The 64,048-nt window shown below is 49.5% G+C and overlaps 1 protein-coding gene and 1 long non-coding RNA gene across 2 annotated transcripts; one reads left to right on the top strand and one right to left on the bottom strand.

The window, feature by feature from the left end:
• The first annotated feature begins 1,926 nt into the window (after window positions 1-1,926).
• On the top strand, window positions 1,927-10,202 carry LOC117088265 (SH3 domain and tetratricopeptide repeat-containing protein 1-like). Its single transcript, XM_033219460.1, has 5 exons — window positions 1,927-2,537; window positions 3,506-3,648; window positions 5,087-5,208; window positions 5,925-6,075; window positions 9,875-10,202. Exons 1-5 carry the CDS (start codon window positions 2,434-2,436, stop codon window positions 9,916-9,918), a joined length of 564 nt encoding a protein of 187 aa, XP_033075351.1. The 5' UTR covers window positions 1,927-2,433; the 3' UTR covers window positions 9,919-10,202.
• A 25,488-nt stretch (window positions 10,203-35,690) lies between these two features.
• Window positions 35,691-49,804, bottom strand: LOC117088270. Its single transcript, XR_004439118.1, has 3 exons — window positions 49,738-49,804; window positions 37,368-37,617; window positions 35,691-35,993 (listed from the first exon to the last, which is right to left on the bottom strand). It is a non-coding gene; the product is annotated as an uncharacterized LOC117088270 (long non-coding RNA).
• Between the last annotated feature and the right edge of the window lie 14,244 nt (window positions 49,805-64,048).

Genomic DNA, 64,048 nt, shown 5'->3' with positions numbered 1-64,048 from the left:
CATGGCACAGTGAGACCACTCAGAGGTGCCTCCTGTGGCCTGGACAAGAGCCCAAGGGGCTGTGACCAAACCTGCCCATTTCCCAGCACAGACCTGGCACCCAGTCCTGGCCTTAGGAGGGATGAGATTTTTGGAAAGGACCGTGTGAAGGGGTCCCGGTCCCGCACATCTGCCCAAGGAAGGGTGGGGGATTCATACCCAGGCTTCTTCCCCAGGGGTATTCTCTGATTGGAAAGAGACCCTCCAGGAACCCAGCAACCCAGCCCCCACTGCAGCCTCCGGTGGCTCCTGGCACAATAGCCTGTGGTACCTCCTCCTACGAGGCCCTCCCCGGGGTGCTGGGGGATTCAGACTTGGAAATGCAGGCCAGGGAATAGAGATCATGCTTCCCTGTCTCCCCACCCTGCGCTGAACGGTCGAGGAGAATGGAGGTGGGGTTGATACCCCACGTGCTTACTTGGGGTCATTTTTGAGTCACTTTCGGTAGTTTGTGTCCTTCTAGGAGTATGGCTGTTGTGTCTAGATGGTCTGATTTGTTGGTGTACAATTGTTCGTAGTGTTTTCATGGAATCCTTTTATTTCTGCCAGGTCGGCAATAATGTTTCCTCTTTCATTTCTGATTATAGAAACTTGGGTTTGTCAGTTTATTTTTATTAGAGATGGGGTCTCATCATGTTCCCCCAGGCTGGTATTGAATGCTGGCCTCAGCGATCCTTCCACCTCGGCCTCACAAAGCGCTGGGATGACAGACGTGAGCCATGGTGCTCAGTCTCTGATTGGAGTCATTTGTGTCCCATCTTTCTTTTCTTGGTCAGTCTGGTGAAAGACTTGTCAATTTTGTTATTATTTTCAAAAAACCCACTTTTGGTTCTGTTCGCTATCTCTTTTGTTTTTCCATTCTCTGTATTTTTACTTCCCATTTCCACTCTCACGTTTATTATTTTCTTCCTTTTATTCACTTTGGTTTAGTTCATTTTCTAGTTTCTCAAGGTGGAAGGTTAGGTTTTTGAGATTTTTCTTCTTTCTTTGAATGTAGACATTTACAGTGATAAATTTCCCTTTCAGCACTGCCTTAGCTGTATCTTGGAGTTTTTGATACGCTGTGCTTTTTTTTTTTTTTTTTTTTTAGGTTTTGCTCCATTGCCCAGGCTGGGGTGCAGTGGTGCAATCTTGGCTCACTGCAACTTCTACCCAGGTTCAAGCCATTCTCATGCCTCAGCCTCCCGAGTAGCTGGGATTACAGATGTGCACCACCACACCCGGCTAATTTTTGTAATTTTTTTATAGAGACGAGGTTTCACCACGTTTCCCAGGCTGATCTCAAACTCCTGGACTCAAGCGATCCTCCCGCCTCGGCCTCCCACAGTGCTGGGATGACAGGCGGGAGTCACCACGCTGGCCCGGGCTGTGCATTTGTTTGCATTCTTCTCAAATTAGTTTTCAGTTTCCCTGATGGTCTCTTCTTTGACTCACTGGTTGTTTAGGAGTGTGTAATTTCCACATATTTTTGAATTTCCCATGTTTTCTTCACTGTTGACTTCCAGTTTCGTGCCAGTACAGCTGAAGAACACCTCTGCTTTGGTCTCAGTCCTTCTCCATTCACTGAGGCTCGTTTTGTGGCCTGGCACATGGTCTGTCATGGGGAATGTCCCATGGGTGCTCGAGGGGACTGTGTATTCAGCTGTTGTTGGGTGACGTGTGACAGATGTCCATTTGGCGTACCTGGTTTCCGTTGTTAATCTTACCTGGTTTCCATTGTTAATCTTCGGAATGTTTCTGACACTAGAAAATCAGAAGCTTTCCACTGTTCCCAGCACCCTGACTTTGGGAGAGGACAATGAGCCTGTGGGTTTGGAGCCTGGTTGCATGAAAGAAGCATGTGTGGGAACACCAGGGGCTGGTTTTGAACACCATTCCCCGAACATGATGCCATGTGTGGCAGATATGACACTTGGCTTTGCTCTCCCGGGGTTCCATCTGTGACAGGGGCTACTTGTGCCCCTGGCCTCATCAGCTCAGGCTGAAGGCAGCCCTGGTCCTGGCCAGAGGGACTTTGTGAAGCAGAAATAGATGGCCTGGTGCTGGGGCCGAGCCTGGCCAGGACCTCGGCCCTGGGAGTTGTAAAGAAGGCCGGCCTCTACCATGAGCATGTGCACCAAGCTGTGCCCATGTCACGGTGTGCTCGGCATCTGCCCTTGCACAGGTACATAGCCTGTCTGAGCTCAGGTTGCCCGTCTATGGGGCCCAGGTTCACAGAGGTGTGAAAGGAACGAGCACAGCGCAGGGGCCTCTGAGCCCAGCCAGCCTCGCTTCGATGCTGGGAGGCTGACATCTTCCATTTTGTCTTCTGCCCAGGCCAGCTGCAGGCCGTCCAGCAGCTGTGCTACTTCTACAGCGTCGTCATGCCCAGCGAGGCCCAATGTGTCCTCTACCATGAGCTCCAGCTCTCCCTGGCCCTCAAGGTGGCCGACAAGGTGCTGGAGGGGGCAGCTCCTGGAGACCATCCGTCAGCTCTACCTGTCCCTGGGCACTGAGCGGTCAGGGCTGGCTTTGCAGTGGTGGGGCTGTGGAGGGTGGCAAGGGGGCTGGGGGGGCAGGGCAGGGAGGGGGGCCACAGGGACGCTGGCCCAGGGCTGCTGCTGGCTTGTGAGTCCCAGCTTGAGCCTCGCTTGTTGGGTAAAAGATCATCTCAACCCCAGCAGAGGCAGTACGTACACTCTGGGATGTTCTTCCTACTATGGTGGCTTTTGTCATCTGACCTCTGCCTGCCCCGAATCTTTACTCCTGGCCTTCATCTGTCCCCTTAAATGTGACCACAGCAGCCACCTGTGGCTTCTCTCCCACAGAAGACAGCCAATTGTATCACCTGCTTCCCTGGGGCAGGGTTTCAAGGTCTCACATCCCATATGTGGCCCATTCGGCTTCCCCCGAGCATCCTGACCTGGTGGGGGTAACCATGGCCCTGGCCACCCCACCCACAGGGCCTGGTGACATTGAAAGTGTAGTCCCTAGATGAGCACAGCAGCATCCATGTCACCTAGGAGATGGTGGCAAGTGGGAGTTCTAGGGCCTGCCCCAGGCCTGTGGAGCCAGAAGCTGTGGGGGCAGAGCCAGCAAGCTATACAGACAGGCCTCCGAGTGACCGTGATGCCTGCACACCTTGGGAACCATCGACCTAGATAGCCTCTGAACACTAACGGCTCCTGGTGCGTCTGGAGAAGACACAGGCCATGTCTGGGAGGCAGGGGAGATGGACTAGCACACTCCTCCTGCCACAGGGCAGCATGATGCTCAATTCCCTCAGAAGGATGTCCTTCATCTTTTCCATGCCATGTGTGTTCACCCTGACCCTCCCAGCAGCCTGGGAAGGGCAGAACACTGCACACACAAGAGGGCCGTTCCCAGTCCCCACATTCCAGATTCATCTGTCACCAGACCCACGGGAGGAGGCAGACTGGTTCCAGGAGGATGAGAGCCCTTGTTCTAACACTGCGTCTGATTCCAGGTCCTACAGATACACTCTGGACTACACCAAAGAAGTTTGGGAATTTTCATTGACCTCCAAAAGAGGAGGCGCATGCCTGGCTGCAAGCAGGGAAGATCTATTACATCCTGCAGCAGAGCGAGCTGGTGGACCTGTACATCCAGGTGAGTGGCAAGGGAGGCAGGAGGGCCCCTGTGCTGTTCACTCTGTCCATCCATCCATCCGTTCATCCTTCCATCCATCCACCCATCATCCATCCATCCGTCTATCATCCATCTATTCACCTGTCCACCCACCCATGCATTCATCCTTCCATCATTTATCTGTTTACCTGTTCATCCTTCCATCCATCTATCCATTATCCATTCATCCATCTATCCATTCTTCCATCATCTTCCCATACACCTGTGGGTCCTTCCATCCATCCATCCATCATCCATCTATCCTTTTATCATCCATCCATCTTTCCATCATCCATCCCTCTGTCCATTCATCCATCCACTTATCCATGCATCCATCCTTCCATCATCCATCCATCATTCATCCATCTATTCACCTGTTCTTCCATCCATCCATCCATTCATCCTTCCATCCATCGAACATCCATCCTTTCACCCATCTGTCCATCATTCATCCACCCACCAATCTACCTATTAATCCATCCCTCTATTCATCTGTCCATTTGTTTATCCATACCTTCGCCTATACACCATCTGTGCATCCATATGTACATACATCATCTACCCACCCATACATACATGCACACATCCTTCCAACCACCCATCCATCCGTCTATACATCTGCTCATCCATTCATCCATCCATCTACCCATTCCTAAGCCACTGCTGAGTACCTGTTGTGTGCCTTTTCCCTGCAACTGGTTCCCTCACATCCTCCCCCAGTGGCCAGCATCTTTTCCCTGCGGGCAGAGGTGTGGCCCCTCACAGTGCCTAGCACCTGCTGGTATACAGCACATGCTCAAAGAATGGGACCACTCAGTTAACACACAGAAGAACTTGCTGCAAGAGACAGGTGGCACATCTCCTTACAAAATGAATCTATCAATAGTGGCTGTTTTCAGAGGCCTTCCCAAACACAGTGTGATCTAGAACAAATTGTGAAGCCCACGAGCCTGGCGAGGCTTTCATTATTGAGCACCTGCTGTATACCTCCTTGAGCTGAGGAGAGAGATCAAGAGCTCATGGCCAAGAGGGGACCAGGCCCACCCACAAACACTGTTGATGTGTGGCCCTGAGCTGTGGCAGGGATGTGGCAAAGCAGAAAAGAACCAGGGGATGGGCTCCCAGCAATCTGGGGGCCACGGAGACTGAGTGCTGCGGGGGGGGGGGGGGAAGTGGGCTAGGGCTATCCCTGGTGGTAGGATTCATAGGTGTCGGGCTCCTAGGCTGCAGCTGCTCAGACACCTCCTGGCACTCAGGTGCATCAGTTCATTGTCCTTATGCCAGTGGTGGGGCAGCCCTAATGCACAGGTCTGAAAAATGCTCAGGTGTACCTGCAGTGTGTGTGAGGAAGGAGGCTGGTGAAGGTGGGCGTGGTCTCCTCCCAGGTGTGGGTCTTGAGGGAACTTCTGCCTCCTTTCAGGTGGCACAGAATGTGGACCTGTACACAGGCGACCCCAACCTGGGGTGGAGCCGTTTGAGGCAGCTGGAGACATCTTCTTCAATGGGGCCTGGGAGCGGGAGAAAGCCGTGTCCTTCCACCGGGTGAGCTGGCCTGTGGGCTGATGTAGGTGGGCTGCAGGGGGGCACGAGGAGGGCTGAGGCACAGGTGTGGCAGGGCAGAGGCCTCCCACCTGGAGGGAGGGCCACCCATGCACATGCTTAGTTTCCCAGTGGTCTCACCGGGAATGATATTGACCGTGCCCCTGCCTGGGAGAAACGCTCGGGTCTGGACATGACAGTGGCTCTACCCTTGCACCTGATGATCTCAAACAACCATGAGTGGAAAGTCCTGTCGTCATCTGGAAGATGAGGACACTGAGGCTCAGAGAGGCACAGGGACATGTCGAAGGACACACAGCATGTCAGTGGGAGGCCCAGGGCCAGCGCCCAAGTCTGCCTGCACCCCGAAGCGGGAACGGCTTCTCCCTTCCTCTGAGCTCACGGTGTGGCTCAGCCCTGGGCACAGATAAATGTGTTTTTAGAGCAGAGAGGAGTGCTGGCTCCCCCCAGTCAGACCCCCGGTGCACAGGTGGGAGAGGCTGGTCTGAGGCTGCCAGGTGTATCTGGATAGGCCTCAGATGACTCTTCAGCCCCCAACTTGGGTGTCTGAACCGTGTGTTATCCCAGAGCACAGAGCTCTGTGGAGGTGCAGGAGTCACTGGGGCGTGGGAAGCTCCAAGCACATGTCTGAGCTCTGAGGGGGGCGCTGGGCAAGGTGGGTGCTGCAGGAAGCCTGACCCCACCTGCCTGTGTGGTAGGACCGGGCCCTGCCCCTGGCAGTGACTACGGGCAACCAGAAGGCGGAGCCGCAGTTGTGCAACAAGCTGGTGGCAATGCTGGCCATGCTGGAGGAGCCCCAAGAGGGCTTGGAGGTTGTCCACATGGCCCTAGCACTCAGCATCACTCTGGGTAAGTCCCCTGAGCGCCCGCCCTGCCAGGACCCACACTTTGCCAGAGCCGAGCCTCCATGTCTGCAGGGCAGGAGCTGAAACAGCTGCTGGATTTTCCCGGTCTCCTGTCCAGGCAGACAGATCTGCCCAGCTGGCTTCCCTGTCTGGCCGTGGGGCACAGCCTGAGGTCTCTCATGTAGCACAGAGCTCCCTGCCTGGCTGAGCTCTGCTTCCTCTGTCTCTTCCCGCTGCTGACCACAAGGGCCGCCCAGTGTGCCCTCTGCCTTCCAGACATGCCAGGCATCTCGGTCCCTGGAGGTGCCAGGCTGAGTGGCACATTCCCTTTGTCTTGTGCCCCTCCCACCCTCATCAACCACACAGCTCTCTGGCTGATGAAATCCCAGTTCCCCTTCCAGCAGCCTGCCCCTTAAGGCCGGGCATCCCCGGGTGCTGTGCCAGGTCGTCTGTCCTCCTCCAGAGACAGGGAACCCTGGGCAGGCTGCATGCCCCAGCGCCTTGTGCCTTGGGGCCCAGTACAGAGTAGTGTGCAGCTGTGTGGGAATGCATTGAATGCAGGCTCCACGGCACTCGCCCTGCAAAGGGGAGGACATCGGAGACAGCCTAGCTGGGTTTGTGCATCTGAGGGGGGACCTGGAGCTCAGGCACGCAGTGACTCCCCAAGATAAGGGGCTCTGATCGTGACACACCCAGGAGGAGTCGGATGTCACGTCTGTGGGTTGCATGGAGCCGGGGTGCCCGGGAACACCTGGACTGCATGGCTTTTGGGCTCCCCTGGTTAAAACCAGTGAGCAAAGGCAGGTGGCTATGTGTAGGCACAGAGCTGGGCCCTCCAAGCCCGACTTTGCCAAAGCCTCACAGTAGACAGGGGCAGGCCTTATTAGTTCTGCTTTGCAGATGGGAAAATGAGTCTGGGAACCTGGAAGGGACTGGCCAGAGCTGCCCAGGTGACCGCAGGTGCCTGGAGGCAAGCCAGGTGCTGCCTGGGGTCTGCATACCTGCTCCTGAGGGGCCTGTGCCTGACTGCCCCAGGGAGCCACATCCTCACACCTGCCCCTTTGGCCTGCACCCCCGGGGACTGGTTGAACGAGGGCGTGGCCTACCACAGGTTGGCCGCCCTGCACCGCCGGCTGGGCCATGGCACGCTGGCGGAGCACTTCTACCTCAAGGCCCTGTAGCTTTGGAAGTCGCCGCTGGAGTTCGACAAGGAGACTCGCTACTCCGTGAAGGTGTACCTGGTGCTCGGTGACATCATCTTCTACGACCTGAAGGTGGGTGGGGAGGGGCAGGGCTCTGGATGTTCCCGGCCCCCTTGGAGTGGGATCTCCACCCACACCCCAGAGGCCTGGGTTCCAGCCTTCCTTAGGAATGGCCCAGTGGCCTCCCTGGAGCTCTGCATCTGCTGAAGGAGCCGGCGAGGTTCGCAGATACAACCCAGCTCCCAAGCAGGCCAGGCCCCACCCTCAAGAACTCAGTCTCAACCAGGGAGGCTGACACATGAGCGGGCAATGGTGGCTTCTGGGTAAAGGGGGATTGTAGTCAGGGGGACGCTCCTGGAGGAGGTGACACCAAAGCTGAATCTTGACTGTCAAGTTGCATTTAACAAAGGAAGCAGGGCGGGAGAAGGATATTTCGGAGGATGGCGTCATCCTCACGTTGAATCCATGTTGCAAGATCCAACCCAAATCCCAGTGCCTCCTCTAGGAAGCCTGCCCAGGGTGCCAGCCTGCACTGAGCAACTCCTTCCTGGAGTCCCAAGACACCTGGAATCTTCACATCACCCAGGAAGCGTGGGGTGGGACCAGTGTCTTACCATTGGGTTCACAGACAGGGAAACCCCAGCTTAGGGCAGGTGCAGTGGGGCGGGGCCCCAGCCAGCCAGGCTGAGACCTTGCTGGGTCAGGTCTCTTTCCAGGGGAGGTGCTGTGCTCCCTCTGCCCCAGCCCTGCAGGGGTGGAGAGCTGGGACTGGCAGACTCAGACCTGGGGTGTCTCCACCCTCTGCCCAGCAGGCACCGCCCTTCCTCAGCATCGCACCGGCACCGTGTCAGTGCTCCTTATGGACTGAGGGGCCAGGGCGCTCCAGTCCAGGGGCCGAGATCTTGGCGGCCTGAGAACAACATGAGCTGGGGCAGCCCTAAGACTCTGCCCCGTATCCCCCACTGCAGGCCTGGGGCTGCCCGGGAGGCCTCCACCCAGTGCTGGTGACACCTGGTGGTCAGAAGCGGTCCCTGTGGCCTCCCAAGTCCCAGCCAGACAGGGAGGTGCCAGGCGTCAGGCCCAGAGGACGCTGCTCACCGCTCAGGGGCTCGCCTGGGACCCAGGGGACGGGCCTCCCAAAAGTGGTCCTTTATCTCTCTTGGTCCAGCCTGCCGCCCACTCCGCCTGTCCAGGAGGAAGGAAAGCGCCAAGTAGTACCTGAGAGGCCAAAGTCCATGGTTGGGGTCGAGGGGCAGAGGCCTTCACGTCCTTCCCATGCACAGCCCTCTGGGTCTCATCGTGACTATGCTGTCAGTGCAGGCCAGCTTCCCAAAGGGAGGCACCCTCGGAATTCCCCAAGGGCGGCTGTCTTTCCAAGGCTACACCCTCCTCCTTGTATAGGAGGCTCTGGACCCAGGGCCCGGAGCAGTGGGAGAAAAAGCCGGTCTGGATGGGGCCTGGAAGGCTGGCAAAGAAGCAGAGATAAATGGGCATCTTTTCCAATTGCGTCTAAAATGGGGTTCCCTTTAGTCTACACGTGAGAGTGAGCCCTGGAATAGGGTGGATTAGGTGTGTCCTGGCTCAGCCTGCCACTCACTAGCTGCTGCACACACTACAGGAACATGGAAATGCACACACAAACTCAGACACACGCACACACAGGCGTGCACACAGGGACAGGCACACGCAGACACATATGCATTGGCTGGCTCCTTCCTGTTTAGTTGGGAAGCCCCCACCCCTTCAGGAAGCCTTTGCCTCCCCCCACCGGCTGAGTCCGGGGCCTCCTGGGCCCGTCACTGTCTCCTGGGCTTCCATCTGCCACAGCCCGGGCCACCTTTGTGGTCAGTGTTCCGTCCCAGGTCCCTCAGACTGGGAGCAAGGATGTAAGCTCAGCCATGCACCCAGCAGAGAGTCCAGTGTTCGGCTGGGCCGGGGGGCATTGGATGAGCAGTGGCCGTGACTCGGGGCCTTCTCACACCCCTGCTCCGTGTGTGGGGCGGGGCAGTGAGGGAATGGACTGCTGCATCTTGGATTTTGTCCTTGGCACTGGGAGCCATCTTGAGATGGTAAAGAGGGACAGGCCAGGCACGGGTCTTAGAGAGATCCTTTGGGTCACCCCCATGTGGAGGAGGCGCCTGGGGAGAAGCCAGGTGGGTGGTGGGAGGGTCAAGGAGGAGGTCTGGGAGGCAGCATCCCAACCCAGGGATGGTGAGTTTGAGCCAAAGATGCATTGAAAATGGGAGTGGATGTCTGGGAAGTCACACTCCGTCAATATTTCAGGGAACATTGACAGAGAGGATACCTGTGAGATGGTTTTGTACCTGGCCTGGCCCGTGGAGGGCCTGGAATTGGTCAGCATGGACGGGGGCCAGAGGGGAGCCTGGGTCACTCAACACTGCGCCCCTGCTGTGGCTTGGAGCCACAGGTCCTGCATGGAACTCTCAGAGCAGGCAGGATCTGCCCTGACCACAGCCCACGGGGAAAGCAGCCACTGCCTGCAGAAAGGGTGGGACTGGGACAGAAGGTTTCGGGTGAGTGGGGCGTAGGGATAGTCAGGAAGGCTTCCAGGCGTGTCAGGATCGTCCCCACCTCCTGCAGCTGAGACCACAGCAGTGTCACAGGCTTCAGGGCTCATGGGGTGAGCCAGCATTGGCTGGACATGTGGAATGACCTGGAGACAGGAACAGCCTCTGGGAAGACAGGCTCCGAGTACCCCTTTTGCTGAGCATGGCCTGTCCCCTTCAGGAACGGTTTGATGCAGCCGGGTACTACCAGCTGGCATTGGCAGCCGCCGTGGACCTGGGCAACAAGAAGGGCACAGCTGAAGACCTACACGCGGCCGGCCACCATCTCCCACAACTTCCTCCTGGACCACGAGAAGTCGCTGTTCTTCTACCGGAAGGCCAGGACCTTCGCCGCAGGGTCAACCTGCCTCCTCTGCCACTCTGCGGGTGGGCCCCCTGGTTGGCCCCAGCCACCCTCGCTGAGGACAGCATCCGAGGGAGTGGGTTTTGTGCAAGGAGGATGGTCTCCTGCCTCTCCTGGTGTCTCCCGTGGCTCGTTTTCTGGGAAATGGAGGCATGAAAGCAGGGTTCAAATAGCAATAAATGTTTTTTTTGCAATAACATACCAAAGTCCCCATGGCATCCTGCCCTGTGTGCTTCCTGGGCGGGGTCTAAGGTGCCAGCTCCTTCGCTGGTGGCAGCCCTCTGATCTTGGGGATGAGAAGGACCCTGAGTCCAAAAGACCTGGGCCAGGTCACCATGAGTCTCGGTTTCCTCAGCGGCCAGAGGGGAGACGGTGGAACTGCTTGGGCAGCTCCCTGCTCAGAGCTCTTGCTGTAGGTCTCGGGCCGCCCTTGCCTTTAACCTTCAGGCCACTGTGCCCGGATATGGGGGCTGCTAGTGTCCCTGTCCGCCATTGAAGAAATAGAGGCACAGAAAGGTTAGGTGTCTGGCCCACCATCACGCAGCAGTTAGGGGCGGAGACGCAGAGCCCAGTACACTGACCACCACACCACCCTGTCAGCCTGCAGCCAGGAAGGTGTTCCCCATTAGGACCCAAGGTCAGCTCCTGGACCTCTCTTGTGGTATCAGGAGAGCCGCAGGCCAGTGAAGGTGGCCCCGGGGATCCCTCACTCAGTGTCCTCTGCTCCCAGACTTGGTTGGGCCGAGCCTGGCCAATCCCGCCACTGGTCAGCCCTGCGGGAAGTGAGGTGCAGGGATTTCCGCCTGTGTAGACACTGCTACCCAGTATTGAAAGCCTTATCTGGGCTGTCCCCCAGCCGTCCCCACATACCCCTCCCCTTCTGGTCCCCGGCCCTCATCCCAGTCCCTGGAATTCCAGGTTTTCCTTCTTGGAATCTCTTGGCCCCAGGGACCACAGCTCACACGGTCTCTTTGCCAGTTTATGCAAGGAAATTGAGGTTCAGAGACTGTGGCTGTCCCACGTGATTCTCACATACACTGCACTCTCCCAGGCCCCCCTCTTTTAAACACTTTAAATGAGGTGACTTTCACATCACATGCAATTAACTATTTCAATGCGAATAATGTGGTGGCATTTGTGCATTCACAGTCCTGTGCAACCACTCACGCCAAGTAGTTTCAAAACGTGTTCATCTCCCCAGGAGAAACCTCCCATCCTCACTAAGCAGTTACCCCTCCTTGGTATCCCCCAAGCCCCTCGTTTAATGGAAGGGGAAACTGAGGCCCGGAGAGAGACTTGCCAGTGGGCGGAGCTCTGATAATAAGTAATCAGGCACCCATCTGCTGATCAATCCTGGGTTGGTTTTCCACCCAGCAGAGGTGACAGAGCCAGGAGGTTCTGGGACCCCATGCTTGCAGCCAGAGCCCTGCCCTGAGCCTCCCCAGGGCAGAGAGCTTTCCAGAACCGGCCACGGGGCTGGCGGGAAGCAGTGGGTCAGAGCTGCTGACAAACCTCACGTGGACCCCAGATCACTGTCTCTGTGTGTTGGGCTTGAGAATTGGAGAGGAGGCCGCATGATTGGAAACGTGAAGACAGCACGGCCTGGCTGGAGCAGCCGGAAGCGTCGTCACGTTTACTAAGGACACAGACTTCCTGCCCGCTGGGCCGGGCCTGCAGTCATTCTTCTCGGAGTGGGGCCTGTAGGTCCAGGTTGCTCTCGGTCCACGACCTGCCTCAGAGTCCGGGGCCTTTGGAACTGTGCCTCCCCATCTCTACCCACCCTTGCTGGTGCCACGAGGGGACTGGATCCTGGGATCCTGTTCCTCTTGGGCAGCAGAGACTGGGGGACCAGAGGAGATGATGGGTCTTCAAGCCCCACATTCAAACCCCAGCCCACCACGCACAGTCTGGGTGTTCGTGGTGAGGGAGTTGATGTCTCTGAGCCCCAGTTTTGTCACCACTAAAATGAGGCCGACATACTGGGGCAGAGTGCCAGCCTCAGGGCTAACAGAGGCCTGTTTCCTACTGACAATACCTCTTACTCCTAGGAACAGCTCCAACAACCACACACTAGGGAACACTCAACCCAGGCCACCTTGTCAGAGGCACGTGAGCCAGAGCGACTCCATCTTGAATGGAGGCTGGGTAAAGGGAGGCTGAGACCTGCTGGGCCGCCTTCCCAGGAGGCTAAGGCATTCTTAGTCACAGGATGAGATAGGAGGCCGGCACAAGATACAGCTCATAAAGACCTTGCTGATAAAGCAGGTTGCAGTAAAGTCGGCCAAAGCTCACCAAACCCAAGATGGCCACGAGAGTGACCTGTGATTGCCCTCACGGCTCATTATGTGCTAATTCTAATGCATTAGCTGCTACAAGACACTCCCACCAGCTACATGGTCTCAGAAGGGAGGGCAGAAACTCTCAGTTCTGGGAATTGCCCACCCCTTTCCTGGAACACTCATGAATAGTCCAAACCTTGTTTAGTGTATGATCAAGAAATAACCATGAAAATGGGCAACCAGCAGCCTTTGGGGCCACTCTGCCTACGGAGCAGCCATTCTTCTTCTTCTTCTTCTTTTTTTTTGATATGGAGTCTCGCTCTGTTGGCCGAACTGGAATGCAGTGGCATGATCTAGGCTCACTGCAACCTCTACCTCCTGGGTTCAAGAGATTCTCCTGCCTCAGCCTTCCTAGTAGCTGGGATTACAGGCACCTGCCAACCACGCCCAGTTAATTTTTTGTATTTTAGTGGCGACAGGGTTTTGCCATGTTGGACCAGGCTGGTCTCGAACTTCTCACCTCAGGTCATCCACCTGCCTCGGCATCCCAAAGTTATAGGATTACAGGAGTGAGCCACTGCGCCCGGCCAGAGTAGCCATTCTTTTATTCTTTTTCTTTCCTAATAAACTTGCTTTCACTTTATGGACTCGCCCCAAATTCTTTCTTCTGTGAGATCCAAGAAACCTCTCTTAGGGTCTGGATCGGAACCCCTTTCCAGTAACAAACTTGCTTAACCTCTCAGACCCTTCGTCTCTTCATCTGTAACCAAAGACAAAGCCTCCCCCGAGGTTCCAAAAGTGTGCAGAGAACGCATGGGAAACGAGGCGCACAGAGTTGGTGTGCAGAACCAGTATCACAGACTGGGTGTCAAGCCACTGTCATACTGGAAGTAATATCATGCTCTCCCCCACAAGTTATGAGGAACAATATCACAGGGGGTTGTGTACCTTCTCCGGTAGTGGAAGTAGTATCATCATCTCTTCCTTTAGATGACAGGAACGATGTCACAGGTTGGGTGTACATCCCGTGTGTTTTTGGAAGCAATGTTATTCTCTCTTCTTGTAGGTTTTCTGATTCATATCACAGGCGGGGTGTACACCCCTTGTTATATTGGATGGAATCTCATCCTCTTTCAACTTGTATCTTTAGAACAATATCCCATGGGGGTTGTATATCTCTTCAATATTGGTAGTAAGACCATCTTCTCCTTTCCTGGATATGAGAAACAGTATCAGAGGAGGGGTGTACACCCCTTGCAATGTTGGTAGTAATATCATCTCTCGCCTGTGGTTATTAAGTACAAAATCCCACGGTGGCTGTATGGTTCCTACTTTATTGGGAGTAATATCATCCATTCACCCCCTGGATATCAGGAACCATATCACAGAAGAGGTGTCCAACCCTTTCGATATTGTCAGCCATGTCATCTTCTTCCCGCCTGGATATTAGGAACGATACCCCAGGGTTGGGGGCGGTGTGCACCCACTGCGATCTCGAAAGTAAACTCAGCCTCTTTCCCGCTGGCTATTAGGAACTATATCACAGGCGGCTGTACACTTCTTGCCATATTGGGATTCTTATCATCCTCTCCTATCTTGGATATTATGAAAAATATTACAAACGAGGTGTACACCCGCTGAGATATTGAGAGTAATATTACGCTCTCCTCTTCGAGATATTACGAACAGTATCACAAGAGGTGTGTACAACCCCTGCGATATTGGGAGAAATATCATTCTCTGCCCTTGAATATAAGAAACAATATCACAGGAGGGTGTACCCCCCGTGATACTGGGAGTCATATCATGTTATTCGGAACAATAGCACAGTGGGTGTGTAAAACCCCTGCGATATTACCACTAGTATTATCTTCTCCATCCCAGGATATAAGGAACAATATCACAAGGGGATGTACACCCCTGTGATATTGGGGATAATATTTGCCTCTCCCCGGCTGGCTATTAGTAATATCTTCCTCTCCCCGGCTGGATGTGAGGGAAAATGTCACATTGGAGGTCCACGCCCCTTGCGATATTGGGAGTAATATCATCCTCTCGCACTCTGGATAGAAGAAACAAGAAGACCGAAAGGATGAACACACACTGCGGTAATTTCATTAATGTCATCCTCTACCCCCTGGTTATTAGGAAAAACAGCATAGAGGAGTGGACACTTTCTGCGATATTGGGAGTAATATCATCTTCTCCTCGCTGGATATCAGGAATAAGTCTATTAATTAATATTAATAAATATGATAAAAATTAATACTAATCAATGACATTAATAATGACAAATACACTAAATATTAATACTAATTAAAAATGTTAATGATTAGTGTTAATAATTAATAATATTAACACTATTAATAAATGATATCAATTAATGTTACTTAAATCAACACTAAGTGATGCTGGCAATAAAACAATATAAGAATCATAATAAATGTCAATTATTAAAAATTAATTTTTGGCGTCCATCATCTACTTAAAATAATTATCAATATTAATGGTAAAATATTAATTGATAGTATTAATAATTATTACAATCGATTCTTGATGTTTAATAATTAATAATATCATTTTTCCCTGAGCAATACATTGGAGGTGTACACCAGTCTGTGAAAGAGTTCATCATTTCCAGAGGGGAAGACGATACTACTCCCAATATCCAAAATAGGCCGTGAGTCCACCATGGCTCCCAATAACCAAGGGGGGGAGAAGGGGTGGCTATGGGTCCCCACCTCGCGGGGGGTGGCTCACCCACCTTGTCACAGCCCCTGCTTTTGACAAGGGCATTCCAAAGCTAATCTGAAAAACTAGTCCAGGCCATGATCGGTGGGGGGTCAGAATTGCCTCATCACCCCACCTCCCTTCTGGAATTAGAACTTAGACTCTTAGTCTGATGGGAAACATTTACAATCTATTCTCTCCGAAGCTACCTGGAGGATTCCCTCCACATGACAAAGCCTTGGTCTCCACAACCCCTTATCTGACAACTCTCTCGACCATCTGTCAATCAGGAAATTTTTGAATCTACCTATGACCTGGACACCCTTGCTTCCAGTTCTCCCACCTTTCCAGACCAAACCAATGTACATCTTACATTTATTTGATCGATTGTCTCATGTCTCCCTAAAAGCTATAAAACCAGGCTGGGCTCTGACCACCTCGGGAATACGTTCTTAGGATCTCCTGAGGGCTGTATCAAGGGCCATGGTAACTCATTTGGCTCAGAATAAATCTCCAAATGCTTCACAGAGTTTGACTCTTTGCTGACACAGTACCTTTCATGGGTATTCATCTGGGGGACTCACAATCAACTGGAGGCAGCAGTTGCCCACTGTGCAAAAGTCTCTGCAGGACTGAGCCTCTGGCACGGGGACTCCAACCCCTGAAGCAGCAGCTCTCCCACGTCCCACGGCCTGATAGACCTGCACACCTCCCGGGCTTCTCATTTCAGAGTCTCAGCAACACATCTACCAAACATGATCAATATCACAGAATATTCATCGAGGCTTTTGGCTGTTATTTCTCCCCAGGTTCACTCTAGAACCAGAATTGCAACACTCGGAACAGGATGGTTCTCAGTCACTGACCCTCCTGGTAAATACACTGTCTCCAAAGCCCTTTCCCGCCAGACACAGCTTCCTTTGAGTCAGGCTCGAAGGCCACCTCCCCAAGAAGGAAACCTCTTCAATCCAGCCATCACAGCTCCTGGTCCCATCTAGAGCTTGTCTGCCAGGAAGGGAAGACTCCTCATTCCAGAGACAGCAGGTGTCACAAACTCAGGGGTTTAGCCATTGCGAAGGCAAACACTCATGAAATTAATACACTTTTTCCTCCTTGGATACTGACGTTTTCTCTTCTGGAGGTCAGCCAAGGCCATCTGCACGAGTCACGAGTGTGATGGCTCCAGGCCCTCCTTCGGTGTCAGCAGTGTGGCTCCGCTCTGAGACCCTCCCGCACCAGCCGGGCCATGCAGCTGTTCCCACGACTGCTGTCAGCAAACTACAGTGATTCTAAAATAATCAGCAAACTGAGGTTCCGAACGATGCACTTTAAAGAAAAGTGTGTAAGTTTTACTGCATGAAATCAGCTACATCTTTTGCTACTCCAGAGGCTTGTTTTGCTTTCTCAAGGTTCTCTACAATGATCCCATAGTCAAGGTTCCCAGCTGCAGGCAGAAGGTTGGGCAGGCTGCATCTGATGTTTAAAACACAGAGGATCCATGTCGAAGGATTTTCCTGTTCTCCAACATCATCAGGACAAACTTTAAGCAGTAGTAATCTCCCTGTCTGGAAAACTGAGCTCACTTGAGAACTAATACAACAAATGTGTTTGACAAAGTTGCAGGTGGACATTTTAGTGAATGAATCACTATTTCAAGGAGGATAAAGGCTCACTATTCAAAGGCATGTTTTTGTCAAGTTTTGTCATTTCAGCTTCATGCATTTAAATCATGAAGTGAGGCTTGTACCTGATACATTACAGAATCTCTACAAAATAGACAAAATTCCAATTCTGCACAGTCACTCTTTCTTTTCCATATGCGTACGGATGGTCGTAATTTAAACTGGCATTCCAACAGGATTTCTACATTAAACTGTCTTCTACTTTAAACACTACGTGTTAAACGTTACACATTCCATTGTTAAACATTTATAGCAGGGTCTGTATGGCCAGTTTTAAAGATTCCTTCCTCACTAAAAACAAGCGTTTAAACAATAAATGGTCTACTCTAAAATATTCTAGAGACAGAGATACATTTGGAGAGTGGACGCACTTAACACAGAAATCCGGAACATCAAACAGGCACAACCAGGAGTGAGGGTGGTAGCGGCGCCATGTCAGTGCCCCTCAAAACACACCCAAGCCTGGCTGCTTAAAAGGAATGAATATAGCTCAACACTCCTATGTGAACATTGACGTGGCTACTGCCTTACAGAGTCCTCCTAGCTGGGCTGCAGGAACCTTCCTTGGAGCCTTTTCTCACCTACACTGACTACAGGTGCCCACTGGGCTCCCTGGACAGTCTCGTGTCTTTCTTTAGAATATCACAGTACTTGGAGGCCTGTTTAATCCCAAGTCAGAGCCTTATCATAACTCAGACACCATCCCTCAGCGCTTGTGGGCCAACTTCGGCTAATGCAGGCTGCTCCACAGTGCCCTGCAGGTGGGCTTGGTGCATCCACATGATTTTAAGATTTGGGGCTGCCGTTTTCTGCAGTCACAGATGCGGACTTACATATTCATCATGACTGAAGGCAGCACGTATTTTTATGTTCCTTCTGTAATGGTAATAATCATGGCAACATTTCCCCGATCCTTAGAAAAGCCTCCTAACAGCAATTGCATTCCACCCCCTTCCTTAATAGAATTTACCAAACTAGGTGAAATCAGTCTTCATGAGAAAGTGACAAATCAGTGTTCACACAATGGCATAGTAGCTGGGCATAGAGTGTACGTCAACATTCCAAACTAAGCACCCATCACAATTATTCCCAACTTGCAGGAAAGCTAGAAAAATTAGAAGGCTTAAAACATAATTATAAATGAAAATAACAAGAAACTAAAGTTTCTGAGGAGCATTTTGTTAGCCAAGCAAGGAAAGCCATTAACCAGTGCTGATTACATTGCATTTGATTACAGCAGCCAAAGACGTGTCCAGAGGAAGACACTTTTAAAGATTAGTCTTTCAGTAAGAATGGTTGCTTAACAAGTTCAGACTACTGGGCTACACCAATCGTCAATTAAAAAGCAAAGCAAATGAGTGTGAGTCATTTTCCTTAATCCTTAATGTGTCAAAAATTGTCACATTGGTCAAGCTGGTCTCCAATTCCTGACCTCAGGTGATCCGCCCGCCCTGGCCTCCCAAAGCGCTGGGATTACAGGCATGAGCCACCACGCCTGGCCGAGAAGCGTTTGACAGAGGCTGAGGGGAGGCTCCTGTCCCTTCCTGGGACATCCACATCCCACCCAGCTTCCCACACCGACTATGACACTCGAAGCATCACAGCAAGGGCAGCTGCATCCCCGCAGTTCTCTGCACTAACGCCACAGCTGCGTGAGCAGCCACAGCCCTGGAGCTGCCACTCAGCCTTATCGTGCTGGCACAAGCACAGCAGAAACTACCACGCCCCCAAGAGGGAGGAGTGGGGATCCAGGGGAGTGAACCAGGAGGGAGGCATGGGGGCCCAGAGCAGTCAATCAGGAGGGAGGAGTGGGGACACAGGAGAGTGAACAGGAGGAAGGAGGGTGGATTTTGGCCCATCGAGTGAAACAGGAGGCAGGAGTTCGGCCCAGGAAGTGAACCAGGAGGGAGGAGTACTGTCCAGGGGAGTGAACCAGGAGGAGGAGTGTGGTCCAGGGAGTGAACCAGGAGGGAGGTGTGTGGTCCAGGGGAGTGAGCCAAGAAGGAGGAGGGAGGAATGTGGTCCGGGGAATGAACAAGGAGGGAGGAGTGCAGTCCATGGGAGTAGGGAGGAATACGGTCCAGGGGAGTGAACAAGGAGCCTTGGGGTAGCAAGTTCACACACCACAAATACCTCCCAATCCATCCGCGTGCAGGGAGGGGACGGAAACCACGCAGGACCTGCAGCACTTTCTCCTCACAGATGAGGAGTGAGGATACCGACTCATGCATGAAATCAGAGCTAAAGTTCTACCACGGTGGGGAGACGCTTCACAGACCCAAATGGGTACAAAAAGAAACCAATCATACAAGATCAGTGGATGGAAAGGGATCAGAATTTAAGCCTGTAACAGGCTTTCAGAAAAAACTTCACTTGATCTGCAAGATGACTGCAGCTCTGCTTGATCATTTCTGCAAATGTCTAACTCGTGATGAGCCATCTCAGAGCCATTCAACAGGAGTAACAAAATCAAAACGCCAAGGCATCTTCCGTATTGTAGATAGCCTGCAACAGTATGGAAATGAGCAGCGGTGCCAGAGCTTTCAAGTTTGTTTGAAGTAAATTCCAGCATGAGGGCAGCATCTTCCTGGCTGAAGCAATGAGGTGGGCTCCTGCTCACCGCATGGGAGACCAGCTTTCAGCTAAACTGCTGTCAAGGGTCTGCAAACCATGATCCCCGATCGAGCCTTGGCCCGGGAAGCAGAAGTGATTTTTACACTTTGAAGTTTTAACAAAAGAAATATCTGCAGAGACTTCTGTGGCCCTCAAAGCATATCACGTTGCCTACCCTGCCCTTTACAGGAGCTTCTAGCTTTGGTGTCAGTTACAAAGTGTTTCTATAAAATAATGTCACTGATTTTCAAGCATGCCAGGAAAAGTCACACTTCTGAACAGCCCTCAATGGAGATGCACCATCCTGTGTTTCATACAGATTTTAGTTTTTTAAAAGCCAAAATAAGGGAGGTAATTCAGCTAAATATTATAGTAACACAATTTGAGATACTTAATGATGTGTGATGACAGAGTAATTGGCATTCCTATGAGACAACAAACTAGCTCAAACACAAAATAACAAATCAAAGCATGTTTTGGCCTCTCAAAGGGATCAGTGAAATTGGAAATAATATTCAGTTAAATGACACTAAAAAAAAAAAAAGCAAAAACAAATACTACTACACCATCACGCCTTAAATGTATTTAACTACTGCTGCAAAATAAAATGGAGAGACTTCTTACTGCAGGGTAATAATCGGCCATCATCACCATGAAATAGACCTCTGTGCAGGCTCAGGCCCTGCAGCCCACAAAGGCAGGGGGAGGGAGGAGAAACGATGGCCAGAAAGAAAGGAACAGGGCGACCATGACCTAGTCAGCAAATGTACCCTCCCACCTTTCTTCTGGACTTAAAATTTTGCAGCCATCTGGGTTTACCTTCCTATGTCCACAAGTCAACAAGTTCTTGAAGCCAGAAATCTACAATGCTTCTGGGAGCCAATCCTCTCAGCCTTCCCCTATGTTTTAGGGTCCCATCAGCTCACCCCTGGATAGTATCAATGGCCTCAAATCTCCAGTCAACCTTGCAGTCCACAGACTCAAGTATGCCAAGAGCCACACGAGGCTGCCACTGCCATGACCAAAGGCTTTCAGAGACAGTCGCCAGCACTGCACAAATCCATGTGGCTTCACCAGGCACAAAGCGGCTCCAGCATTCCATCCAGTCTGTCACTGCTACCATAGCTGTGAGTTTATGATGTGTCAGGAAGGGAAGGAAGGCACCATGTAGATCATCTCATTTAAGCTTCAGTGTCACAAGGTGGATTTTGTCGTGCACGTTTTATGGATCGGGAAAGTTTTAAGGAGGGTAAGCACAGGGCCCTGCTGACACAACAGCAAGCCCCTCAGAGGCCTGGGCGTGACCCCGCCCCACGCTCCCTGGGTCCTGATATCCACTCCTCCCCCGTGGGAGCCTGATCCTGGGTCTGCCTGAATTGCTCCCATTCCTAAGACACAACTCACATCTGCCCACCTCCTCCTTTATCTGTTTCCTGCAGCCCAGAGGCGTGTGCTCTTCCATCCAGCCAGACATCGCACTTCAGCACCTGCACCTGACACCACTTCAGCTAAAAGCTTTTCTCAAACCTCCCCACACACCTGCCAGTCACAGAGGTCTGCACCTATCACCTTTCTCACACGAATTCTCACGTATTCCTGTGTAGCACCATCCAACTGATTATAGTATGAGAGGAGAAACTTTGTAGATAAGTCCACATTTTACTTTGCTCCCAGCACTCCGTCTTGCATGAGGCAACCAATTAACAGCAAATTCATTTAAGCACAACAATTAAACGCAGAGCATAGAGTTCTGGCCATAATTAAAAGCTTGTTTCATTCGTCATTTGAAATTCCATGTACTGCTGCAACAGCAGCACCCCCTCCTCACCAGGCTCTGCCTAAAGGACATCTCTCTTCCAGCCCACGACTCCCATCAGAACCACGGCAGCAAGAGCCCCGCAGGTTTCCCAGTGCCTGGGGCTGCAGTTTCCATGCTGGGCCGGCACTGATACGACGGGAGTGGTGTCCCCAACAACTACAGGATCGGAAGCTGGCCGACTGCTCTGTAGAATGCAGACATGTTAGTAATCCTCGACATTTCCACTGACAGGCTGCTCAGCTACACTTGGAAAAATCCACAAAATAGAAAGAACCCATGGGGAGGAGCACTTCTCTCTCCAACCTGGCAGCAGACGGTGGCTGTGCAGACGACCTCTTTGGGAAAACCACCGACTGCATCTCAGGTCAGCAACAGCCCCGCTGAGGGCCAAAACATCAGTTCCCCCCGGCCCTCATTTCCTAAGGGTCAGCCCTTCCAGGCCACCTCTCCTGGAAGATCAGCTCTGACATACTCACGACGGTCAGGAACCGGCTCTGGGACTCATTTCCCAGGCTCCTGCCCACCGCCCTCTCTCTTCTTCCTCCCCAGTCTCCCTCTTCACTCCCACCCTCCCTCCCCCTTTCACTTCCCTTCTCTCCTTTCCTCTCCCTCCATTTCCTTTCAGTCCTCACCTTCCTCACTGCACCTCCCCATCCAACTCAGCTGACGCATTCTCAGGTCAGTAGAGGGTTTTCTTTCACTCTGTTTTTATTGCAACGATCATTCTTAATGAATAGAAACCTGTTTCGGACCATGTGGATGCCACCTCATGACCAACTGCTGCCCCGTGGCACCGTTTCCACTCAGTGTCCTCACAGCGCAGGTGCCCAGCAGTATGGCTGTGACCAGGGGTAGCCACATGGGACATGGGAGAGGCATCCCAGCCAAGAGGCCCTGCAAAGCCTCCCCAGCAAACCAGAACAAGGCCCAGGGCGGTAGGGAGAGTGCCATGCTCATGATGTAGGCAGTTCAGCTTCCACAAACTCTCCATGGACTGCAAATTACTTTGTTTCCATGGTTACAAAATGACCACAAGCATTCTAAAATATGTTCTTGGTTTCATGTTTGCGAAATCTAAACAACGTTATAAGAAAAATCACTGAATTCTGCCCAAGGCTCCAGGGGTGCTTTCCTCTCTGGAAGGAGCCCCCTTCTGGGACTTGGGATTGAGTGACAGCCTTCAATCACGGTTATCCTGGTGGTAACAGGGAACTCCTCAGTCCGCCGGGAGCTGGGGCCCTCGACAGCCTCATGGCTCCACACGCCAGTGCTCTAAGGATCACACGTGTGCAGATAGCAAAGCTTGCTGCACACATGCCAGGTGCTAACAAGCCCCAAACATCTCACTCATACTTGCTAACCACATCTCTTCTCTCAGCCTCCACAGCATTCCACACTCTGCCTTTGTATAGAGATGAACCGTGCATCCTGAGTGCCACAAAGATTCAACTCCTTCCGGGCAGAGAGGTGCATCTTTCCATCACGGGGTCCTCACTCCAGCCGGCAGAGGATTTGCAGAGTGGGCGAGTCTAATGCTGATGACACTTTCTCAATATTCCCTTCACACTCCTCCAAAAACAAGAGTAGTGCCAGCTTCTTACTGAGGTTGTCATGAGGAATATATTTTTCTCTTATTTGTCACTTTTTAACATAATACTTGTGAAGAATGTGACTCTGCATGCACACTGTAAGCACCACACTGTGAACATTCTGCTCTCCCATGACTGTATTCACAGGTCCCAAGGACAAAACTTCTCCACAGTAGCCAAATATATATGTATATATAAAATATATAAAATATATATATATGTATTTTCACATGACTTCCACTCATCTGAAAGTCAGAGATCCGGCTTTTCCTTCATTAAAAGATCCAAATGATCCACAAGCCAGGTTTAATAAACACGTTGGTCCAGGTGGGAAAATGACCCCTCAGTCTCCCTCCCCTCAAAGACCAGGGCAGCCAGGAAACTGCGCTCTCCAGTCAATGACAGCTGGCAGGATTCCCTAAATAAGCAGTCGGAAGATTCCCATCTCGCAGAGCGCGCCTTTCAAGACTCAAGATGTCCTCGCTCCCTGAATGTCCTTCAAAGAACACACTACCCAACTGAGGACTGAGGCAGTAAAGAAACATGTTTTCGGCCGGGTGCAGCGGCTCACGCTTGCAATCCCAGCACTTTGGGAGGACGAGGCAGGTAGATCACAAGGTCAGGCGATCGAGACCATCCTGGCTAACACGGTGAAACCCTCATCTCTACCAAAAATAAAAAAATTAGCCAGGTGTGGTAGCGGGCACCTGTAGTCCCAGCTACTCGGGAGGCTGAGGCAGGAGAATGGCGTGAAGCTGGGAGGTGGAGGTTGCAGTGAGCCGAAATCGTGCCACTGCACTCCAGCCTGGGCGACAGAGCAAGAGTCTGTCTCAAAAAATTAAAATAAATAAAATTTAAAATGTTTTCAGCAAATAGCATCAGCGACCCACAAATGAGAGGTACCGTTTTGATTCTAGGAGGGAAACACTACAAAGCATGTACATTTTAGCCCCGTAAGTGAATTTTTTGGGCGTTCCTGTGTCCGCTATCAAATGCAGCACATCACCTCAAAAGGCAAAGTTCTATAAGCCACATCCAAGGAGGGGAAAAGTCATTCTAAGTTTTAGCAATCCAGTAAGAACCCGATCCAGAGAAGCCTACTTGTTCCAGACTCTAAGCTGCAATATATTGCTACAATGTAATGAAAACAAAGGGATGATTAAGAAAATTTCAATGCTAATAAAAGACAAAAACGTGATTGGATTTATTCTACTCTAGACAGAGCAGCCGAGCAGTTCACCCATACGTTATGATCGTTGCTGTTTTTCAGGCAGGGTCCAAACTCTGTCAACAAGGCTTGACAGCAGGGGCGTGATCTCCACTCACTGCAAGCTCTGCCTCCCAGGCTCAAGCGATTCTCTTCAGCCTCTGGAGTAGCTGGGACTACAGGTGTGCAGTCATCACGCCCAGCTAATTTGTGTGTTTTCAGTAGAGGCGGGATTTCACCAGGTTGCCCAGGCTGGTTCCCTGGGTCTCAAGCTCCCAGGCTCAAGCAATCCACCCGCCTTGGCCTCCCAAAGCGCTGGGATTACAGGCGTGAGCCATCATGCCAGGCCCTTTTTTTTCTTTTCTTTTGAAGTGATTCATGTGCTTCAGAGTGCAAACATAGGAAACTGCACAGCTAAAATAACCATTCCATTATTTTACATAAACACAAATCAGAAAGTAGAGTATGCTTTGGAAAACAGTGTTTCCATATGCCAACGATGATGCAGAAGACAGTTCCTCAGCCTCATATGACATTTGACTACTGAAGTACTCTGGCCCAAGCCCGGCCCGGTTAAACGGAAATGAAGTCAACGTGTGAGTGACCGTGGTGGGGCACTCTGATAGCCACAGTCCAGGAAAGAACAGCTAACATCTTCTTCTTCATGGGAAAACCGAAACATACTCGAGAGATCTTGATTCTTTAAAACACAGTCTGCCCCAGTACTAACCTTAAGCTCCCATTGACAAAGATTGCTATAACCACAGAGGTGTTTTTCCAGGCCCTTGAAAATCACGGACATGGTACATACACAACGTTTTCAAACACTCAATGCTGCCAATTTGTTAAATGCGCTGTGATACCGGAGGTCTTGTGCAGGACCAGAAGCGTCGCAGCCTGGTTACCTGTCCTGGTGTTCAATGCTTTGTATGTGCAAAACCTGCTGTTATAATTTACTGGGCTTAATGTGATTCAGTTCCTCACAGAAGAGAGCTATGACATTTACTTAATTCCATGCACAGATTCTCAGGTTCACCTTCCACAAGTGAGTGCTCTGTCCACGAGACAGCAGAGGGAAGACCCAGGAAAGGCCTGGGAGATGCCAGGTGCTCACAAACTGGTATCAGTCTGCTGGTTTTGCCTTAAAGGAAAACAGACATAGAAGAAGCTAAAAGGGCTCACTACACCTAATGTCACAATGTTCTCAACTTTACCTTAGCCAAAAAGAAAAGCGGAAAAGCAAAACTACTGCAGGGCATGATTCCAGTGCTCATCTGAAACATGGAATATTTAGAAGACAAAGCTTATTGTGAGTGCAATTAAAATACACATAAAACACTGGTGTCACAAAACCCAGTCTTTGCAATTGCTTTTATAAAAAGTAAAATTCTCATGAGGATCGCATACATTAACTGATTTTCAAATGAAGGGACTGGTCAACTTCAGGGCATACGATTTCTGCCACACACGAGGGGAGCAGTGAGAGAGAAGAGCTAGGATCAAGTGTGCTGAAGCTGTCCTAGGACTGAAATTCAGTTTCTGACAAAACAAAAACACAGGAGTCTGTCAACTTCGATAGCAAGCTCTGCTTGAGAATGTCAAGATGTTAAAGTTGCAGAGGAGCTTCTCCCTGCTATGGGCACGTGTCATCCTTGCAAAAACACAGCTCAGCACCATCAAAAACCAAGAAAGAACACAAGCCTTCCACACATGTAATCCAAGAGCAGAAGGGAGCAGAGGCCAAGCTTGCTCGGCAGAACTGTTCCCGAAGGAGAACAGCACAGAGGACGTCACAGGGAGGGCAGGGAAAGAAACAGCAGCTTCCGTCTCGCCGCAAGCAGGGCCTGAGCCAGGGGCGCAGTGTCCTCCAACCTGACAAGGAGGCGCAAGGAGCCACAGACAAGTCAATTCAGGGTCCTTTTCAGAAAGGGGCAACAATGAGAAATCTGGTCTCACCCACCCCACACCCCCCACGGTAACAGCTGAACGCACGTGCGTCTGTCACATTCCCCAACCCCTCTTGCAGATGCTCTTCCTGCACCCGGGTGCCCATCTCCGTGCTGCTCCTGAGGCCACACCTGCTGCCGTCCAGTAGTGACCAGGAATTCACCTTTGTCTGGGAGAAGCAAACGCAGAGTTCACACACTCCTGTACAGGTTTGCTGGCTGAGAATCTAACTGCACTGTCCGATTCCAGATGTGCTGGTACCAAGAAGAACGTTCGATGTCTGGCATTTATAAACGGTATCAGTGGGTTCTCCTGGGACTCCCAGGCAGCCGCACGAGGGAGAGAGCTGTTGCCCTGTTACCCCGAGCCAAAGCAAGGCTGTGAGGCAAACACCACAGGCCACATCACACTTGAGCACCGACTCTTGACAGTTGCTCGTTAGTGTGTTAAGAAGAGTTTGGGGTACAGGCATCAGACAGGCCTGATCTCAGCCATGGGACAGCAGTGACTACCCACAAGTCCCACATCTAAGCCCCGACTTGCCCATCCAGCCTTTCTTCAGGAACAATGACCACCTCACAGTGCAGCCATGAACGCTAAGTCAGCACATGCATACACAACCAAATTCATTTCAATTGTGCTTTCTACCCCAATTTAATACAACCAAGCACTATCATTGAGACTGAATAAACAATATTAGAACAGAAGATCAGGCCAGCGATGGTGGCTCAGACCTGTAATCCCAGCACTTTGGGAAGCTGAGGTGGGTGGATCACTTGAGGTCAGCAGTTGGAGACCAGCTTGGCCAACATAGCAAAACCCCATCTCTACTAAAAATAAATTATCCGGACATGGTGGCACACACCCTGTAACCCCAGTTACTAGGGAGGCTGAGGCATAAGAATCGCTTGAACCTGGGAGGTAGAGGTTGCAGGGAATGGACATCGTACTACTGTGCTCCACCCTCCCAGCCTGGGTGATATAGACCAAGATCCTAGTAAAAATATAAAAGGTCAAGATGAAAACTGATTGCCAAGGTCCATGTTCCATATACTTCAAACATAAAGTTCATTAGCTGGTACTTGATCAAGTTGTTGATTTCTTCATTACAATCTTGTATATCCTTCTAACACAGCTCAAACTGTTTACATTTGAGCACACCTTGAGTATAACAAAAAATAAAGTGCCTATATTTCATCAATGAGCAAGTTCCAGTAAGGCTGCATCCTGCTGTAGTTAATCCTTTGATAACGTAAAACTGAACCATCCTGACATAGCACTGACACATGGTACAAGAATAATGATCTCCAATTAAATCGCTAGATTTAGAGAACACATAAATATAGTTTATCAGTAATTCACCAGCGATTAGCAAGATTTTAAAGGAAGAAATACATCCGGACTATAACTAGGAATAATCAAGGAAAAACAAACACGAGAAATAGTCACGTTTAAATCAATACCCTTTCTGTGGGGCCGTAAGAAAGTATACACAACAGGTGTGCAAACTGTCATGCTAAGCTGTCACCAAGCTCTCTATGAAGGTGGTAAGAGCGTCCCAAGTCACAGAGCCTCGTATTCCTATTTAAACCCTAAACAGCCAACACCACACTCAGCACAGTGAGAACTCTGAAAGCTCAGAGGAAAGCATGATGGGATGAAGGGCCCCAGCCCTGCCATCACCTGCTGTTTATTAAAAATATAAAACAAAGCCCTGCCTTCAAGGTGCTCAGATCTAACTAGTACAAGGTTTTGCTTTTAACAAGTTAACTACGAATGATGAAGACTCTCAACAGCTGTGTGAAATGTAAGGCAACCTAATAAGAGGAACTTGGCTGAGACTAAACCCAGAGATGGTTTTTTAACCACAGAAGAGGAAAGAACTGAAGAACCTTACAGAACATTGGCAGCAATTTCTATTTCTCTATGGTAGAACCTGGAATTTACCTTTGAGACAGACTGTCCTTCTGTTCTGAAAAATCAGATTATTCTTGCAATCCTCCATCAGGATTGAAATTCCCAAAGGCATGGAAAACGAAATACTAATTTTTAACCCCCCCAAAAAAACTACCTATGATCTTAGATGTGAGATTTAGTATTCTCAAATTCCAAATTTGGAAATATTTTGCACAAAGACCTTATTTTCCCTGTTGACTTGAAAGCTCTCTATTCTTTTGTCCTAAACATCTTCTTTCTTATCCTTCCAAACAGTATCTGAAGATGAACTTACATAGCGTTTTCAATGTTAACAAAGAAGGTACTACAATTGTCATCAACTGTTTCTATTCACAACTCTAGGAGGGATTGTGCTACATCGTGAGGAATAACACGAGGCAGTAAATACGCCACGAAGAAAGAACAGTAGAAAGTGGACACATTTCCTGATGAGTGGCGATTTCTCATTGAGCTGCTGACAAAGTTATAATACGGAAAGCTAGACAGCTGCTCTGTTAGCTCTACCTCACTTAAGTGACCGAGTCATTGTTGTTTCGGTTCCCTCTCTCGTCTGGGGATGAGACACACCTCACAGAGCTGTTTATGATTTCAGGAACACACACATCAATGAAGTGACTGTTCCTAAATCGTTGCAAAGGGTATAGTAACCTGCCAAATTTCAACTAGGTTGCAACAAACAACTGTTTTCATCCTGCACTCTCCGGTGCCAGCAAGATGGTGCGTTCTCGGATCCCTGAGGGAGCCCTATTCCTGGTACCAGAGAGCACACACACATTGACATCCACATAGTGTACGTATATGGTACACTGTAACACGTGTACATGCATAGAGAGTACACACATCCGAACATGTATAGTGTACATAAGTGCACTACGTGCGTACAGAGTGCACACACATCCAGATCCATGTGGTGTACATGTATAGAATGTACACACATCCAAATAGTGTACAAACAAGTTCACTACGTGTGTACAAGCATAGAGCATACACACATCCATATAGCAAATGTACATAGGTACGCTAACCTGTATGCACATGCATAGCGTGTACACTCATCTATATGCATACAGTGTACACGGGTATACTATAACCTGTATGTACATGCATATGGCATACACATGCACATCCGTATGTACACAGGTATGCTATTTGCTATATGTATACACATGCATATAGCATACATTCTTATCCAATGGACATAGGTGCACTACAGCACGCATACACATGCACAGTGTACACGTAGGCACATGTATACAATGTACATCAGTACACTAACGTATAAAGCACATACACATATGCAATAGTGCACATACATATGCAGCATGTATATGTATTAGTGTGTACATATCCAGAAGTTTATTCAGTGTGCATAGTGTACACGCATGCTTGTGTGCACATATGTATATATACATCTGCAGAAATCATCTGCACATACATGGTGAACGTACACAGGTATGTATATGGCATTAAATACATGCATGTATGTACACATGCAGAACAGATAGGTGTCCAAATAATGTGCATATAACCATAGTGCCCATACACACATATACACGTGTACATGCATGCCTACAGCATGCATGTGTGTAGGACACATATGAAGTGTACATACCTATACATTGTAAATACATGCACAGTAAAAATACATGTAGTATGGGTACACCACATACAAACATGTACATTTATACAGGACACATATACCGAGACCCAGAACGAGTCAGGAGTATTAACACTGCGGAAAGGCTTCCAGTTCTATCTAAGTGAATTTTTTTTCAAACAAAAACAGTAGGAAGGGCACAACCACTTTCCCTCAGAGCTCTGGGCCTGACCGTGGAGGTTCAGAGGTTTCCTAATGCAGTACACATCAGGACTGACTCACGACGAAGCGCTCCTTAAAAATTAAAAATGTGTCCTCATGTTTTGGCCTTTGAGACAAAAGCCTCTTATTTAATCGAGTTCTGACTGAATTTGACTCACAGTCCTCTGGCAGATTCTTCATTTTCTGGTGAGACAGACGAATGTCCCAGGGTGAGGGCAATGCCAGCCCTTTCAGGGTCAACTTTTCGAGGAGCGATGTCTGGCAGAACACAATCCAACACCATAGTAGGATCCCCCAGCCAGCCACTTAGACACTTTCGGGTACTTACTCTGTCTGCTTGTTTCCCTTTTTTGAATTCAGCTGGGGGGGGGGGGGGTAGAAAAAAACAAAAAATCAAAACCAAAAACAAACAGCCTAAGTGTTTGTGTGTCTGAAAAGTTAATACATCCACATCCAACTTTCTAAATGAGACACGGCAGGTATGATGGTCACCGAACAGCGGCCACTGTTGACAAAATACAAAGTCTTCTGCAAACAAGAACGAGTTTCTAGGAATACAAAAGTCAAGGGAATTTGCTTCACATATTAAAGCTGTCAAGGGTGCTCATCAAAAGTGTACTTAGAGGTTTTCCTTTCAAGTTATTTTTGAAGATTTTTAAGTTGCAATACTGAAAAGCCTCTGGGAAAAGAAAGGATACAGGTATCTGGAAGATTTCTACTAAATGATTTTCATGTCTTTTTGATAAAGTTAAATAAGGTCAGCCTTGAAGTAATGGGTTCCACGACTCTGAGGCTGTGGATGGAATCCACACCACCACCAGACAATTGAATAAACAGGAAGGCTGCACACACAGGACACAGGCAGTGAGCCAGCCTGACTAGTTGTCAGCTTCTGGGTCAGTTCTACCCAGCTCTGCCCAGGCCCCACTGGAGATGCAAACCTGCCCTTTAGAAGGCTTCAATCCCCACCTTTCAAAATCTAATCCTCTTCAACTGAGGCCCAAGTCCAAAAATCTACTGACATCTTAGCACCTGTTAGGCCAGCTGTCCCCCAGCCTTTTTGGCACCAGGGATGGGTTTCATGGAAGACAATTTTTCTGGGAGGTGGTTTTGAATTGCAACTGTTCCACCTCAGGTCAGGCAGCGGATCCTCATAAGGAGCACCTCCGAGATCCCTCACATGCAGTTTACAATAGAGTCCCAGCGCCTAGGAGAACACACAGCTTATAATAGGGTCCCAGCGCCTAGGAGAACACACAGCTTATGATAGGGTCCCAGCGCCTACGAGAACATACAGCTTATGATAGGGCCCCAGCGCCTAGGAGAACATGAGGCTTACAAGAGGGTCCCAGCGCCTAGGAGAACACACAGCTTATGATAGGGCCCCAGCGCCTAGAACATGCGGCTTACGAGAGAGTCCCTGCACCTAGGAGAACAGGTATTAAATGAGTTGGCAAAGCCAAAATCCACCCGATCTACCACTCCAAAACAAACATACACCACTGCCCAATATTGATGTGAGCCAAAAACATGGAAGTCCTGAGGGCCCACACTGACCACAGCCAGACACCACTTCTGCAAGAAGCAAGCACGTGCCTAAAGATCATCCGTGATAACCCAGGAGAGCAGCTTTGAGCAGAGACCAACGTGAAGGAGAGGCACGGGGCCAGGGTGCTGGGTGTGCCGGTCTTTGTGACCTCACTGAGATTGCTGACCTCTGGCCCTTGGTGTCTGTCCTATGGAGGAGGTAGCCGCCAAATCCCTGCCTCCCTTCAGCACTGACTGAGGCGGTCCTGAAGTCTCCCAAGGGTTGAGACCGCTTCTAAATCCTGTTAGCTGCACACCCACATAAAAAACAAAAAGCAAAATATCAAGTATGCAGACAGGAAAAGAAAAATACGTGAATCCTCCCTTATTCAACAGGTATTTAAAAAGAATCAGGAAAGTTGTGATAGTCTTTAAACAACCACCAGCTATCACGTCCTTTTGAAATGCTTTAGCTAATCAGGAACACCTTTACCAAGCACCTGTGTGTTCAGGAAATCAGTTGACAGGTCCCAAATAACCTCGGAGCTTACGACTTGACCCCCCACTCACGCGCATCACCTCTCCAGAGGAACGTGTCCTGGACACCTTTCAAATGATGAGGAACAGGAACAAGGGTAGCTTTCCCTCAATACAACAAAACAAGCTTGACCCCGAGGAGCCCGGAGAACAGCAACGTTGTTTAGATGCTTTCCCTCTGAACGTTTGTCAGAGCAAACGTTCCCATCCCACACCGCCCAGTGTTTACTCTCCCTGGGATACCAGCAGCCGTCAACCCTCAACAAGCTGGAAACAGAGGCCAAGCTGACAGGAGGCCTCTTTCCATTCCCTACTGAATTCGCTCAGGACACGGATGTTCCCAAACACATATGGCCCCGGGTATTCCACACCTGGAGAACATTCAAACAACAGATGCTGCAAAGACGTTCCCCTAAAGGAAACTCAGTTTCTAACTTCCCTTAGGGAAAAATATGAGACCCAGAACTTTCCAGAAAATCAAGTGTGGGAGGAAGCCACTCACCTCTGGCACTTCCTCAACCTGCCTTCCCGCAGGTGCTCAGGGATGTCCCCGTGCCAGCCCCGTCCACCCAGGACGGCAGCAGGGCTCAGGCAGCCAGCACCTGGGCAGCTGGTGAAGGAACCCCAGGGTGAAAACGCCATCCGAGGCTCCACTTCCCAGAGCCCCTCAGCAAGAAAAACAGACGCAGGACAGAACCGAGGGCTGATTCGAGACTGGGGAGCCACAGACCCGCACAGCTCAATCATCAGACATGCTCTTCTGTGGACAGAGCCCAGGGAGAGACCAGCACAGAGACCCTCGTGCCGGCTCCACGGGCCAGCGTCCTCCAGGGCTGCAAGTTTGTGATCACAGCTTCAGAATTTGGTTCCAGAATCTTCGGGAATCAAAGACACACCAAACTGTAAAGCTGCCAGGACAGCAGGGCCCAGGAGCAGGCTCAGGGGAGGACCACGTAGAAACCCCACACACAGCATACAGGTGTGCATGCTTACTCCACACATGCCACCCCTTCACCCAATACTATACACGCAAACGCATGTGTGTACTCCATACACACCCTCAAATACACTCACCAAATGTGATGCGTGTACACACTCCAACACACCCTCAAATACATACAACACACATGCACATGCTCACTGCACCCACACCTGCTAAATACACTCACCACACACGCACAAACGTGACACACCTGCACACTCATTCCAGACATCACACTCCTCACCAAGTACACAGGTGCACACCCCCCCAAGTCCAGAACCTGCAGACTCCACAAGCTTTGGTTTCCCCCACTGTTTCTCTCATCACATGAGATCCACACACAGGTGTCATTTACTGACATCTAACACCCGGGGAGACCCTTAGAACTGCAGTCACAAGTCGCCTTCATTCAGGCATTCATCACCAGCCTCCTGAAGCCACCTCCTGTCCCCACGGGGAGCGGGGGCTGAGACGGAGACGTCACTGGGCTTACAGATCCCCAGGCTGGCAACCCAGCGAAATCAGGAGGGCTCGGCCATGGCCCTGGAGGGAGACGGGTACTGGGCTCAGGTATGCAGAACATGAGTCCTCATTTCCATACAGTGTCACCTACGACAGCGTCAGGTGAAAGCCAGTGGTTTGGCATTCCTGGGATAGACAGTCCTGGAATTAGAAGGGAAGCTTTTTACTCCTCCCTCTCTGAACACATGAGGTCCATGGTCCCCTCACATGTAACCCTGGGAATCCGAATCGGTGACTCCTTGTCCACCTGAGGACCACCCAAGAGGATCCACACACCTGCTACAACAGCAGCACCGCACCTGGTCTGCAGGGGAGCAAAGCAAATCCCACCTTTATGAATAAAACTGGATTACCCCGACACTGGCAGCCTACAGTGTGTATATCGTCAAGCCCCCACATCTGCGCCACCTGCAAGAGGAACACAAGCCCTTAGTCCTGGGCTCTCAGGACAGCCTGTGAGGTGGATGCTGGCACCCTTCTCATCTCCCAGTGGAGAGGAGAGAAGGCCAGGGTCAGGACTGGTGTATCAGGAGTGTCGGGGTTCAAACCCCATCTGCCTCACAAAGCAGCCCTTATCGTTCAAGTGACTTCTATCATCAGTCTTAAAACGTACCACAGTTACCAGCAATTCTGACTGCTGTTCCTTGGGACGTCATAAGCAAACATTTTGTTAGAAAGATTTTGCCAAATCTGCTTTCAAAATCCTGTTATGAAATGACTAATGAAAATTTGAGCTATGAAATAAAGCACATAGTTAAATGAATCCCAAAATGACTATCGTGAAGGAAGCTTTAACTTGAAGTGAAAAATATCCTCTAAATGACATCAGCCAGAATTATCTTCAATCATTACTGATCCCATATGCTTCATGAATTATACATCATCTCAGATATGAACTTAAAACCATTAGCTGAATGCACATTTCAGCGCAACCAAAGTTCTGCTATAATAAGCAGCACAGGCGTGTCTGGAGAGGATTTTAATTGGGACTACAAACGATGCGCACGATCGTGATAAGAGGTTTCATGCTGGCTGTTCTCCAAGGTGCGACCCAGAGAAACACCACTAACCTCAAAGAAACCTGCTGCTTTGTAATGAGATGAGAGATGATGTGGATGGACTACTGTAAATATTTGAAAAGGAGAAACAATGCAAGGAAAGGATCGTATCAGTTTCCCTTACATTGTTAGAAAAAACCGATTTTTCTTTTGGGATGATTTAAAAAGAAAATGACATTCCTGGATTTTTTTTTTTACTTTTCTTTCTGAGACTGGGTCTTGGCTCTGCCACCAAGACTGAAGGACAGTGGAGCAATCACAGCTCACTGCAGCCTTAAGTGATCTTCCACCTCAGCCTCCAGAGTAGCAGGGACCACAGGCACGCACCACCACACTCAGCTCACTTTTCTGTTATACAGATGGGGTCTTGCTATGTTGTCCAGGCTGGTCTTGAACCCCTTGGCCTCAAGTGATCCTCCTGCCTTGACCACCCAAAGATTTTGCCTAAGCGACCGTGTCTTATCGGAAAATAGACATCAGAGCAAATGCATTTCTGTAAGATTTTCTACCTCTTTTCACTGGGGAAACAGGTAACTTGCCTCCAAGGGTCAAGGCAAAGCCATTACTGCAGACAAGAGCGCTGTGCATTCCGGGAACCGCTACACCACGAGGCGCGGCCGTGCACCCTGGACGCAGGAGTAACACACGAGGCTAGCACAGGCCGATGCTGGCCCTCTCCAGAAGCAGGCCTATCCTTCCTCCTCTCCTCAGCCCTCTCTCCCTTCAGGCCTCAGTGGCTGCTGACAGGGGAGAGGCCACAACTAGAGGAGGCTCTCAACTCCACCAGGGACAGGAGCTCCGGACGCTGGGGACTCAACTGCTGCCCTCCGCGCCCACCTCCTTCTGGTCCAGCCTTCTCAGGAGCCAGGCATGGCCACTTTGACCCTCTTTCCCTTCTGTGACTCCTACAAAAACCAGTCCAGCGAGCCCAGGCTGCCTCACACTCCAGGGTCACCCGGCACAGGCCCCTTCCATGTCCTTATCCAAGCTCCTGGGGCCAGAAGGGTCTTGCAATATTTCACGTTCCAGTTGAGCATCCCCAGCCTGAAATCCAAAGTGCTCGGAAGAGCATTTCCTTCCAGTGTCATGAGGAAGCTCGGAATGTTTCAGGTTTCAGAGCATTTTGGAGTAGGGACTCTCAGCCTCATTTGAACCTCTTCAAGGAAGCCACACACTGAAGCCCCCGATGTCCACCCTACACAATCCCAGCGCACACCCTCTGAAGTCCTCAGCAACAGATTTTCTTTCTTCAAAAATAACCACAAGTCACAAACTCACACGCAATCACAGAAGGGGGCTGTGGACACCCGCACAGACGATGAAATTTAACTGTCACATTTTTACCTGGGTAATTTAAAGTCATTCCTCAAAACACACCTGTTTCACTGAGTTGCATTTTAAGGTGAACACAAATCATTTCAGGGAAACAAACGTCACTTTGGGCTGCGTGTGGTTTCTTTACTCCCGTGAATAACTCACCGTTCACTCTCACTTCTGGATAAGGGAGAAGATGCAAAGAAATCTGTTAAAACAAAGACATGAAAACAAGTTTAAGAAGGGTTTGTAAAGGTTCCTCCTGTCCCCCTGGAGGGGAGACGAGGACGCCTGGAAAGCTCACAGGGGACAGGAGCACAGCCTCCTCGGTGTGCCATGGACGCCGCCTCGCCAAGGGGAGAGGATGATGCCTGGAAGGCTCACAGGGGTGGGAGCACAGCCTCCTCAGTGCTTTCTACACTCAGCAGCTTCAGAAATTCCCATAGAAGCAGAACACATGAGAACTGAGACTGGAACACCCCCAAAGAAAGGGGACGAGGGGTCAAAAAAAGCATTCGATCATTACCAAGGAGCGCAAGCATGAAGCCACTTCAAAGACCGTGTGAGAAGTCACTCATAGGCGTTTCAGAAAATAAGGGTAGCCCGAGATTGCTCGATCAGCTCAAACAGGCTGCCGTCCCTCAGGCCATGAAGTCTCTAAGTTGAGCCTCTCAGTGAGCAGAAGTCACTCGCATCTCTGCCAGAGAAAGTACTACAAGCCGACACATAACCTCATGAAATCTGAACTTCAGCCCGTCGACAACAGTGAGTCTGACACGGTGCATCCCTCCAGATGGTTAAAGACCCCAGGGGTTTATCAGACAACCTCGAAGGGCTGTGTCTGTCCAGCCCCTTTTCCAAGTTCTCGATGATTTTTCCTGATGTACTATAAGCAGCATGTTCCAGTAGAGACGTAATTAACTGGCTGGGGATCCTCTTAATTTTGAAATTAGAAATAGAAACACACTTGGCCAGGCACGGTGGCTCATGCCTGTGATCTCAGTACTTTGGGAGGCTGAGGCAGCTGGACTGCTTAAGTCCAGGAGTTCGAGTCCAGCCTGGGCAACATTGCAAAATTCCATCTCTACAAAAAATACAAAAGTCAGTCAGGCATGGGGACATATGGGACATGTTCCTGTGGGTCCTGGCTACTCAGGAGACTGAGGCAGGGGGGATCGCTTGAGCCTTGGAGGTGGAGGCTGTAGTAAGCTGTGCTCACACCACTGCCTGGGCAACAAAACGGTTTTTTTGCCTGTCTCAAAAAAACCAAAGAGAAAAAGAATTATATACCTGACTCAGCCAAAATAAAAGAGGCCTTGTGGAACGACCTGAAACACAGCTGCAAATTCTGGCAGGGCCTCCCCTGGCTTGATTTATGGTGAGTGTAGGACCGCTCTGAAGGATAGGACCCCAGGCACCTTCCGAGACTAGACCTTACAGTACAACTTCCCTTCGCTGGACGGAACACTGGCCTTGGATCCTGGGACACCCTGAGGCAGTGCCACCATCCCGAGGCCGCCATGGTACAAGGAGACCCTACCATCATGAAGCCTGGGACGTCCGTCAGAGCAGTGCCACCCACCTGAGGTCGCCATGCCAGGGGAGCCTGGACATCATGAAACCTGGGACATCCTGGGGCAGTGCCACCAACCCGAGGCTGCTGTGACACACGGGGGCCCTGGTGCCACTGAGAGGCTGCACAGCAGGTCCAAGCCCAGGCCAGGAGTGAAGAGGCCTCACATCCTTTCCATCCCTCCAGCTGAGTTCACAGACGTCTTGGAGCAGAAATGCATCAGCCTCAATGTCCACGGGTAAGTTTTCGGACACAGAATCTGGAAGCATAAAAGATGGTCCTGGGCTGGTTGGTTGCCGGCTCGGACCTGTTCTCTTTCCACGCAAAACCTGGCTCACACCAAGCAGCGTCTAAGTCCTGGAAGACCTGCTGAACACAAGTGCAGTTACAAAGCGGAGAAACTGGAGGGGGCCGGGCTGTGCTCCAGTGACACCAGCATTTCTCAGGAAGACCCCAGACGTTACAGGGTCCAGGACAACAGCTTCTTGGGATTCAGGGCATGGAACAAGAACCCATTCCCCGGTCCTGTTGAATGTGAATTGGCTAAGGGCCGATTCCCTCCCTTGGAGGACTAAGCACCGCCCCACAACACCTTGGTATGGGTATGTTATTACATACGTTGGTATGGGTATGTTATTACCCATACCAAGGTAATAACAAGCCCGTTACCAGCAGGAGGCTGGTGATGAAGATGTGAGGACCAGTTGAGCACGAGGGATCCTGACAGATCATCCCTGGCACCGAGCAAGGGGCAGACAGTACCCCCTGTTCCTGACGCATCAGCCCTGGCACTGAGTGAGGAATGGCAGCATGGCCTGTGCCCCTGTAGATGCAGAGGGATGTGAGGGGGGCGCAGGCTGGGCTTTGAGGTTAACTCAACCATCTGCGCTTGTACTTCCGTTCCACAGGCAGCATTAGGGCTCACCTTGCCCCCGGGCTGCACTTTTTTCTGCTTATGAGTCGTGCTCGCTTTACATGGACAGGCATAGCTATAATAACGGTTCCCTGATTATTTTGCTGCCTATATGAAGGGCTTTCAGAATTCACTTCCATCCTTAGGAAGGGGGCCAACACCAGGCTGTCTCCCTTAAGATGCCATGTCTCATACGGGGAAAAAAAATCAAGAGAAATGAAATAAAGGCCATAAAATACATCAGTTTCAACACTAAAATTTAATAGTACGCTTTAAATTGAAGATGAGTTAAGTCACATTTCCAAACCTCTGAAAGCACGGTTACTGGGAGGGAATGGTTTGCAACACACAAAGGCAGCTCTGTAGAAGGGCCTAGGCTGGATGAAGGCTCAAATGTCAGAGCAAGGAGAAAGTCTGAACAAACTCTCTCCTGCCCTGCTGCTGTCCTCTTCCAAAACACACTGGTTATCTGTCAGTTTAGAACAAGGCCTAGGGAGGTGGGAGGCGGGCCTGGGAGGGTCACCTAGCATCCAAGCTCCTCACCCACACAACCGCACCAGGCTGAGCTGAGCGGCACACACAAAGACGACTAACTCTCCCCAGAAAGAAGACGGAAGGCAGCACACTGCCACGCCAGGCGCCCTGCAGACAAGAAGATCGAGGGGAGCCAGAGGGACCTTTATTCTTGCTTGCATGGTGGAGGGAGGGGAATAATGCCACTCACTTGAGTGTTGCACAATTCTTTCTAGCACTGAATGGCAGAAAACAAAAATTATAGATGATTCCTCAAATAAATATTTCTGATGAACTGAACATAAATTATATTCAGGAAATAGCATTATGAATGCCTCAAGTGCTTCTGTTTTCAATAATCCCAGAGTAATTCTATAAACCCGGGAATCAGTCTCACCAAACCCCAGGATCACGGCCCAGGTGACGTGGGCACACACATCCTGAAACTCCAACGCTCAACTAAAGTGGGGCGAGTGAAAATGATCCTGGGTATAATTGACACGGACACAGGAAGGTGGCTGAGCCCCAAACCCCTAAACTAGGAAGACCAGCGTCCTTCAGGGGCCTCACCTCTGTCCTTTCCCAGCCTCTGGGAACCACCACTCTGCTCTCTACTGACACAAATGCCCCTCCAAGGTACAACACCAGGAAGATCATCATTCAAAACTGAGGAACGTGGCAGAACAAAGCTGTCAGGAGATTTTAATCACCAACACCACTAGTTACATGACCCAAAGATGATTAAAATCCCAGGCCCTTAAAGACTGAATGTCATCTATACTTAAATGCATTTAATCACCGTATTGAGGGGTTATTCCTTTGTTTTGCTGCAAATATATCCAACTGCTGTAAAAGGAAAAGGCAACTTGTTAACGAAACTTCTTGGAGTGTCTCAACAGGCCTCGAGGTAGGATAAAAGGCAGGACTTCCTGGCAGAAACGCTCAGCTCTGAGGTCAGGTGGAGTTCTTGAGCACCAACCAAGGCAAAATAAGGTCGAAGACCACACCACACTTTCCTCAATCACATCTTCATTCCACGTTTCCTTCTATTTCTCACGACTACACTGGGAGAAATTGCACTGAAAGAAAATGGAAACACACACATACATAGGAGACCCTGCAGATGCTGAGAATGGGTGCAGCTGTCACAGTCCGAATGTCCTTTCACGGCCATCTGACCTGGCTGGGATCCAAGTATCCAAGTGTAGGATTGTATGTCAGACCCGTGAAGCCAGGATTACAGCCACTGAATGGCAGTTTTCCATCCCACGGCAACCGGCCTTGCTAGGGGCTTCCTCGGGGACCACCGACTTCACACCACCACCCCTCAACTACTTCAACTAGCCTACATCATGGCAGAGGCCTCTCCAGGCAGACCAGCCCTGCCCTAGTCCTGCTTCATGGCACATCCTCCAGGCAAATGTCCTTGGCCTCCTCCGGGAGGCTGTGCTCAGAAGGTGCCCTCATTTACTTCTGTGGCTCTGAGACATTTAACTAGAGCCCGACACACTTCTTCCTGTTCACATAATACTGAGTTAACAGATTTTTATGAGTCAATTTTCACTGGGAAAAACACCATTTCAGGAGCTCCAAATGACCACAATGAAAATGTTTTTACCTCCCCTTATGTGACATCGGCAACGCCAGGTCCAGGAAACATTCTGGATCTCAGATAATGGCATATCCACTCATAGTAAGTCTTGGTCTCGTTTCACAAGCTATCAAATCCTGCCCAGAAGCAGCAAAAACCCCACAACGTGGCAGGGAGGGGCGACCAGCGTGAGTTCTAAGGCCAGACCACCCGGGTCTGCTGACAGCGTGGTGAGGGGCAAACAGTGCAGGGTCTAAGGCCAGACTGCCCGGCTCCCACTGACAGTGTGGCTGCAGGAGTTTCCTAAACCCTGCTCTCCAAGGTTCATGTCAGAAAAATTGCAGTGATAACCGTGTCCACCTCGTTTAATATATACATATATATACACATACACACATATATACATATATATACACTACACACATATATACACATATATATACACATATACGTATACAATATACACACATATACACACACATATATACATATATATACGTATATATACATGTATATATATACACACATATATATACACACACATATATATATACACACACACCCCAAACCTACAGGCCTATAAAGGTCATTAATCCTAGTTATCCTCAAGGCATTGAGCGATCAATAATGAGCCATCCCCTTGCTGCTGACCTGCCTCAGCCCCACCCTCCGGAAACCCCACATCCACATCAGCCACACAGGATGCGGCCAGGAAGGAGCAGGACTGTCTCTTGGGAACTTAAACTCTGGAAGCTGAGTTAAATCAGTGCCGCTCAAATCTTGTCACCAACTATCTTGTTAAATTGGGAGATTCCATCTCTGGGGATCTTGAAGGAACTTGAGGCTCTACATTGAGTGAGGTGAGCACTCGTGCTGCAATGAGATGGCAGGGAAAGCAACCGAATCTGGGGTCATAGCTGCCTGAGGCTTGGGTCCTACCGGGAAAGTGACACCAGGGCCCTCAGGACAGTGGCGAAGGTCCCAGGAGGCAAGTCCCGGCGCAGAGACTCATGGACCCAAAGATTGCTCCAGGGCCAGAAGGGGCTGCTGCGCTGACAGCCACGAGGCAGGCAGCCTTCGAGCTCCTCCAGCTGCCATCCTGCAGGCAGGGAGGACAGTGCCCAGACCACCCCAGGGCTCCCCCAGCCTGCCAGGCTGGTACTCTTACTCCAGCCACTGACAAGAGTCCCCATGTTCTAAGCTAGGTTGAAACAGTGCCCTAGGCCTCGGGGCACATGCACCCCCCTGCAGGGCCACTCCTACCCAACACCTGGGGATGGCTATTCCCACACATCCCCAACTCACAGCACAACTTAAAAATGAAAGTCGGAAGATACAGCCAGGAAACCAATGCTCAAGAAGCAACTCCAGGGTGACTCTTCCTAGAGCTATTGCTACTGAACATCTTTAAAAACATTTCCAGGGTGACTTCCTAGAGCTATTGTTGTTGAAAATCTTTAAAATTCTTCATTTCAAAATTAGCTTTTATTACACTGTCTTCCCTATTCTACCAAGACTCTAGAAAACAAAACTACTACAAATTCCAATTCTATCTTATAGCAAGTTAGAAATACACGTTTCCTCAAAGGATTCTACATGTTTCCTTGGCAATATCCCTTCCATGCCCCATACTACTGAACGCAACAGGGAAGGCTTTTCCAACCCAACCCATCCCAACCCATCCCAACCCAAACCAACCCAAACCAACCCAAACCAACCAAATCCAACCCAACGGCCCTGAGACAGGCCCCTAATGAATCATCTACAAACTCTTGAGACAGGCTTGCCCTGACAAATCATCTGCAAACCCCATCTTCCATTAAAAACAGTACCGAAAATGAGCGTATTACCACTTTTTAAAAATTACTGTAAAGTGGACAGTGTTCAGTTCTGTGAATTTCGGCGCAAATATTCCCATAATCATCATCACACAAGCAGAACAGTCCAACAGCCCCAAACCCACTCACGGGGCCTCATAAGCATACCCTCCCATTCCCAGTAACCAACCTCTCTGTGTTCTCCCATCCCCCGGGTCTGTCTTTTGTGAGTGTTGTGTCAAACACTCGCAAAATCACGATTTCCTGGGCATCATGCTTGGAGGTGCAACTGGGGTGTCCAGTGATCAACAGCCAGGCCTTGGGGCTGCTGGGTATTTATTATTCCACGTATGGCTGTGGCACATTGTAACCTGTTTTGGGCAACTATAGACAGTGCTATTAACATCTGGGCACAGTTTTTCTTAAACATCAGCTTCTATTTCTCTAGGGTAAATACCCAAGATTAGGGTCACCGGGCCCCACTTTTGTGTGAGTTCAGTTTTGTAAGAAACCGCGAAGCTGTCTGCACCGTGCTGAACCCCAGCATCGCACAGGAGTCCCGACTGCCTGTCCTCACCAGCACCTGGGGCTGTCGGAAGACCTTAGTCAGGGGCTCCAGCAGGGGTGTGAACAAATTCACTGCGGCTTCGGTGCACATCTCGGTGCAACCAGTCACGCTGAAGGTCATTTCAGATGCTTTCGGGCCATCCTCCCGTCCTTCTCAGCGAAGCATCTGTTCAGGTCTCTTCTGCTTTTAAGTCAGTGGTTTGTTCTCTGTCATGAGCCGTGGGAGTCCTGTGCATTCTGGATACGAGTCCTTTGCCGGCTGCATGGTTCATAGACATCTTCTCCCCATCTATCGAAAATGTGTCTCTTCAATTCCCTAGGGTGTCTTTTATATTAGAAGTTTAATTTTGATGAGTCTTACCTACTTGTTTTCTTCCTTGATTATGGATCATGGTATGGCTAAGAGCTCTCACCCTAGGTCTCGACAATTTCCGTTTCTTCTACAGGTTTTGTGTTTGGTCTTTTACATTCAGGGCTATGGTCCACCTTAATTTTCATACAGGAATTTCTCCCTGTTTTCACTCTTTTGCATACGGCTGTCCCATAATTCCAGCACCATTTGTTGAAAAGACTCAAATTCCACTGAACTGCTTTTGCGTCTTTGGATCTGTTCTGGACTCCACTCTGCCAGCTGACCGTGTGTCCATCCTGAGCATAACTTATGACTTTAGTGCCTGTCTCTGTGAAAAAAGGAATTCTGTCTGGAAGCAAAAACCACATTAGAAATGCTCTAAATAAGATTCTTCCTGTTGTCAGGAGAGCAAAGCCACTGCCCTAAGCAGAGGTGAGGCCTCAACAGCTCCCAGGCACAACCTTAACACACAATGGGGAAGGGAATTCATTTCAAGGGCCTCAACGTGAGACCAGCATAGCCGTGAAAACTGCAATAATTTCTCAAACAGAATGAAATTCATAAAGAACTGCTGAGAAGCGTGTGATAAGTTACATAAATCACTGTTCCTTAAATTCTGACGGTTGACTAGAACAGAAATAGCTTCACGGTACAGTTCAAACAGGAGAAAGGTAGGTAGGGGTGGTTTCCACACCACACAGGGCCTGCAGGAAAGGGACACTCTTCCTCTAAACGGGAGATCCCGGGAGGGATATGATAAACCATGGTGAGAGGCACGGAACTGTGCAAGCCGGAGTCGCGGCCTTTGCCCCACCACGGAGCCTGTGTCCATGAACGACGAGGCTCGAATGTCAGGCTGGGGCAACGAGGCAGTTATCAGGGGACAAGAAAACGAGCACGGTGGAGGCAAAGGTCTGAAATTGGGCAGCAACTTCGAGTCAAGTGGGACAAACGACTCTAAATACAGGTTCCAAAAACCACCAGAGAGCTGTTCCTCGGCTCTGGAAAGGCTAAGTGACTAATGCCTACACTGAGCATCTGCTCCCAGAGACGACCCTGGTGACCTAAGGCCCAGCTCCTCCGAACCCGCGCCGAACCTCAGTGAGGAACTTTGTTGGTATCTTACGGCACATTGACATGTTCCCTTAAAATCTGGTATTTCATCAACAATGCAGGCGCCAGCTTTGACTCATACACATTTGATTAAACAAGATAATTTACACCCTGACCATGCCAGGTAAGAGTTTACTACAATCTTGAAACAGAGCCAGAGGCTACAGTCTGCTCCTACACAACACCACCTCTCTACAAGTTCAATGGGTTTTTACTTTCCATGTATCCACTTGCCTAGTGCTAGAAAGATTAAAAACAGAAGGAACCCAGAAACACTACTGAATGAGACTCAAATATCTTGCAGTCATCATGCTGATGTTTATTAAAGAGAAATGTTCTCACCTGTAGAAAGCAGCACACAACACACACCGGTAACTGTGGCCAGCATTCCAGATCATCTTCCCTTCCATGGCCACAGTGCAGGGCGATGGACCACGCACACCTGCAGACCCACGGAAAGCGGGGTGACGTGGCCCATTCTTGTAGCGAGCAGGCCAGGGTGCACTCAAAGTGCATCTCTTTCCAGAGGGCCGCCACGGAAAGTTACATATTTATTCCACGACTTAACGGCGCTGCACCAAACATTTCTGTAAGATTCTCTAAGCAAGCTTTTCCTTCTGCCTAAAATGGCCCGACACAAACTGAAAAAGCTCTTGGAGCTGCCAAAGACTTCAGTATCCCCTAAACTATTGTCATGCACATCCGTGTGAAGAGACCACCAAACAGGCTTTGTGAGCGCAACATGGCTGTTTATTTCACCTGGGTGCAGGCGGGCTGAGTCTGAAAAGTCAGCGAAGGGAGGTAAGTGTGGGCCGTTTTATAGGATTTGGATAGGTAAAGGAATATTACAGTCAAAGGCGGGTTGTTCTCTGGTGGGCAGGAGTGGGGGTCACAAGGTGCTCAGTGGGAGAGCTTTTTGAGCCAGGATGAGCCAGGAAAAGGAATTTCACACACAAAAAAATCATCGCTTAAGGCAAGGACTGGCCATTTTCACTTATTTCTGGTAGAACGTTATCAGTTAAGTCCAGGCAGGGCATTTGCACTTTTGTGATTCTTCAGTTACTTCAGGCCATCTGGGCCTATACGTGCAAGTCACAGGGGATGCGATGGCTTGGCTTGGGCTCAGAGGCCTGACAACTCTAGTTTCACTTTCAAGGTGTGGGGTAAGATCATATAATCCCCAACTAGGCTCCCGATGCTGTGTGTGGCATCCAGCAACAGCATGTTCCATTCCTGGATTACATTTGACTCAAGAGTCCACAGTGAGAACGATTTCTGCTGAATGAAACACCAGGCAGGAGGGTGATTCCGCTGGGCAGCTCTTCACACACAGCCCAGGAGCTGGGGGGAGAGGAAGAGGCTGAGGGGCATCCACCGTGCTCACGCCCCCTTCGAATGACCCCCACTCCTAGAGGCCCGGACCCAAGGGAAATCTGACCTGAAAATGGGCAAACCTTCACTTTGGCAGAGGGACAGGGACTCGGGGCCACAACTTGACCTCAGAGCAACACAAGTGCAGACACAGCACCCAGGACACCCTCCCCACCCAAATTCAAGGGGGAAAACCATGCCCGCCCCCTTGCGGAAACCCCTGCGTGTGCAGCCTCTCCCGTCCCACGTTCCGGGCTCAGCACCTGTGCCTCAGCCCTGGCACTGCTCGCCACACCCACAGGTGTGCCAGGAGGGGGAGGTCCTAAGGTCTCCACTGCACCAAAGCCTGCAAGGCAAAGGGGCGCTCCCTCCAGCAGGAGTCCAGAAGCACAGACTGCACCAGCGTCAAGGCGTGAGAATTCTCCCCTCGGTCTCCGAGTCTCCAGTCTGTTGCCCGCCAGGGTGTTCTGCCAACGGCGAGGCCCAAGCTGGGCGGCACATTTGGTTCTCACCATTTCCCTTGTCAAGATCAATACTGCAAACATATCCAATTCATCCTGTCACTAAAAATGAAATAATCCGCCATCTCCATCACAGATGATGCAATCAGGTTTCCATTACCAGGTTTTGTTTTTTTTTTTTTTTTTTCTATTTTGAGATGGAGTTTCTGCTCTGTCGCCCAGGTGGAGTGCAGTGGTGTGATCTCGGCTCACTGCAACCTCTGCCTCCCGGGTACAAGTGATTCTCCTGCCTCAGCCTCCCAAGTAGCTGGGATTACAGGTGCCTGCCACCATGCCCGGCTAATTTTCATCTTTTCAGTACAGACGGGGTTTCACCATGTTGACCAGGCTGGTCTCGAACTCCTAACCTCAGGGGATCCACCTGCCTCCTCCTCTCAAAGTGCTGGAATTACAGGCGTAAGCCACCACTCCCGACCATTACTGGTGTAATTTCTAAGCCACTCTCTCACACCCACTCCCATTTTTTTTTTTTTTAAAGAACCAGCTTTATACCTATATTTTTTCCAAGAGAACCAGTTACCCATTTGAAGTACAAATAAGACACCATGTTTAAAAACCAAAAATGCCCATTTGCACAGAAGTCTCCAAATACCCAGTCGATTTGAGCCTTGAGAATAACATCAAGCTGTTGGCTGAATACAACTTCCCTTTCCATCTGTCTGCCTTTCCATCTGTGAGTTAGACACAAGGACGAAGCCACGAGCTGGGGACATAAAGGCAGGAACCACCAAGGCAGCCGAGACTCCCAATAAAAGCTGGAAGGACCAACACAAAGGCACCACACCCTGCACGCCCTCCTCTCCTTCCTTTCCAGAACTTCCAGAGGATGAAACAGGGACCTCCTCAGACGTCCCACGGTGCAGGCGGCCAGAGGGGAAGGCGGTGGCAGCCTGAATGAGGCGACCGGGAAATCACATTCCACAAACAGAAATTCTCCATGTGCTTTACATCCTCTGTCTCTGAAGAACTGTGCCAGTCTAACAGTGGCTAGAAAACCGCATTCAAGTGTTATTTCCCATTTCAAGCAAAGAAAACAGTGGTGGGGCATGAGGGAAAAACATAGCCATGTGTTCTGGGGTATTAAATTTTTTTTTTCTGTTATAAATGTATAATTTTACATTCTCAGATTTCTGTATAATTGATATGCTTCCTAATTAGCAGACATAGTAATAAAAAGTGAATTCCAAGTGTAAGATCGGAGGACCCATTCACATGGCTTCAGGTTCTGCTACTGTGTTTCAACTTAAGAAAATGGTTCTGTGTGTTGGTAACAAGGCCTGAGAGTCTATGTGAGAGTCTGCGTGGCTGTAATCAGGGTTCGTCTTGGCTCCGTAGCAGAGGATGTTACACTGTTACATTATCTTCTACAAAAAATCCTGAAAAAATGAAGGCTGAATAGACATCCACACCCTCCCAAATCATCCAAATGTCCACCGATATGAAAAACAGGTGAATTACGGTTTCCATCATGGAATATTCCTCAGCACTGAAAACAAACTCTAGCCACAGGTGCCAACTAGGATAAAGAAAACCTTGTAAACACGCTTAAAGTGAACTGACTAGGCGGAAATCCTCGATTACAGGCATCTGCTCCAAAAGGGTAGTACTGTTCTGAATCCTGTGATGTACAATTGTAGTTAGCAACTCTGTTTCGGGGCACATCTAGAAAAAAGGAAAATAATGACTACACAATTTTAAATTATTTGTAAATTATAACTATTACTATGAAAATTCTAAAAATGTGAAAATCTTCCCAACTGCTATTGGCCAAGCTTCAAAATAAATACCCTGGCATTGTTTGCCACATCCACAGGTGTGCCAAAATAAATGAAAATATAGCCCAAGTTAGTAGAATCAAAACCTGAAGATGTACGAGCCGTCCCTGCCTCACTATCTATACATCCTGTAGAAATTTAAGAGCAGGTAGTGACACTGCAATGCAAGGCTCAAACCAACTGGGTATTTGGAAACTTCTACGCAAATTGGCATTTTCTGTTTTTAAACATGGTGTTATTTGTACTTCAAACAGGTAACTGTTTGGTTCCCTTGGAAAAAATACAGCCATAAACCTGGTTTAAAAAAAAAATACGGGATTGGGTATGAGAGAGAGTAGCTTAGAAATTTTAAAAGTATTGGCAGGGAGCAGTGGCTCATGCCTGTAATCCCAGCACTTTGAGAGGCAGGCCCCATGGGGCTTTTGAAGACACCGGTCTCCTCTGCTGCCTTCCTGCTGGACTGACCCCAGGACATTCACTGGGTTTCCACCCCTGTCTCATTCAACATCCCAAGGGTGGTCTTCATCCTCATCTGGGGATCAGATCTGCCCCAATTTCCTAAATCTCTGCCTTCAGAGCCTGAAAACACCCACGCCCAGTGTCACTCTCAGTCCACATTTACCCCAGAGAGTCCCAATTTTATGTTTTCCCAGCATCGCCTCAGTGATCATTTATCCTGTAAATTCCAACTGCCTTCACACCTCACCCTTGCTGTCTCCCAGCAGGCCCCACACCCAGGTCTGTGCCCGCTGCCCTGCTCTGCCCATGTGGGGACTACCTCTCTTTCTTGAGGAATCAGCTGGTGATCATCTCCTTGTGGAGGGCTGCCCTGACTTCCAACTCTCTCCAGCAAAGGCAGAAGCCATCCTCGGTACTTCCCCAAAACTCAGGCCAAGTATGAAGATGGTGCAAATGCTAGCTGTGCCTGGGATGCCATGGGCAGGGTCCCCAGATGCTCTGCACATGGCCCGGGGAACCGCCTGAACACAGCAAGTGCTAAAGAAACAAAACTGACGTGCGCTGACCTCTGATAGGGCCTCCTTCACCATCCACATCTGTCTCCCCTCTGGACAGTAAAATCCATAAGACAGGGAGGGCTTGTCTCACTCATCTTCAAACTCCCAGGGTCACCCTGGCAGGTAAAGGGAACTCAAATGTCTTCTGAAGGAAGCAGCTGGTTAGCTGCCAAGTTAAAGGGCCTCTGAAATTCAGAGCTCCGCATAGGAGTCCATCACACTTTTTTATGAATGACTCCAACCACGCAGAAGTGGCCGTGGAACCAGTGCTAACCAATCCAGGGTTTGTTCACTGTTTCTCAGTTCATTATCACAACTCATTCTAACAGAGCAGCTGCGCACAGATCCTCAGACGTCTACACAGAGTGGGACAATGGCGCCGAGTCACGTCAACGTCCTGTTGCAGACTGGGAGACACCGGTCAAACACGGACCGAGGCAGAGCACAGACCTCACGTTAAATCTGCTCCGTGTAAACAGCACTCCCTGTCAGGCCCTTTCCTATCTGCACAGCTTCTACAAATTCAACTCTCGCACCTGACACCTAAGAATACTGCACAACCCCATGTGAACCCCCCACTGACTTCCCAAAATGACCCGGCATGGCCGAGTACAAAAAATTTCAACATAAGGACACTGGAGGGCATGTGGGGCTTTCTTGAGTCCCTGCTGCCTGATGGGAAGGCCCAATGCTTCACACCCGTACTGAAGGGTGGGTCTCTTCGCCCCGGCTTTGACCTGGAGCTAATCAGCGTTAACTAATTTCACTTTCCAGGACCAACTTCAAAGGCCTGTAAAGCCAAGAAGGAGAGGAGATGAACACGCCCTCACCTCAGATCTGCTGCAAGCACGCACTTCTCAGATGCGTCCCAAGTGCACAGCGTGTCCGATGCCTGTTCACGTTCACCGACCTGCAGGTCTTCTATGTGGCATCAGCCTCCTGGGCACTGGGGACACGAGGTATAGTGGTAAGTCCCCTCTGCTGCAAAGGTGAGGCACAGGGACCCAAAGGAATAGAACTGACCTTTTTCTGACAGTCTCAAACAGAAGGAAAATGCTGTACAGCCAACGTCCCCTCATGCAGGTTTATTTACCTGTGACTCACAGGCCATGACAGACAACTTCAGGTTCTTACTGATTCCTATTCTCCCCATCCAGGAAGGCTTTGTTTGTAATATCATACGAACTTGCCATTTTCTAGGCCAAAAACAGCAAATATTGGCAGTTTCTTACGGTTCAACTGAATAAAATATGATCATGGCCTTTTGTGAAACCATGAAGAAAAGGTGGATATCTCAATATGTGTTTCCAGACTGGCTTTGTTCCTGAAGCACTAACTCTGTTCACTCAGGGTTTTAGACACTGAAGAATAAACATCAATATCCCACCAAGAAAACCAAAAGAATGAAATAATTTTGCATCCACCTTGGAGCCTTTTTAGGACAAGGCAGGACACAAACTTTTAAAAAGCTGCAGTTGTCCCTCTGTGTACACAGGGACATGGATTCCAGAACACGCCCCGAATTGACCCAAATTACGTATCCACAGGACCCCACAGCCACCCTATGGAACTGCATGCAGGAAACATCGGCCCTCCACAAAGCCAGGTATTTTCAGTAAGGGTTTGGTTGGAAAAAAAATTAACATAAGTGATCCTTCGAAGCTCAAAACCCATGTTGTTCAAGGTCAGCTGCATTTACTACTTGTCTCATATCTGAGGCCTGAAAGCCATCATTCTTGATACCTTAACGTGACGGTTAACAAACTAACTGTTCTGATTAGAAAGAGGAAAAAGCTTATTTTTAAGCTGACAATGAGAGTGGAAGCAGCTACGGTGAATGGAGAACAGACCTAAGCAAGCACCAACGCTGGGGTGACTGCCTGTGCTCAGACTCACCAGGGCCTGTTCCTCCATCTCCCTCTGCTGAAAGGGATAACCGCTTCTCTCCCACGACTAAAGGGCCTTTTTTAAATGTTCACACGAGAAGTGCTATGAAAAGCTGAAAGGTCACAGATAACATTTTTAAAAATAAACATTAACGTAAGCATTTAACAAGCTCATTATGATTTAAAAATTAAAAGAAAGGTATTAAGTATTAAGTTCCTGGGTGCGGTGGCTCATGGCCGTTTGGGTGGCCGAGATGGGTGCATCACCTGAGGTCAAGAGTTTAAGACCAGCCTGGCCAACATGGTGAAACCCCGTCTCTAACAAAAATATGAAAATTAGCCAGGCATGGTGGCAGACGCCTGTAACCCCAGTTACTTGGGAGGCTGAGGGAGGACAATCACTTGAACCCAGGAGGGAGAGTTTGCAATGAGCCGAGATCGTGCCATTGCACTTCAGCCTGGGTGTTGAGTGTGAAACTCCATCCCAAAAAGAAAAAAAAGTATCAAGTTTTCCTTCCAATGAACATATCATTCAGCCACCGAGGTATCCTATAGCTACTTATTCAGCCATGAGATATACCACAGGAGACAGAGGCGAACAGGACACAGTTCTTCCCTGAAAGAAGGCTGCACCCTCAACAGAAGGGAGGCGCACACTCCGGATGGAATCGGCATAGGGAACAGATGCTGCTGGAGGTGGAACTGGCTACACAGAGCACCCGCTCAAGTGTCTGAGAAATAAGGAGCGGTTGGTGGCATCACCTTCCATACCTGAGCTGGGGCGGTGGGGAGCCTGTCATCACCACCACCACCTGGGACAAAGACCCCCAGAACCACACAACGAGCTTACAAACTCACCGAGGCGACGACCGAGCATGTGCGTGGAGTGATGCGAACACGCAGACCTCAGGGCCATGCGCGGCGTTGGTTTTGCGCATCAACTTGAGCGTGCCCGGGGTGCCCAGATGGTTGGTTCTGCATTATTTCTGTGTGAGATGCATGTTTGCCTCTGGACTGAGTGGAGACCCATCTTCGCCAGTGTGGGGGGCACCACCCTATCCACCCAGGGCCCGAGTAAAACAACAAGGCGGGGAAAACTGGGTTCACTCCACCTGTCTGGCTGATGGGCCAGTAACATCCGTCTTCTGCCGCCCGTGCTCCTGGGTCTCAGCTCCTCGGACCCGGTTGGGATCTGCACCCTCCGCTTCTCAAGTCTTCAAGACACACCCTCCCAGGACTCTAGCTTGCAGGCTGTGGGTTCTGGGGCTTCTTGGACTCTGTAGCCCCTGCAGCAAGCCTCCCCCTGGAGACACACGCACACCTGGCTGGCTGTCTCTCTGGAGATCCCTGACTAAAAGCCGCCCCTAAAAGTGGTCTTCAGAGTTTCTTTCTAGCCCTAAGATCCCAGCGCCCCTCCTACAATTCTAGGCGGAAAGGTGAACGGAGACCAACGGACAGAGGCGTGTGCGAGGACACGCCAGGCAGCGGCACTGGGCAGGAGGGCAGTAACGCTCACTAAACAAAGAATCAATGTTACTTTCCACAAAAATGAGAACAGTAAAGATTTCTTCAAACAGAAATGAGTTTTTTTCATGATTTGCTCTTAATACATAAGAAATCATAAAAGTAGGCCTATTAACAATTACATAAGTCTTTAGAGGCCCTTGAACTACTTCTTTCCCTTGTGTTTTTATACAAAATAAGCCTGAGGTTAAAGAGAATAACGTCACTGGCCACAGCTGGGGCCATGCGAGGACACAGCTTATACCCATCAGGTCCCTGGGTGCCCCGAGTCCTTCCCTTGCTATTGATGGAAATACGGGAGAAACCAGGAGGTCTGAGCATTTACCTGGCTGTGCTCCCAGGGGCCGAAGAAAGCACCCATCTGTCCAGTCTTCCCTCCACCCTACGGTTCCCTCCTACCCGGACTCTTGGGCTGACGCGGCTCATGCACTCAGCAGCGCAATCATTAAATGTTTAGCTTCGCATCACGAGGGCCTCCTCTGGCCTCCTCTGACCACCACTGAACCTGCAGCCAGCACTAGTCTGCAGGACACGCGTGGACAAAGCTGATGGGTCACGTCCTCCAACAAGGAAGGTACCAGGCAAGGAGTTGGAGAGCTGAGGATGGAGCAGCACTCACCCAGGGAGGCGAAGGCTAGCAGCGGCCACCACCGAGGACCTCCCTTGCCACCCGGAGGACAGCCCACCCAGGGAGGTTAAGGCCAGCACCGGCCCCCACTGAGGGCCTCGAGGGCTCTCCCCATCCTGAAGGCGGCTGCGATTACATTTCCCATGGCACCAAGAGACCCCGTATGAGCACAAACCTTTTCAACCTTCGAGTCAATAAGGAATCACAACACAGACATTCCCTCAATCCAACTGGCCCGCCCACAAAACAGACACGCAATCATACACATTTCCTGTGGGAAAGTCAGTCAGTCCCTGGGGCCTCGCGCCAGGGGTGGGGAGCATCATGGGGAGACGCCCCAGCCTGGCTCCTCCCCCTGCAGCTCCTTTTCCCTCTGTCCCCCACCCCTCCCCCAACCCAGGCTCAGAGGTTCCTTCCTCAAATTCTTTCCCCTTGATGAAGTCATTCATCCCCAAAATACAAAGCAAAGTCATGGGGGCTCAAGAGAAAATCCACACCGTGGCTCGTGTTTAAGATTCTCATATGTTTGAGAATAACCAAGCAAGAATCTTTGGCGTCTGAATGTGGTCTGAAGGCATCTGAGTACAATGCCCGGCACTGGCCCGGAGTGGATCATGGGTGTCTCGGACATCTTTGTAACTCTACACCAATTATTTTGAAACACACTAGAATAGAACCATGTGAATAGCTACTTCTCAGTTAAAAGTAGGAAAAGACTCCAAATGCTGCCCTCAAGGAACATCCTTCCCATGAGGAGTTTCTGCATCGGGCCTTTCAGGCACAGGCAAGGCCCCTGGCCCAACTCCCTCATCCCTGAGTCATAAAGCAGCAAAGACGGTGGGAATAAAGCAAGTGAAGGAGTCAGTCCCGCACAAAACAGGCTCCAGAAGCCACAGCCACTCTCCCAGTGTGAGAGCCAAGTCCAGAGACCTGGAAACACCAGCGTTCCCAGGGAGGAGGGCAGAACAATGCCATTTCCCCCGAGTTTAGGGAGACAGCACCCCACGTCCTCTGGCCTTAATAGAAGAGAGACTTCACATAAATGATTTCAATGAATCCACCACACACAGAAAGTGGGCTAAGGGCTAACACACCCATTTAAATGCCCAGCAAAAACACATTAAATGAACACACATGATAAGCGAGGTTCTCCTGTTATCCATGAAATATTCAGAAACAAATCCAGCAAGCAATCTCTTTGCAATTAAAAGACCAATTCGGAGGTGCAGATTAAAAATCAAGATACAACTGAACCCTTAATACACCAAGAACCAAGTTCCACGGAAGTGTAATCACATCACCACCCCCAGCTGAAGGAAGCAGCACTGGCCACCGACCAGCTGTTCACTCGTGGGTCAGTGAACGAAAGGCGATGCTGTCCAGGACAACGATGAGATGTTAACCTGAAAAGGGCAAAATCGCAGAGGCTGGAGAAACCTTCCAGGTAACCCGACCCCCTCAGTGGACAGAGGACCCCTGTGGGGCCACAGAGCCCAGAGCTCCAATGTGTTCGGGGCAAGCACTCAACTGCAACCCTGATGATGTCCGAACGCCTTCTGCCCTCTGTGTCTCTGCCCCACTAACAGGGAATCCATGAATGCTAAGGAAATGTAACGCGTTTCACAACACGTTTAGATTTTTAGCAAATTAAAGATCAACAGTGAGAAACTTTGGGAATTAACCAAAATACAGTTCACTAAATGCCCAAACTCAAAGCTAGTCTCCAAGAGGTGATAAACTGTGTGTGGTGGTTAATGCTGTAAATCCCAGCAGTTGGGGAGGCTGAGGCAGGAAAATCACTTGAGCCTGGAAGGTTGGTATTGCAGTGAGCTGTCACTGCACTACTGCACCCAGCCTGAGAAACAGAGTGAGACTGTCAAAAACAAACAAACAAACAAACAAAAATTAAACGAGTTCAAATGAATTCGCCCATACCCTTTAAATTTTCATTTGGGTACATGGGGTGATCTAGTTCCTTTTTCCCTTGCAATACATGAATAATCTAATAATTAAATATAATCTAACCTTTCAATGGGAAAATTTAATTATTTTCCCATTTCATTATTCCCTATCTCAGGGAAAAAGTTAAAATTATTCCCTATTTCAGGGAAAAAGCTAAAAATCATTTTCAATCTTCCTTCCACAAAACAGTGTACTCAGTCATCTCCATCTGCTTTATAATGTGGAATTCAGCTTCACGTGTCTACAGTACAGTTTTTGTTAAATAGCGTTTATGTAGATAGGCAAGAGAAAGAAACACTTGGTCTATGTAGAAGCAGCAGAAGACACGTTTTAACAGAAAAGGGAGAAGATACCACCGTGTGAATCATCCAGAAATTCTGTCCTCATCTTGTCCACACACACAGAAAACATCAAGTACGTGCCTAGTGTCCAACAGGAGCACAGAAAAGACAGGGATCCCTCCAATTGTTTAATGGCCAGCCCCACTTGTCACCGCCACATAACAAAATCCACAAGACAACTTCAGCACGTTTCATTCACGATTCCATGGAAATCAGGCTGAAGAACTTAGAGATGTTTTGCCCACACTTAAAAATCCAAGTGTGGGACTCCTAGAAATAAAACACATTATGGGTTCACTTAACTTTTCCAAATTTTTACTTGGAGAAACCTATGAAGTTCTTGTCAGTCACATCCTTAAGTTTTTCAATAATTTTTAAATGCAAAGGTTGGGCAAGACTTGTAAAGAGGTACACACATACGGCCCAGCGCGGTGGCTCACGCCTATAATCCCAGCACTTTGGGAGGCCGAGGCGGGCGGATCAAGAGGTCAGGAGATCGAGACCATCCTAGCTAACATGGTGAAACCCTGTCTCTACTAAAAATACGAACAATTAGCCAAGCGTAGTGGTGAGCGCCTGTAGTCCCAGCTACTCGGGAGGCTGAGGCTGGAGAACGGCATGAACCCAGGAGGCGGAGCTTGCAGTGAGCTGAGATTGCAGAACCACACTCCAGCCTGGGTGACAGAGTGAAACTGTCTCCAAAAAAAAAAAAGGAAGTACACACATACATGCCACGTTCTTCTCCCAAAGAGATGGGCCCCTTTTTAAGATTCCAGATGTAAATGTGGTTGTCACCCTGCTTTTGAGAGGATGGGCTGTGTTTTAAGCATGAACACACTTTCCTCCATGCACCAAGGATGCACCATGGAGGACCGTGCTGCCGCCACCTCCCCAGTCTCTGCTCAGGGTGGGGCAAGGGGAGCTCGTCTGTCTCCCGTGTACACCGTCAAAAGGCCAGGTGCTCAGAAGAGGGCTTCCAGGACTTGCTGTAGGCATTCGTTAGCAGGGCAGGCAGTGCCTCGTGCTGGTGGGCATCCAGCAGTAAGGGGGTCTTGCACTTCACTCCCTGGACCCAGCCCCATACAGAGGGGAAAGAGACACCTGTATCGTAACTCATGTGTATTTATAGACACACAGAGACACTGCAGTGCAAGGAGCAGAACTAGAAGGAATCGTGGAAATAAGAGGGAAGACATTTGGTTACGACTGGCAGAGCCACCTCAAGCCTCAGCACTTCCTGCCAGAGCCCTCACTGACCAGACTCCTCAGGGGTCACTGCCACTGCCTTGCCCAGCTCATGACAGGGCAGACAGTGACAGAGCCTCAGAACAATCTCCCACTCCTTCCTCACCAGCCCAGGGGACAAGCTGCTCATGAGTGTCCCAAAGCCTGAATGTGGGAACACACAGGTGACTGAGCAGAAAGGGGGACAATCACAATCGCCATGGGTGTGCAGATATTGCGGGGCACACCAGCAGCCCTTTCCACCTTAAAGAAGATGGCCACGGGTGTGAGGATGCTCCCGCGTGACCCAGCCGTCCTTTCGACCTTAAAGGGGAATGGTCACTGGTGTGCGGATATTCCCAGGTGCCCCAGAGCCCTTTTCACCTTAAGGAGATTTTCACAGTCTCATTTCAGTCTCCAAACTATTCAGTGAGGTTGGAGGAGTATCACTGTGGACCAACACTGATTGGCACCAAGTAAGGGCAGTTTTATAACCACGTCTCAACCCTGAGACAATCAGATCTTGGCCATCTGGTCAAAGCTTTTTCTGGAACAAAGTTGGATAATTAAGCTGAACTTCGGTTTTCCAAAGCTTGTTACAGAAACCACATCTTCCTAGGTGGGGGCCGTAGTGTCAGTGCACACAACAGTAGCCAGCCTTGCCAAGATTCACGGCACGTTACACGTTCACCTGAGAAGGCTGCTCAATCATTGAGGGCTCTGACGAGCTCTGAAATGAATTTGCCACGTCGGCCTACACTCTACTCCCTTGTTTGGTTAAAGAAACCAAAAGGCAGAATTTGTTTTGGCCAATAGCCTGCTGACCCAACTGCAGAGTTTTAATTACAGTGCTTTCATTGTGTCATAGAAAGCAAAGTCATACAGATCAACTCATTATTACCACTCCAAAGGTTTAGTAATCTCCAGATAATCAGTCAACATTGTAAGAAGCTACATTAAAGTTTACATACTCAAAATTTAAAACTACATTCACGCTTCAAAAACGACCATTCCCATTTTAGATGGCCAAATGCATATGAGAAAGAAAGCAACGTGCTGAGCGCATTTTTTTGTAATCTGATGGAGAATCTGCCACTTTACAAATGGCTCTAGTTCCTGGCTCCACACACAGATCGGTGTGGTGGGTTGTCTCACTCCATTTCAACTCCACCTGAAGCTGGGACACTAGAAATCCATTCCCAGACTCCAGGGCACCAGAATTCCCACTTCTGGAAACAGCCTGGAATGCAGACCTGTAGCAGAGAATTCTTTCCTGCCCACCCTAACCGTCCTCTGTGGAAGGCGACAGTCAAAGACAAGTCCACCCCCCTAGGCGCAACTGCACCACGAAGAACCATTTCAAGGTGGGAGGTGATGGATCAGTGGGAACAGGCAGTTGAGCTCATCACTTATAAGCTGGAGAAGGGGGGTTTGAAGGCCTGTGTCTGGCCTTGTCCTCAGTGAATGGTCATCCGCCAGTCAGCCTAAGCCACACGGGAAGGGGCTTCTTGCAGTAAAAGTGGGGCGCAGTAGTGGGGAGGGGGAATGTCTTAACCATCACTGTTTTACAGGATCACAGGGCTCAGGCAATGTCAGTATTGTCACACACCAAGGTTTTACCGTCTGAAGAAAACTACAGTCCTAAGGTGTCAGTTCTCAAAGCCGTTAAGTTCCTCCTGGGAATGGGCATATTAAAGAAAAGATAAATGTTTGACTTCAGGGTTTGCCTACGACTGGGATAAGCATGATTTTCTTCTGGCCAGCAGGGAGCAGCTAGACCAGACTGAAGGGAAGGAAGAAAAATTTTCCACTCTGACCTCAGTTGGGCACCAGAGTCTTCCCTGTCAGAATGTGGGTGGTGGTGCTTCCCACACACAGCCTCTGATGAAACTCAGCCAAGGGTGTGGGAAAAGGCTGTCTACTTCTGAAAAATCTATAAAGTGCAGACACATCAAAAGCTTCAGAAGACTGTAAAGGGCCAAGGAGACCACTACACCCTTGGAGTTGACAGAAAATGGTCAGCATCACACGTGCCTGAGGTCAGGGTCAGCTCCCAGCTGCCGCCACGCCGTGAGCGCAGCCCTGGCTTCCCCTCTGATGCAGAGAGCTGGTCACTCTGCTGGCAGCACTCAGAGCTCAGAACATTCTAAATGAAAGCAACGTGTTCCTTTTAAAATGGGGAACCGGGGCAGCACAACTGAAGCTCTATGACTGTCTCAACTACTGGGTTTCGGGGTAGCATTAGGAAATCATGAGAATCCAAATCTCAATTTCGTACAGATTCCAGATTCACTGCAGGTTCCAGAATTTCCTGAAACATTCTTCCAATTTATCACTCAGGATTCCCTTGCTAAAGCTAATAAAGTCTACATTCCTTACGGAAAAGCCACTATAAGCACCACCACAAATAAAATCAACTGACGCCCGCACTTTGCACCAAACATAGAAACTGTTACTCACACAAGACTGCGCTGGAGGCAGCTCTCAGCTGAAGCTGAATCCGTGAGACTTCATTATCCCCATTTTGGATCGAGTGTGAGGACTGTCAGCAAACCAGGGCCCCAGTGTAAAGCAGAGAACAGATCCTCTGACGCCTGCCTGAACATTTCCTTCCCACCTCTGTCTTGGATATTGAACACCCTCAGAGCTACTGAGTCACACACATTTGCAGGTCATTTATCCAGCCACCAGGATAACCAATTATGCGATAAAAATGTCTTCTCAGGGCTTTGTCATACTCACAAGGAAGCTCAGAAGGCTAGGTAAGCGCAAGAAAGGGGGAAGCGTCCTCCAAACAGACAAAAACCAAGGAAAACCGTGCAGAGGCTCAAGAGAGAGCAGAAACAAAGCCCGCTGTAGCCTTTCAGGTCCTGCTGGCCGCAGCCCTGCGTTAGGTGGCACCATTTCCACGGATGCATCCTGCTGGGCCCATTTGAAAGGTCCGCTGGTGAGAAACTCACCCCACTTCCAGCTCCTGCAAGACCGCTGCAGCCCCACTCCACCCGGGGGCCGATTGTGCAAGTCTCCTGGAGCGACCCTCAGAGCCTGCTCAGTGTCTGAGACTGGGAAGCACAACGATCCAGAAAGGCACAATCCCATTCTCCTCGTGCTGCTTTCTGGGTTCCAAGTTGTCTTAATAACGAGTCCTGCATAAACCCGGGGTGGGGAGCCAGCCAGGGACAGCAGCACCCAGCTCATGTGCTCCACTCACCCCACAGAGGACCACGGAGGCCCAGCACACTCTGTCCGCGGGGCAAGACACCAGAAACAGCCACAGTTCAGGGTTCTGCCACCCGCCCCGCTGCCGTAATTACCTGCTGTGATCTGAATTCTCATTGGTTGGAAAGGTGATCCCACAGCTCCGCTGCCTTCATTACCTGCTGGGATCTGAAATTGCATTGGTTGGAAAGGGGATCTCACTGCTCAAGCACTCCCTGCTGCCTCCTTGCAAACAACATAAAAAATCCAAAACCCCTCTTAAAGAACGTTTACTATAACCTCAAAACAAGACCCATCCCGAGACCAAGGAAGATACACACGCACATCTGACACCTGGTGGACGTCAGTGACCAATGCCACGGCTTCCGTGTAGCGTGTGAAGCAGAGGCCTGTCATGGTGACTCAGGCTGGGGTCTGAATAGGGGTCTTCCAAGCAACTAGGCAACCAGGACGCACACCCCAAAACCCAAGCCCGCACTCATGTACCTGAAAGCAATGCTGTGTGGCATCGACACCAGTTGTGAACCAAGACCGATCTGTGTCCTGTGGCCCTCAAAACATCCTACACACCTGGGCCCAGCATAGGCCCACACGGCACCCTGCTCGCCCAGTGGGGCTCTCCTGCCAAGGGGGATGGCCCTGAAGTCCGTTGAGATTTCCAAAGGTCTACAAAGTCGTCTTCCTCTGCTTGTTCAGAAGGCCTAAAGCCCGAAAGAACCAGTGAGAACTGACCTAGCCTCTTAAGCAGCTCAAACACCTAAACACAGGAACGCTGGACCTCTCTGCCCTCGAGAGCAGCAATAACACACTGGGATAAGCAGAAGGCACAGATGTCACATCCAGAAGCCAGTGGCACTCACGTTTGCATTCCAGGAGCCGCCCATGTGAGTCCCTCCAAGGCTTCCAAGTCCCACTTGATTGTTTCATCGTATCTCTATAACATCAGAGACATTATATCTCACGGTATCTATGAGATCATCTCACTTTTATGAGCACATATGCTCCCTGACTTACCATGGGATGAAACTGTTCCAACAAAACCCAGCGTAAGCTGAAAATATCCTAAATAGAAAGTGCATTTGACATAATAGTTTTAATACAACGGGTTCATCCAGAGGCAGCCCATCTTGGTCCGAACAAGCACTGAGTGTGACTAGTTCACCATCACAAGGTTGAAAAAAAATCAAAATGTAACCATTGTGAGCCAGGGACCATCTGTACTGGGGCTCCGTCTTCAGAGACAACAGAACCTCTTCTTAGACAAGAATCACAATTATAATCCTCAAAATGTTAAACTTAGTTTTAACAATCTAGAGGTTCAAACAAAGCCAAAGTGGGCCCACAAGGCCGTTTGTGCCATTCACTAAGACACACGACTCTGTAATAACACCTCACCACAGCCCCTCAGGGTGGATCCCAGAGGCGGCTGAGGCTTGTGGCTATGGACACTAATGAAACCAAAATCAGAGTACGCAGGTGCAGTCAAGTCATATGACTTCTCCACTAGCATATGCACAAATGTTCATCGGCAAATCTGATCTTTGCTTTACCTCCCTCCCATGACCTAAAAAGGAGTCCACCACACACACCACACACACACTTCAAAAAACATAATTAGTACTTGCATTCAATTCTGGGCATTCGGAATAGACCTAATGGGTGATTAAATCTCTCCTCCAACCCATTGCTTAGTCTTCTTAGAGGATGAAGGATTTTGTATAAACACAAGTCAACATATAAAAGATTGTATAGAAACAGACTTTCAAGTGGTCCTCATTATAGTGATTCAACGAATATACAAAGGACCAACACACAGCACAGTGTATATTAGAAGAATGATTAAACTTGTTCCCTCAAAATCCTAATATCTACACAGAAAAAATACCCTATACACATTTTGTCATTCTTTACCAGTATAGTCATACAAAGGAGTATCACAAAAGCAAAAGAACACATTTGGTTTGACTCGCAGTTCTAAATTTAATATAAAATTGCTAAAACGACCAAGACAAACATGACTATGAAATATTTAACGATCTTCACCTAAATTCAAGTCACCATTCAACCACCAATACCTCTGCTCTCCTTACGGGAACTTTCCAAAAGTAAATTCTGGAATTAACAGGACAAATCTTTCTGGTGATAGAAATTAGGAAGGAATTGGTTGAAGGCAGTTCCTTGGCTGTCAAACTTTTTCTCAATCATATTTTGTAAAATAAAAGCATCAAAAGATCTCTACATTAACTTACAATCTATCAAGCAATACTGGAGCAAGCTTTAAATATTAGCCACATTCTGTCAGGGCTGACTAACATTAAATCAGCATCAGTCTCATGTCTTGCAGCATCCACAGCTCATCTTCTCAAAACCAATGAAGATTTTATAATTAACTCCATTAAACAATGTAAGTCATCTCCTTGATCTTTGACATGAAGGAGTAATTTTCCCCCAAAATAGTACCTCTTTCCTTGACATGATTTAATCTGTGGTTAGAGTATTTAACAGGATTTCTTTCCTTCTTAGAAAATAAAATATACACCTTTCCAGTATGAAAAACTCTAACTGATAATGCTATAGCTTAACCAGGTCAAAAGCACTTTTTTTTTTTAAGTTAAAAAAAGAACCTAACTGCATCTTTGGACCTTATGTGAGGTAGTGTCCAGGGTCACTGGGACCCCTGCTTGGCCAGTGTAGCTGGGTACCAACTAAAGACAGAAACCCAAGAGTTCACTCAAAGCCCCTTCCCAGCTGTTCGTCCTAGTGGAAGAAGCCATGGGTACAAACCAATGCGACATTCTACGGAGGGCTTTGGGGATAGGCTGCTTGAGAACATCAAAGTGGCTCACGTCCCCCGAGTATAAAACCAGTGACTGCTCTCAGCTTCCATCCACAGCAGCCAAGGTCTGGAATCACCTGAGTGCCCGTCAACAGGGGATGAAGGGAACGTGGCCGAACATACACAGGAGCAATACTCCACCACACAGCGGAGAGCCCTGTCATCCGCGGCAGCATGGATGGAGCTGGAGGACATTACGTGAAGCAAACGAGCCAAGCAAGAAAACGGCACATGTTCTCACTCATAAGCAGGAGCTGAGAGCAGATCTCATGAGGCCAAGAGTAGGTGGTCAACAGGGCCCAGCAGAGCCCACTCAGAAGCAGGATGGGCAGAGGCTGGTGACGGGCACAAACACACAGCCTAATGGGCACACAAGACCTACTATTGATCAATCAGCAGGGATGGCAGTGGGTCATCTACTGTGTATTTCAAAACAGCTAGGAGAGAATAACTTGAACATAACCAGCACAAGGAAAAGAAACTATTTAAAGTGAAAGACATCCCAAGTACCCCGATTTAATCAATATAGGGGTGAATCAAGGTATCACATGCACTCTGAAAACATGTACATATATCATGTATCAACACAGAACAAAAAACCAATGACAGAACCATTTGCGAAGCACGTGCAGGAGAGAATGGGAAGCCTGACATGGTGTGACTGTGTGTCCCCACCCAATCTCATGCTGAACTCTAACCCTGTGTTGGAGGTGGCCCTGGTGGGAGGTGATGACTCATGGGGGTGGTTTCTAATGGTTTAGCACAATCCCCCAAGTGCTGTCCTCATGATAGTTCTCCTGAGATCTGGTTGTTTGGAGGTGCATGGCACCTTCCCCTTCTCTCTCTCTCTCTCCCCTTCCAGCCATGTGAAGACATGCCGGCCTCCCCTTCACCTTCCACTCTGATTGTAAGTTTCCCCAGATGTAGAAGCCTGCACAACCCACAGACTGTATGCCAATTAAACCTTTTTTTCCTTATTACCCAGCCTCAGATAGTTCTTTATAGCAGTGGAAGAACAGTACAGTCCTCAGGACCAGCAATGTTTTCCTTCTACCCAGCGGCCAACAAGGTCCCACACCCTAGCTGTTTTCCAAAGCTTTGCCAGAATGCTGAGGCTGTTTTGGGGATACTAACTTTCCCCATCTCTGGCAAACCAGATGGGGCATCCTATTTGCCTCTTACTACCTTTCTCAGAGAAACCCCACCTCTGAAACAGCCTCCACCAGGAGCCTCCTTCAGCAGCAGAAAAGCTGAGTGTTCCTTGCACTTCCCTTCTTTTGAACAAGTAAACATCTTAACCTTGTTTTTCCATCTTCCCAGCTCATTGAAAAAAATATCTTATGCTTCTATTTTCCTAACACACACACATGGAAGAGAAGTGCTGTGAGGGCAGGGGCTCTTGTTTTCCCGATCTGAGCCTGGCCCTCAAACACTAGCCCAATACTAACACGATATCCAGAGGCAGAAATGCAAATATCCACATGACTTCAAATACCCTAAGGATCTAACAGGCCAAGTGGC

This window comes from Trachypithecus francoisi, unplaced genomic scaffold (assembly GCF_009764315.1).
Source record: "Trachypithecus francoisi isolate TF-2019V2 unplaced genomic scaffold, Tfra_2.0 Contig00741, whole genome shotgun sequence".
NCBI lineage: Eukaryota > Metazoa > Chordata > Mammalia > Primates > Cercopithecidae > Trachypithecus > Trachypithecus francoisi.
Note: the sequence above shows the minus strand (reverse complement) of the source record. Positions and strands in the feature narration are given on the sequence as shown.

Bases quoted from the DNA above. Each gene is read 5' to 3' on its own strand.
- LOC117088265 (XM_033219460.1), top strand. From the start codon at position 2,434: ATGAGCTCCAGCTCTCCCTGGCCCTCAAGGTGGCCGACAAGGTGCTGG. The intron at 2,538-3,505 runs GTCAGGGCTGGC...GTCTGATTCCAG, and splicing joins CTGTCCCTGGGCACTGAGCG to GTCCTACAGATACACTCTGG. The intron at 6,076-9,874 runs GTAAGTCCCCTG...CACCTCCTGCAG, and splicing joins AGCACTCAGCATCACTCTGG to CTGAGACCACAGCAGTGTCA.